This window comes from Hordeum vulgare, chromosome 2H (assembly GCF_904849725.1).
Source record: "Hordeum vulgare subsp. vulgare chromosome 2H, MorexV3_pseudomolecules_assembly, whole genome shotgun sequence".
NCBI lineage: Eukaryota > Viridiplantae > Streptophyta > Magnoliopsida > Poales > Poaceae > Hordeum > Hordeum vulgare.
Genome location: NC_058519.1, coordinates 23718759 through 23790676, shown reverse-complemented (window position 1 = coordinate 23790676; position 71918 = coordinate 23718759). Strand labels below are relative to the sequence as shown.

The 71918-nt window shown below is 45.3% G+C and overlaps 5 protein-coding genes across 5 annotated transcripts; 1 reads left to right on the top strand and 4 right to left on the bottom strand.

The window, feature by feature from the left end:
• The first annotated feature begins 16736 nt into the window (after window positions 1–16736).
• Window positions 16737–19954, top strand: LOC123424557 (lipoamide acyltransferase component of branched-chain alpha-keto acid dehydrogenase complex, mitochondrial). The gene is made up of 7 exons (XM_045108188.1): window positions 16737–17066; window positions 17381–17506; window positions 17684–18063; window positions 18200–18447; window positions 18966–19054; window positions 19299–19526; window positions 19629–19954. Exons 1-7 carry the CDS (start codon window positions 16737–16739, stop codon window positions 19740–19742), a joined length of 1515 nt encoding a protein of 504 aa, XP_044964123.1. The 3' UTR covers window positions 19743–19954.
• A 6150-nt stretch (window positions 19955–26104) lies between these two features.
• On the bottom strand, window positions 26105–26836 carry LOC123429324 (germin-like protein 8-14). Its single transcript, XM_045113376.1, has one exon. It carries the CDS (start codon window positions 26788–26790, stop codon window positions 26152–26154), a length of 639 nt encoding a protein of 212 aa, XP_044969311.1. The 5' UTR covers window positions 26791–26836; the 3' UTR covers window positions 26105–26151.
• A 7444-nt stretch (window positions 26837–34280) lies between these two features.
• LOC123425093 lies at window positions 34281–45512 on the bottom strand. Its single transcript, XM_045108761.1, has 2 exons — window positions 45391–45512; window positions 34281–35013 (listed from the first exon to the last, which is right to left on the bottom strand). Exons 1-2 carry the CDS (start codon window positions 45510–45512, stop codon window positions 34284–34286), a joined length of 852 nt encoding a protein of 283 aa, XP_044964696.1. The 3' UTR covers window positions 34281–34283.
• A 14923-nt stretch (window positions 45513–60435) lies between these two features.
• On the bottom strand, window positions 60436–62736 carry LOC123425092 (pentatricopeptide repeat-containing protein At4g25270, chloroplastic-like; the record flags this gene model as incomplete). The annotated part of the gene is made up of 4 exons (XM_045108760.1): window positions 60436–60449; window positions 60532–60660; window positions 61169–61260; window positions 61658–62736. Coding segments are annotated over 4 exons (1314 nt in total), but the record flags the coding sequence as incomplete, so codon positions are not given.
• A 1975-nt stretch (window positions 62737–64711) lies between these two features.
• On the bottom strand, window positions 64712–67338 carry LOC123425091. The gene is made up of 4 exons (XM_045108759.1): window positions 66584–67338; window positions 66300–66465; window positions 66006–66185; window positions 64712–64759 (listed from the first exon to the last, which is right to left on the bottom strand). Exons 1-4 carry the CDS (start codon window positions 67336–67338, stop codon window positions 64712–64714), a joined length of 1149 nt encoding a protein of 382 aa, XP_044964694.1.
• Between the last annotated feature and the right edge of the window lie 4580 nt (window positions 67339–71918).

The following is a 71918-nucleotide window of genomic DNA, read 5'->3' as shown; positions in this document are numbered from 1 at the left end:
TTGTGTCATGCACATCAACAACACCCACACCCATATCACAATATTCCTAGTATCAAGCACATCACAATGGGACTCTATGCTAACAAGAGAATATGCACCCCCCCACATATGGGCATGTGATGGTACCCACTCTCACATGCATTACTAGGATCTTCCTAGGAATCATGTCATCCTCAAAATGCAACCCCCACAACAATCTACCCTAGCTTAACTAGGAATCCACACCTACACATGTTAACAAGATAGCTACCTAGTGCAACTCATCACCTCAATCCCATGTGGTGAGGGGGAGGCATCCACCCCACTAAATCCATGCTAGCAAAAGAAACTACAAGATCAACTTAGTCCACCTAAAACTCAAAAGATGGACTACACATGATACACTAGTGCTACTTTCATACCTTAAGAACAACACTCACAAAAAACCACATTATCATGCATAACTCCTACCAAGTGTGTCTTCACACCACAAAAGTGCACTCATCATAAGTTCACAAGGTTAGCAAAACATCATCTATCACTTCACTAGTGTGCAAAACACACACACAAAGAAATCTGCACCTAACTATACTAGCAGGAAAAAGAACTAAAATACCACTTTGTCTAAGAGTTAGCAAAACAGAAAAATAGGCAGTAAAAGAAAAAAAAACAACAAAAATGAATCAGGGGCTCCTGGGAATTGAACCCAGCACCTCCTGGTATACCACACTGCATTCTACCACTCTACTGCTGACATTGTTTTGACAGAGAGAGAGAGGCAATTCGCAAGCTATACTCTCTGCAGCTGCTAGCACCATAGGCCGAAAAAATCAACACAAAAAGGGGGGAGGAAAGGTGCTCTACAGGGGATTCGATCCTTGCACCTCTCACTTACAGACACAGGTGCCAACCACTGCGCTATGATCCGGCTGCTGAACTAACGCGCAAGAAAAAATAGAAGAAGGGTCTCTCCCGTCGCTATCTGCTACCTGAACTAACCTGCTCGCCTGAGACACAGACGACCACACAGACCAGGCTGCACACGCCCAACGTCGACGGGGAAAGCTCCCAGGCCCCGGCGTGGCAACTCTTACTGCTACTGCAGCCCACGAGCACCACATACCTACAGCACGAGCACCACCCAACAAGCACGATCTACTGCTGCTGCACGAGACAGAGAACACGCACGCGCACATACCGCATCCGAGCTGATCTACGAAGGAGGACGGAAGGAGAGGCTCCTGCTCACCTAGGGGAAGGAGGAAGGGCGCCCGTCGATGGAGAGGGCGATGGAGAGGAAGAAGACGCGCGGGTGAAGGCCCTGCTGTCGGTTGGCGTCGACGGAGGTAGACGGAGCGGTTCACCGGAGCCGGCTCCTTGACGTGCTCCTGGCCGGCGTGGAAGATGACCCTCGACCTCACCGAGGGCGAAAATGGGACGCGGGCACCGTCCCCGTGCCCCTGGACATGGCCCCCGGCGCTGGAGACGACGGGAGGACGGCGTAGACGCGACGGAGCTCCTCTGCTTCCTTTGCTACTGTCTACAGGAGACTTACCAGAGACGAAAGAGGAGAAAGGAGGGAGGTGGCGGCGCTGGGGAGAAGGAGTGGGAACCCTAGGGGAAGGAGGAGGGTTCCCTTCCTCTTATATTACCTCGGGGGAGGCGCTGGAGCCACAGGATCATGCCATGGTGAATATGTGGAGGAGGTGGAGTCGTACAGTGTGACGTCTATGGGAGGAGGAAGAGGGACGCGCTGGGCTGCTGCAGCGAAGGGGTATTGGCCCAGGAGAGAAATTGGGCCTCTCTTGGTGGGAGGGAGCCCACCAGAGGAGGGGAAAAAAAGAAAAACAGCCCTGGAGTTATTCTAATTAGGTAACAAAACCAGAGAAAGAAAGAAAATCTCAGGACTACTGCTGAAATAAAAATCAAAACAAAAATGCCCCCGGGCCTAAAAAATACCTAAGCTTTTAAAATAAAATGCAAAAGGAATTTTATGGGGCTTTTAAATAAATACAAAACAACACTAAATATACTGTTTTGTGATTTATAAACACCCTCAAGACCAAAATAAAAACTCCACATCATCACATCCTCATCCCCACAATAGCCTCTAAATACAAGACATTTTAAAACAGCTCTCGTAAAGAAGGAATTTTGAACAAAACAAAATAGGAAAGGGAAAGGGTTTGAAATTTTGCAAAGAGCTTTGGAATCCCAAGCAACCACTATCTCTACACACCATCATCACATGTTATCACACGATCACCTCCAACATCATGACCACAAATACCACATGTAATCCAATGGCCACTTTGCAACAACAAGAGCACATGATATGATATGCTATGCATGCATGCATGAGGAGGAAATAGCAAGGAACACACATGCAATCATGGTACCAACTTAACATCACAAACTCTGACAAGGTGGTCCCACTTGAAGTAGGTCCAAAAAGGGAAGGTTTTACACTTGGGGCATTACAAACTCTCCCACACTACAAAGAAGATCTCGACCCCGAGATCTAAGACTGAAAGAAATCGGGAAATTCGGAACGGAGGTGATCCTCGCGTTCCCACGTAGCCTCTTTATCGGAATGGTGTGACCACTGCACTTTGAGAAACTTGACAGACTTGTTACGGGTCTTGCGCTCAGTCGCCTCGAGAACCGCAACTGGATGCTCGCGATAAGAGAGGTCAGGCTGAAGATCGATATCTTGAAGATGCACAGTGCGCTCGGGGTTCTTAAAACACCTCCGTAGCTGAGAAACATGGAACACATCATGGACATTTGCAAAGGTTGACGGAAGCTCGAGCTGGTACGCGAGGTCGCCCCTCTTGCCAACCACTCTGAACGGACCAACGAAACGAGGCGCAAGCTTGCCTTTGATGCCAAAACGCTGCATACCCTTCATAGGCGACACCTTGAGATAGACAAAATCATCAAGCTCATACGACATGTCACGGTGCTTGCTATCGTAATAGCTCTTCTGACGGGACTGAGATGCTCCGAGGTTGTCGCGAATGATCCGACACATCTCCTCAGCTTCTTCTATCATATCATTGCCAAGGATCTGACGCTCGCCTATCTGGGACCAGTTGAGCGGAGTACGACACTTCCTGCCATAGAGAATTTCAAATGGAGCCTTGCCAGAACTAGCTTGATAACTGTTGTTATACGAGAACTCCGCGAAAGGCAGACAATCCTCCCACTTCATGCCAAACGAGATAACACAGGCTCTCAGCATGTCCTCAAGAACTTGATTCACCCTCTCCACTTGACCACTAGTCTGAGGATGGAACGCTGTGCTGAAGCGGATCTTCGTGCCCATAGCAGACTGAAAAGAGTCCCAGAACTTGGAAGTGAAGATACTCCCGCGATCTGATGAGATCATCATAGGTACATCGTGCAACGAGACAATCCTCGAGGTGTACAACTCTGCCAGCTGAGCTGCTGAAATGGACTCCTTGACTGGAAGGAAATGCGCCACTTTACTCAATTTGTCGATGACGACGAAGATAGCGTCATTACCCTTCTTGGACTTCAGAAACCCTGTGACGAAGTCCATCTCAACATGATCGAACTTCCACTCGGGAATCGGCAAAGGCTGCAAGAGGCCCGCTGGTCTTTGATGTTCTGCTTTCACCCTTCGACATACATCACACTCATTGACGAATTGAGCAATTTCACGCTTCATACGGGTCCACCAGAACGACTGTTTCAAGTCATGGTACATCTTGGAACTTCCCGGATGAATAGAAAGCAGAGAATTATGAGCTTCTTCCATGATCACCTTCCTGAGATCACCTTTCGGGACGACAAGACGGTCCTCGAAAAACAAAGTGTCCCTGGCATCAACAGTGAAACACTTATACTTGGGAAGACTCTTTCCCACACCAATCTTGACCTTCTTCACCATAGTATCAAGTAGCTGAGCTGCTCTGACCTGATCTTCTAAGGTAGGAGAGATCTGAAGGTTCGCAAGAAAACCCTGAGGAACCAGCTGAAGATTGAGCTTCCTGAAAGACTCAGAAAGACCCGGCTGGAGAGGTTGCAGAATCAGACTGTTGCAATATGCTTTCCTGCTCAATGCATCTGCCACAACATTTGCCTTGCCTGGCGTGTACTCAACACTCGGATTAAAATCCTGGAGCATTTCCACCCAACGTGTTTGCTGAAGATTCAAGTTAGGCTGAGTGAAGATATACTTGAGGCTCTTGTGATCGGTGAAAACTTCAACCTTACGCTCCAACAAGAGATGTCTCCAAGTCATCAAGGCGTGCACAACAGCTGCTAGCTTGAGATCGTGCACAGGATAGTTCTTCTCCGCAGGCTTCAGGTGCCTGGAGGTATAAGCAATCACCTTCCTATCTTGCATCAAGACTGCACCAAAACCCTGAAGAGAAGCATCGCAAAAGACCTGGTACGGCTTGGAATCATCCGGAGGAGCCAATACCGGAGTGGAGGTAAGCTTCTCTTTGAGTGTATCAAAAGCCAGTTGACACTCTGGAGACCACACATACTTGACACCCTTCTGAAGAAGACTAGAGAGCGGCTTGGCGACTTTGGAGAAGTTCTCAACGAATCTTCTGCAATATCCGGCAAGACCGAGAAAGCTTCGAAGCTGCTTCACATTCTGCGGAGGTTCCCATTCAACAATGGCTTGAACCTTGGACGGGTCAACCTTAATGCCCTCGGCAGAGATAATATGCCCAATATACACCACTTCTTTCAGCCAGAACTCGCACTTGGAAAACTTGGCATACAACTTGTATTCTCTCAGTTTATCAAGCACCAACCTGAGATGTTTCTCATGTTCTTCCTCATCCTCAGAAAAGACCAGAATGTCATCGAGATAGAGCAAGACAAACTCATTCTTGAATGGCGAGAAAATATAGTTCATCAATCGGCAAAAAGTCGGAGGAGCATTAGCCAGACCAAAAGACATGACCGTATACTCATATGAGCCAAAACTGGTCCTGAATGCCGTCTTTGGAATGTCTTCCTCGCGAATGCGGATCTGATGATAGCCCATTCTGAGATCAAGCTTGGAGAATACTTTAGCACCTTTCAGCTGCTCGAACAACTCATTTATGTTCGGAAGTGGGTATTTGTTCTTGATTGTCTTCTTGTTCAATGGGCGGTAATCGACACACAGCCGTTCCGTACCATCCTTCTTCTTGACAAATAGAACACCACATCCCCACGGAGACGAGCTTGGTCTGATCAAACCCAAACGCTCCTGCTCATCGAGTTGCTTCTTGAGCTCCTTCAACTCTTCTGGCCCCAGCTTGTACGGCCGCTTGCACACTGGCTCTGTGCCCGGCTCAAGCTCAATGACAAACTCCACTTCACGGTGCGGAGGCATCCCTGGCAACTCTTCAGGAAACACGTCCTGATATTCGCAAACTACTGGAACTTGCTCAATGGGATTGATCTCACCCTTTTCATTCAAGGAGAACAAGCGGATTGTGTCATCGCGCGCCGCGAATATAATCACATCCTCCGAAGAGTGGGTCAGTTTCACTTCTTTAGCTGCGCAATCAATTGATGCTTTGTTCATGGCCAACCAGTCCATACCAAGGATCAAATCAATGTCGGACTTGCCCAAGACAATAGGAGACGCCAGAAAAGCATAATTGTCCATCTTGATAGAAACATCCGGAACCCTCATGAACGAACTCATGCGCATGCCCGGAGAAACCACACGGAAGGGACTATCCAAATGAATTGCAGGAATATCATGCTTAGCTAGGAAAGGCTTGGAGATGAAGCAATGCGAAGCACCAGAATCAAACAAGACTTTAGCAGGAAAATCATTGACTAAGAGATTACCCATGATCACATCCGAAGAATTTTCTGCCTCAGCTGCATTCACCATGTTTAGTCGAGCTGATCTGGGGTTGAACTTCACAAGAGCGTTGCTAGGAGGTTTGCCTGGAGGAGGAGGCGGCAGACGGATCTGAGAAGTGCATTTGTTGGCATAGTGACCCTTCTGCCCACATTTGTGACAAGTGACCTCTGCTGGCTGCCGGAACTGAATCTGAGGAGGCCCTTGCTTCTGATGCTGATATCTCTGCTGGAATCCAGGGTTGGGTGGGCGGGAAGAACCACGTCCACCTGAGTGCTTTGGCTGCTGAGAGTGCCGAGGAGGAGGAGGAGAAACCCAAAACCTCTGTTGCTTCTGAACCTCCTGAGTCGAGGAAGAGCTGGAATCTCTGAAACGTTTCTTGGAGTTCTCCACCCTGAGCAAGGCTGCCTCTGCTCTGAGAGCTAAGTTATAGAATTTGTCAAACTCCTCAGGATCGTGCAAAGCAAGTGCTAACTGCAAATCCTCCTTCAAGCCACCCCTGAACTGGTATATCTTGCTCTTCTGATCCGGAACGTCCTGCAACGCGTAACGGGCCAGCTCGTGGAACTCAACATTGTACTTGTACACAGAATTGCTTCCCTGCTTCAAGCGCCTGAACTTCTCACGCATCTCCTCAACAAAACTGGAAGGAATGTAGTGGGACCTGAAGTCACGACAAAACTCATCCCAAGACATCACCCTGCCACCTCTGGAGTCCTTAAGCTGCTGCCACCAAATAGAAGCCTGCCCCTTCAACTGGAATGTTGCAAACTTGACATAATCCTCTGGACGCACATTGCTACACTCAAAATGCTTGTTCATATCACGGATCCAATCTTCCGCATCAAACGCCTGGTCGCAAGAAGTGAACGTCTTAGGCTGGTTTGACAGGAACTGACTCAGACTGGCGAAGTGATTGCCACCCTGCTGGAAATTGCCCTGCTGATGATTGGCTCTCTCCTGGATCAACTGCAACAGCATCTGAGTATTTGCATTGGTAGCTGCCATCATCGCCTGCCAGGCCTCTGCAGGAGGAGGCGGCGGCGGTGGCGGAGGAGGAGGTGGAGGCGGCATATCCTCACGCGCTGGGGTCTGACGAGTTGGTGGAGCCATCCTGAAGACGGACAACATATTAGACCATAGAATAATTGAAGATATAGCTGAATCAAAAGACAGAATATCTGAATAGAACTTAACATTGCACTCGAACAACATAGCAAGAGTGCATTCTCAAAGTAACAGACGACAAAATTCCGATAAGGCCACAGCAAACAAGTGTGAGCTAGAACTGCTCGGAACAAACATATGATCAAGATTTCCAAACCTCAATCAAGCGTCTGTAGGAAGATAGCCCTATATGATACTACCAGATATCCCACCTATGAATTCCCGAAATAACTGGTCATGCAATCAGGCACCCGGATACAAGGAGTATTTCACACAACTCCTAAACTAAGTCGTCACCTGTATCACATCCTTCAACACACAACCAGCATCTCGGACCTTCGTCTACAACAGATCCTCGTGATCACAATGATACAAAGTGTGGTAGTACCCCCGAACAATCTACACCAGTACTGGGGACGTCGGGGTTATCTCACCACTACCCATATTGAAGCAACAACGAACACCCTCCGTTCTTAGGTACTCAGAAATCTGAATGATGGCGATGTGCGCGATAATCCCTGGAGCTCAACTCCCCTGATACTTAGAGCAGATAAGAGGCACCAGGACATGATTCCGTCACATCAAAATCATATAGATTTCGCAAACACCCGCGTGATCCTAAAAAAATTTTGAGAGAGAAAAGGAGTAGAGTTAAAGATTTCCTAAGATGGAAGCCTCACCAGAGCAAAGAAGAGGAGAAAAATGAAACCTACTCTCCCATATAACTAAGACTCAAAACATTTACTAGACTCGACTCGGCCAAATACGATCACACAAAGGCTCCTATGGTCGTAAGGCTCTGATTACCAACTTGTAACGACCAAGATGCGGTCCTTTCCGATCTGGGGGTCGAGGCCCCCGAATAGGAAAGAAGCGCATCTAAGCATTTCGCAAGCAAGTAAACATAGCACATAATAATAATTACAGTAGACAATCTGGGATTCAACTGTCTTCTTATTAATAATACAGAGTACAACGCAGATACAAACAAGGTAGTTCCGGTACGGACTACAAAACAAGGAAAATGTTATGCTACCCGCTGCAGGCCCACGATCACGACCACGCCTCAGTCCTCGGGATAGTTCACGTAAAGGCGGTCTGTCTCCTCGTCGTACTGCCACGCCAGCTGGGTGCCATCGGGGTCATCTGTCTCTAGGGTACCTGTACCTGCTGGGAGTTTTGGAGGAATCCGTGAGCCACGGGGACTCAACAATCTAAGACCTTGGTGCCAGAACTAGTCATGTTATTGGGTAAGGAAGGGGAGAAGTGTTTCAGGCTGCTGCAACCTATGACTGAATAAGTGGCTAACTTACACGAGAAGGAAGTGAAAGTGGTCTACGCTAACGATCGGGAATACTTGATCAGAAAGTGATCCTGAACACCTACCTACGGCAATCATAACCCCACCGTGTTCCCGATCGAAGAGAGATCTTCGAAGGGACCGTCACGGTTACGCACACAGTTGGCATTTTTATTAGTTTATGTTTAAGTTCTCTAATACCGGATGTTAACAAAATATTCCAAGTTGCCACATAACCGCGGGCACGGCTTTCCGAAAGATTAAACCCTGCAGGGGTGCTCCAACTAGTCCATCACAAACGAACACAGGCCGCAAAGGCAACCTCTATCACGAATCTCGTGATCTCATCGGATTCCTTAGAGGAAAACCTCAACTCTGGGTGAAACCAAAGCTTCACCGGGATTCCTATACGCAAGATATACCGCTAAGGTAAGACAAGGCTAGCAGGACCTCCCGACGTGTCGACGACCCTGATAAGAGCCGCGTATCTCAGTCTCAGGACACGCCGGATGAGCGATGGTTACCACGCCAAATCACCGAGTTGCCCCGGGGAGCGTAATAAGCTGCTCTGGTTTGGACCAACACTCATGAGGAGCACTGGCCCGGGTTGTTGATTAAATTCCTCGGAGTAGCTATTCCCTATGCGGTTTATTATTAGGTGATTAACAAATAGTACCAATGTTGGGTCCTGCCGGACAAGCCTTAACACTACGCGATTTATCAAGGGGGTCCCCATAACAACCCTGAACATGTTAGGAGCGATCATTATGGAATCAAACACCGGTAACCGGTAACTAAGGCGGCAATAACGGAACAAGACACCCAGCAAAAGGCTAGGCCTCCCGTCATTTACCAAGTGTATAGAGACATTAATTAAATAACAGAAATTAATATAATGATATCAAGCTCATGTCATCACATGAGTTTAAAACACCTGCAACTAACAACGCTAACATTAGTAGCTGAGCAAGCCTACCTAGCCATGCAAGTTTGCTAGGAAAGAGTAAGGTGTTTAGGCTCATGGCATATGAAGAGGCAATATATTTTCAGTGGTAGGCAGCGAGCAATTTGACATGGAATCGAAACTAACATAACAAGTCTAGAGATGGGATCAAGGTCATATCATCTTGCCTGTGATATCCTCAGCTTGGAATGGTTCTGGATCGTCCTGCACGTACTCTCCTGACTCCACGTATTCGTTCTCCTCTCCCGGTGCTGCCCAACATAAGAATAACAGCCAATGAACAGCAACACCACAAAATGCAACAAACACATGATGCATGAGATGAAAGTTGAGCATGCACCACTATTTCTATCACTAGCATAAGCAAAATAAACTACAACAAGTTTCTGGACAGAAATTTGCACTAACTATTTGGACATGCATGGGAATGATATGAACAGATGCATCTCGTAAAAACGGTGCAAAACCATATAAAGAACTTTGCAAACGGAGCTACGGATCAACGGGAATCAACGATACAAGATATGAAGCTCTACGTGAAAGATTCAACACCTCACACACATTTGGCACAAATCTGGTATTCCCAGGTTGCCAAGACATATATTAACCCAACATGAATGAAATGGAGCAAGTTAGAACACCACAACAACAATTAAGCACAAATTTTGAACAAAATGGCAAAACTACGCAATCTGCCAGTTTTTGCATCTTAGCTGTTTGTGAGCCACATGCAACATAGCTACAGGTCTTCAAATATGACAAATAATATATGTGGCTGTTTCCAACCAAGAACACTACAAGCTCCAGCAAGAATCACAGCAAAAGGAATTAAACCCTAGAAGCTACAAGGCCACAAACTTTACCAAAACCATCAGATCTCAGGGACTTAGTGAAAATTCCTGCACCTGAGTTTCTGTTTCTGTTCTGAAGCTTTTTTACAGCAATCAAAACACAAGCTACTGGACTCTAAATGACTTGAAAATTGACAGAAAGCTTCACAAACATACCAGGTTCAAAATACTAGCACTGAACTAAGTCCAGTTCTCAACAGAATGACCAGCACATCCTCATCTACAGGGGAAGAAAATGTTTCCAGCATTCCAGACTTGGTGAATTTTTCAGAGTTCAAAAATCTGGAATTTTCCAGCCACATGCCCACTTTGTCTAGGCATAGTTTGCACACACATGTCACCAAGAGGTGTTTGACACCACTATGGTGTTGAGCACAAACCCCTACTACCAACACACAAAGATCCATGCCCTTGGGCTCCACCTATACCATGGAAACAAAGCCCAAACTTTCAACAAAATGTAAATGCAACTCCATAAGGTATGCTTCTAAGATGACAATTACATAGGTGAATCTTATGTGCACAATGACAAAGTGACATGGGGGTTTGAACCCCATGTTTGTGTCATGCACATCAACAACACCCACACCCATATCACAATATTCCTAGTATCAAGCACATCACAATGGGACTCTATGCTAACAAGAGAATATGCACCCCCCCACATATGGGCATGTGATGGTACCCACTCTCACATGCATTACTAGGATCTTCCTAGGAATCATGTCATCCTCAAAATGCAACCCCCACAACAATCTACCCTAGCTTAACTAGGAATCCACACCTACACATGTTAACAAGATAGCTACCTAGTGCAACTCATCACCTCAATCCCATGTGGTGAGGGGGAGGCATCCACCCCACTAAATCCATGCTAGCAAAAGAAACTACAAGATCAACTTAGTCCACCTAAAACTCAAAAGATGGACTACACATGATACACTAGTGCTACTTTCATACCTTAAGAACAACACTCACAAGAAACCACATTATCATGCATAACTCCTACCAAGTGTGTCTTCACACCACAAAAGTGCACTCATCATAAGTTCACAAGGTTAGCAAAACATCATCTATCACTTCACTAGTGTGCAAAACACACACACAAAGAAATCTGCACCTAACTATACTAGCAGGAAAAAGAACTAAAATACCACTTTGTCTAAGAGTTAGCAAAACAGAAAAATAGGCAGTAAAAGAAAAAAAACAACAAAAATGAATCAGGGGCTCCTGGGAATTGAACCCAGCACCTCCTGGTATACCACACTGCATTCTACCACTCTACTGCTGACATTGTTTTGACAGAGAGAGAGAGGCAATTCGCAAGCTATACTCTCTGCAGCTGCTAGCACCATAGGCCGAAAAAATCAACACAAAAAGGGGGGAGGAAAGGTGCTCTACAGGGGATTCGATCCTTGCACCTCTCACTTACAGACACAGGTGCCAACCACTGCGCTATGATCCGGCTGCTGAACTAACGCGCAAGAAAAAATAGAAGAAGGGTCTCTCCCGTCGCTATCTGCTACCTGAACTAACCTGCTCGCCTGAGACAGAGACGGCCACACAGACCAGGCTGCACACGCCCAACGTCGACGGGGAAAGCTCCCAGGCCCCGGCGTGGCAACTCTTACTGCTACTGCAGCCCACGAGCACCACATACCTACAGCACAAGCACCACACAACAAGCACGATCTACTGCTGCTGCACGAGACAGAGAACACGCACGCGCACATACCGCATCCGAGCTGATCTACGAAGGAGGACGGAAGGAGAGGCTCCTGCTCACCTAGGGGAAGGAGGAAGGGCGCCCGTCGATGGAGAGGGCGATGGAGAGGAAGAAGACGCGCGGGTGAAGGCCCTGCTGTCGGTTGGCGTCGACGGAGGTAGACGGAGCGGTTCACCGGAGCCGGCTCCTTGACGTGCTCCTGGCCGGCGTGGAAGATGACCCTCGACCTCACCGAGGGCGAAAATGGGACACGGGCACCGTCCCCGTGCCCCTGGACATGGCCCCCGACGCTGGAGACGACGGGAGGACGGCGTAGACGCGACGGAGCTCCTCTGCTTCCTTTGCTACTGTCTACAGGAGACTTACCAGAGACGAAAGAGGAGAAAGGAGGGAGGTGGCGGCGCTGGGGAGAAGGAGTGGGAACCCTAGGGGAAGGAGGAGGGTTCCCTTCCTCTTATATTACCTCGGGGGAGGCGCTGGAGCCACAGGATCATGCCATGGTGAATATGTGGAGGAGGTGGAGTCGTACAGTGTGACGTCTATGGGAGGAGGAAGAGGGACGCGCTGGGCTGCTGCAGCGAAGGGGTATTGGCCCAGGAGAGAAATTGGGCCTCTCTTGGTGGGAGGGAGCCCACCAGAGAAGGGGAAAAAAAGAAAAACAGCCCTGGAGTTATTCTAATTAGGTAACAAAACCAGAGAAAGAAAGAAAATCTCAGGACTACTGCTGAAATAAAAATCAAAACAAAAATGCCCCCGGGCCTAAAAAATACCTAAGCTTTTAAAATAAAATGCAAAAGGAATTTTATGGGGCTTTTAAATAAATACAAAACAACACTAAATATACTGTTTTGTGATTTATAAACACCCTCAAGACCAAAATAAAAACTCCACATCATCACATCCTCATCCCCACAATAGCCTCTAAATACAAGACATTTTAAAACAGCTCTCGTAAAGAAGGAATTTTGAACAAAACAAAATAGGAAAGGGAAAGGGTTTGAAATTTTGCAAAGAGCTTTGGAATCCCAAGCAACCACTATCTCTACACACCATCATCACATGTTATCACACGATCACCTCCAACATCATGACCACAAATACCACATGTAATCCAATGGCCACTTTGCAACAACAAGAGCACATGATATGATATGCTATGCATGCATGCATGAGGAGGAAATAGCAAGGAACACACATGCAATCATGGTACCAACTTAACATCACAAACTCTGACAAGGTGGTCCCACTTGAAGTAGGTCCAAAAAGGGAAGGTTTTATACTTGGGGCATTACATTCTACCCGTGGCAACAACAAGTGTTGAAAGAGCATTTTCTGCAATAAATTTGGTTAAAAACAAGTTAAGAAACAAGATGGGTGATAGTTTTTTGAACGATTGCCTAGTCACATACATCGAGCGAGATGCTCTCTCCCAAGTTAACGAAGATGAAATAATTGAGACGTTCATGGTCTTGAGAAGGCGGTATCTTGACAAATAAGGTGTGTTATATTTTACGTGAATGTATGACTTTATTGATATGTGCTTTGAATATAGACCCTTAGTGAAATTGCTTAAAAGACTTATATTTAGGAACAGAGGGAGTACCTCCGTTCAAGACCTTCTAGAGATTGCACTATAAACTACATACGGATGTACATAAACATATTTTAGAATATAGATTTACTCATTTTGCTTTGTATATAGTCTCTTAGTGGAATCTCTAAAAGGTCTTATATTTTAGAATAGAGGGAGTATATGTCACGCAGGTTGACCACACCGGGAGCGATGGCGCTGTTTTTTAATTATTATCTACTCCATCCGTCTTAAATTTTTTGTCTTAACTTTGCTTAGAAATGGATGTATCTAAATACTAAAACTTGACTAGATACATTCATATTTAAACAAAACTAAGACAAGAATTTTAAGACGGAGGGAGTATTTCTTTGCCATCTCTGATCTTCGGAAGGCTGATGGCAAAGGCTTCTTCTTTGCCGTCTAGTGCACATGGAGGCTGATGGCAAAGGCACTAACCCCGTCCATTTGGTACCGTGTTTCGTCAGTTACTTTCTTTGTCATCTTTCCTAATTTACGTACAACAAAGAGTTTACGCTAACGACAAAATATTTGTCGTCTGTCCGATGGAAAGCTGATGGGAAAGTACCTTTTTCCTCATTCATTGTATGTCGTCAAGCTTTGTCGTCTGTTGGTTGACGATAAAATCTTTGTCGTTTGTATACGAGCCTTTGCCGTCTGTTAGTGATTGATAGCAAACTTCCTGATTCACTAGTGCACGTCAAAGAAATCACCACTGTCACCACTCGACCACCGTCCTCTAGGTCACCACCACCATCGCCACTACCACCACCATTCCGAAGAGAGATTTCCATTTGGGTCAAGATCTCCCCACGAGTTAGCTCCCAATGCTCTCTTGCGGTTTCATCCATTGCGATTGGATTCATGAACATGATACTACAATCCTCCTCAAGTGCAAGTCTAGGGTCCTCTGCCTTCAACTTTCTCTCTTCGGCAGCCAAGTTGGCCTATCATTTCTCATCCTCCAACAACCTGAGCTAAATCCACTCACCATCTTTTCTTTTTTGTGTTTAGCCACCAACACTCCCCATCAATTTTGTAGGGCGAACAAACAAACTCCAAAGACACCAAGTTTTTTTTAACCTTGTGGGCATTTCCTTGAGTATTTGGAGGCTGCGAGCCTTCTTGCCGGTCGTACGCGTGACGCGCCCTGCTCGCGCGTCCGGGAGCCTGAAATCCCGCCGCCAGTGCCTCCCCTCCCCTTCGTCTCTCCCCATCATAGCCGCTGTTGGAGGGCGTCCGTCGGGCGAAGCCCGTGGGACGCTGATGGCGGGGGCTCCCTTGTTGAGGATCCTAGCGGCGCGGGCGATGCTGCATGTGGGGCACGTGGTCCGACGAGGTCCTTGGTGAAGGAGGCGCGCAGATTCGACTGCAGCTAGGCCGGGAGGGGGCAGTGCGACCCCGCAGCGCTAGTAGCGGGGCTCGGTCGTGACTGGTAGCAGCACTGCTAGCGGGGCTCGGTCGCTGGTAGCCTGCTGCGGGCGGCGTGGCCGGCCGGGAGGAGAGGGGGGGGGGGGGGGGGGGGGGGGGCTACAGCTTGTTCGGCCGTGGACAAACATGGGACCGGGCTGCCCATGACATGTTTGATGGAATAACACAAGAAGACACGGTATGTAATTTTTTCCTTCCCGATCAATTTTGCATATGCCATGATCAATGTTTTGCATAGACCATTAGTTCATTCTAGACATGATCAATGATAAGAAACCATCATAATGTAGGAGGTTATCATGTCCGACATGATAAATAATATTTCCTCTGTATCTAAATAATTATAATTGAAGTGAATTAGTCTAATTTTGTAACTACAATTATTTTGAGAACATAACTACGTAGCGGCGCCGCATATCCGCGTTACCATGCGGCGGCTGCTAAACCATTCATTAACGCAAGAAGGAGTCGATGAGGTCGTTTTTTTTTTCTTTTAAAAATTCTTATCCGTCACACAATACAGCGCATGCACAGGACGTCAAAGCATAAAAAAACACCCATCACTTTCACTCCACACTATGTGCTCTATGCATGCATGCATGTGCATGTATGCAGGCTATAAAAAATAATTTATCTCACAGATTAATAATTTAATTGGAGATTCGCCTTCATCATTAGGTTCGTCTCGACGAGACCTTCAAAATAAGATCTCATATTGACATGTTTCGTTGATTTGTTTTTCGTGGTTCGTAGTTGCCAAATTTATATCATCATAGTTGTCAACTTACGGGTGTACAATTGTCACAAAAATTATACATAGTTGCCGAAACAATAATTTTATACTTTTTAAGTATTGCAGTGTTATGTGGAGCTAAAAAATATTTATTAAAACACTAACAATAAGCAAGTAAATGCATGAACCAGCACAAGCACAATGAATCAAGTTTTTTAATGGGGGTATATGGACATTCATGAATCTGATAACCAAGTTAATTTAATGTGAGAACTATGTGACAAATAATATGACAAGTAAGTGATAACAATCTCGCAAGTATCGACGAAAACAAAAGTTATCAAAACATGTCAACATGGGATCTAGTTTTGAAGATCTCTACACGATAAAGTTAGTGTTGAAAACGAATCATTGATTGAGATAACAATTTAAGAGATAAATCTTTTTTAAAATACAACGTGCTAAGCAAGCTTCCGAGTTGCGCGCATGAGCCGCCGGAAAAACGGCTATGCATTGTACGCAGTTTAGATTTTTCCATTATTTTGATATGGAGAAAGTAATCATGAACCGACCCAGATATACGAGTTGCGGATCCAACTTGCCCTTCTGTAAAGTCCAGCTGTAGATATATTTTTTTATTGAGTGTAGATGCTCTTATACTCCTTCTGTTTCAAAATTTTTGTGTTATGTTTGTTTAGAAATAAATATATCTAAATATAAAAATATAACTAGATACATTTATATCTAAATAAATTTAAGACAAATTTTTTGAAACAGAGGGACTATTATGTTATATATAGTATGGATGAGAAATACCAAACGTTTTGGTCATGTGGTGGTTACCACGAAGGCATTATACACGTGCCCTTCGCATTTAGCACACCAGACCAGCCAGCTGCTACACCCGCACCAGTCCCTCGTCACTCTGTCGAGCAGAGCAGAGCAGAGCAGATCAGATCAGATCAACACCTCAGCGCCCATGTAGCAGACGGAGCTGGCTGCTGGCAGTTGCACTGCCCCGCACTCCTCTTCCTCCTCCGCTGCCTACTTCCCTCCATGGTCGCAAGCCCCCACGCACCACCACCAGCACCACCATCTCCCCCCGTAGCCCCCCCCCCCCCCCCCCCCCCCCCCCCACACACACACATGGCCTGGAGGCGGCTCGCCTCCCGCTCCCGCCGCTGCCCCGTCCTCCTCCCCGCCGCCCCGCGCCCCGCGGCGCCGCGTCCCCGTCCGCCGGCGGGACCTGCCGCGGGCGCCGCCTCGCCGCCGCTGCGCCGCCTCCTCCTCCCCCTCTCCCCGCCCCCGTTCCAAGCCGCCGCCGCGGCGCGCGGGGCCGGCAGGTGGCTCGGCACCGACGCCTCCGCCTCCGCCTCCGCGGCGAGGGAGCCCCCCGCCGAGCTGGTGGAGGTGCCCCTCGCGCAGACGGGGGAAGGGATCGCCGAGTGCGAGCTGCTGCGCTGGTTCGTCAGCGAGGTGAGCCCCGTCCGTGCCGCCTCCTTCCTTTGTTACCGTACAACTTAGCCCTCTGCTTTTGGCAAAATGCTTTGCGGAATCATACTGTTCGAACTTCGGTGCACGCCGGCGATCGCTCCTTGTAGCCGAGCGGTGAGGCTCGGTTGCTTGTTGGTCGCCCGATTGGGATGGTGTTTGATTGCATATAGTGTGATCTACTACCCACAATCTGAAGAATGCGCAACACGATTCGAACCCAGCCTGTCAGTTTTGTGTTTGTTACGTATTGGTTTCATCTCAATTTCGACTTGTTCTTTCACTTGTTCATTTGGCAGGGCGACCAGGTAGATGAGTTTCAGCAGCTCTGTGAGGTACAGAGCGACAAGGCAACCATTGAAATTACAAGTCGTTTCAAGGGAACAGTACATCAGATTCAGTTTGCACCTGGTGACATAGTAAAGGTAGCTTTGGATTATATATTCTTATAAATGCTTCATTTTTTGTTGGTGCTGGTATTCCTTTTGTTTTACTACATCTTGGAAATTCTAGCATTATTATTCCTCTAGAAGTTGTTTCAATCTGAATAAATTTTATTTGACTTCCTCCTCAATTTTCTCAAGTTAGTATGTGCTTCTTAGGTCGGTGAAACTTTACTTAAGATGGTTGTCAGCGGCAGTCAAGTTGTACCTCATGATAGCATGGCTTCATCCCCCGACATTCCACTTGGAGTGGATACTACAACTCCTTCAAGGGAAGGCAATGCTCCCCGTGGATCTCTCTCCACGCCAGCCGTCAGGCATCTAGTGAAGCAGTATGGGCTCAACATCGATGATATTCAGGGTACAGGAAGAGATGGTAGAGTTTTGAAAGAAGATGTGCTGAATTACGCTGCCAGCAAGGGCCTTCTCCAGGAGCCGCAATCATCTTTGGAAGAGGATGTTGGTCAAGTTGAGTTACCGGATGAAGGAAAACCATTACTTGATCCACACTTTTACGAAGATAAGAGAATCCCTCTCAGGTATTATGACATTTCTTTATAATCTGATTTGAAATGGTTGGTCACGTACATAACCACAGTGGTGCATACGCCGGAGGTTTAACCTCCTTCTCGAAAAAAAAAACGTACATAACCACTTCAACATGTCTTTCTTCAGGGGTTACCAGAGATCAATGGTGAAATCAATGAGCCTGGCTGCAAAAGTACCGCATTTTCACTATCTGGAGGAAATAAACTGTGATGCTCTTGTAAAACTGAAGGCATCATTTCAGAAGGAGAATAAGGATCATGATGTGAAGCACACCTTCCTTCCATTCCTCATAAAATCTCTTTCTGTGGCACTGAGTAAATATCCTTTGTTGAACAGCTCTTTCATTGAAGAAACTAATGAAGTTACTCTCAAAGGTATGCAATCTCTGAGTTTGCACTCCTGCTACCATAATTCTGGCAAATTATCTTAAAACAATTCAGGGGGTCACTCAGGGGTAAGTGTTTCGAAATCCCTTGTAGAGGATATGCATATATCGCATCCTCAACATGATATTTTTGTAAACATGTTATTTTTGCGTGTGCCTACATGAAAACCAGGGATCCACCTGTCAAACCTTGCAGCTCTCCTTATCAACCAACCTCTAACAAAAAAAAGTCATGCTATGCTTCTGTTGGGCTGGATGTTCTCCAATTACCATGTCTTACAAGCTAGATTTTGTTTTATTTGTTCACTAATTTGCAATAAGATAAAATTTCCCTGCAAAAAAAAGTTTGCAATAAGATAGAAAACGTGATTTCTAAATAATACTATTGTATCTTTTCTTCCTTTCAAACTGCACCGTGTTATGCTGTCATTATTTATCCGCTAGTCACCTTTTGTACTGAAGGTGTCATGGCTCATTAGTCATTACATTGTTTTGTTATTTGTTTAGGATCCCACAATATAGGGGTAGCTATGGCTACCGCACAGGGATTAGTGGTGCCAAGCATCAAGAAAGTCCAGTCACTTTCTATATTGGAGGTCAGCAACAAATTCTTTCCTCCCTAAATTCATGATAAATTTCGTATGATAAAAAATAATAATGTCATCCTGTATTAAGATAGCAACCTAGATAAATATCAGAAAGATTTGTAGTTAGGCGGCCTGTCAAACTGAATATTACCCGTAGATGACTATAAACCTGTAGTCCATTCAATCAAATCTTCATTTGGCCGTAGTTTCTTTTGTGGCTTGCCTGCCCAATTTTTTCACATGATTACACCAGATCACGAAGGAACTGTCAAGATTACACGAGATGGCATTGCACAACAGACTAAGCACCAACGATATCACTGGTGGAACCATAACGCTGAGCAACATAGGCGCCATCGGTGGCAAGTTTGGGTCCCCGGTTCTCAACCTACCCGAGGTTGCGATCATTGCTCTTGGCCGCATTCAGAAGCTTCCTCGCTTTGACGATGACGAAAACGTTTACCCGTCCTCAATGATCAATGTACGATCGTTACCATAAGCGCTTTACGTACCTAGCGCTGGCCTTACATTTCTTCACACTTGCACGGACTTACTCGGACATCCTGTTGTATGGCATGTGTAGGTGACCGTCGGAGCCGATCACAGAGTCGTCGACGGTGCCACGGTTGCAAGGTTTTGCAACGAGTGGAAAAGCCTGGTGGAGAAGCCGGAGCTGCTCTTGCTGCACACGCGGTGATCTAGTAAGATAACTGCCTGCATGCAGAGGGAACTCTGCCATCTGAGGTTGGTAGATAGGGCCATAGGGAGTCAATCAACTCAAGTATATACGTGACCAATAATTGATTGACGTGGCCTCTCTGCTGCAAGTTATGTGATCACCCTGTGCATATGTGTGCATCACCTTGGAAACTTGGAAATAAAGCTATATAAGCTGGAATTCATGGGGAAGTGTCAAAAGTAAATGTGGGATTGAATTTCTAGTAGCTTGGATCCCATTGGACATGGACATCATGAAAAAAAAGGTCCAAGTGCATTGCCGCGTTACTATGCCCCCCTTATTGCGAGACGTAGCCTCGCCTTCCCTCTAGCGCTGGGAGGCATTAAAAAAAAAGAATGCGCTTGTTTTAGCCTGTTAGCGCATTAAAGCGGTTTTGGAAAGGTTCTATAGACCGGTAGTAGAACTTCCTTTGTAAAACTTTTCAGATACATGTTCGATTTTTTGAATACATGTTAAATAGTATTTAAAAAGACATAGAAAATATGAAAAAAATACACGAACAGTTTGTACATTTTTTTCAAAAACTATCATGGACATATTTTGGAACGAACAATTTTTTTCTATATGTCATGTACTCCCTCCGTTTCTTTTTAGTCTACATATAAGGTTTGGTGTTTTTTTTAGTCTGCATATAAGGTTTAGTTTTGGTCAAAGTCAAGGTTTGTAAAGTTTGACTAATTTTATATTAAAAAATATCAACATTCACAACATGAAATCCATATTATTAGATGCATCATGAGATGTATTTTTATACTATATAATTTTAATACAATAGATATTCATATTTTTTGATATAAATTTGGTCAAACTTTATGTTGTTTGACTTTGACCAAATCTTATACGCGGAGTAAAAAGAAACGGAGGGAGCACATTTTTTCAATGGTATGAAACATTTTTTACATTGTATGAACATTTTAAAGACACGTGAAGAACATAGTTCTGAAATGTGTGAACATTTTTAAAAATATATCATGCCCCATGTTTATATATTTTTTAAATTGCATGAACATTTTTTTTACAATGTGTAAACATTATTAGTAAATTTCACGATATTTTCTGAAACATGTGAACATTTCCTAAATGACATGAACATTTGTTTTTCGGATTTTATAAATATGTTGTTAGAATTCCACAAATAATATCTTTATAGTGCATAATATTTTGTAAAACATGTGAAGGGAATATTTATAATCTTAAGTAAATTAATTTCTGAAATAATGTATTTATAATATTTAAAACAAAATATGTAAAAGAGTACGTAAAAGCAACAAAAGTAGTAACAAGTACTGAGTGGGCCGGCCCGCTACGGCTCGCCCAGTCTGTCTAGCTACTAGCGTGACAAATCCTACCCCGGGGGTGTGGGAAAACCGTATTAACGGTCTTTGCGTCAAATAGTCGGATAACCACACAGGAGCTCGATCAACTGGCCCGGCCCATCTGCCCTCGGCAGGCAGTTCATTTGCTTGTTTTTCCGGTTTTCTTCAGTGCCTTATTCTGTTCTTTCTTTTTTTCGTTTTGTGTGTTCTTTCTTTTCGTTGTTGATATTATTTACCCTTTTTCTTTCTAATCTTTTCAAAAATTTCAAATATTTTTTGGAATATTCAAAAATGTTCTTGTTGCCAAAATTTGTATATATTTTTGAAATAATGTTCATATTTTCAAAATTTTGTCACAATTGAAAAAATGTTCCTGCTTTTTGGAATATACGTTCAGAGTTTGAAACAATGTTCCCTTTATCTAAAAATAGTACAAATGTTTTTGGAATATATGTTCATATTTTGAAACAATGTTCCCTTTATCTAAAAATAGTCAAAATATTCAAAAAAAAACCATGGTTTTTTTTCTCAAATTTCAAAAGTGCCCACTTTCAGAAAATCATTTAGAAAATGTTCTAGATTTCAAAAGCAGTTTCTCTTTTAAAAAATTGTTTACAAATTTCAAAAAATTCTCTTCTTTTCCAATTTTATTCACGTATGATCAAATTTGATTTGATTTTTGAAATCACAGGACACTTTTTCAAAATAAACATTTTAATGAAAGCCATGAACAAATTTTGAGAATGAAACTATTTATTGAACATGAACATTTTATGAAAATTGTGAACAACTCTAGAAAAGGAGAACAATTTTTGAAACACAAATATTTTTATAAAATTATGAATTTATTAAACAAGAACATTTTCTTAAATCTGTCAATTGTTTTTCGAAACACGGATAATTTTGAAAAATCATGCAGTTTGTTTTCTATTGTGGGTGGCACGTTTTTTTTGATCCGTTATTTTTGTGAAAAAAAGTTCGTCAAACCTATCAACATGGGATCTAGTTTCGAAAATCTCGACGCAAGAAAGCCAACGATGAAAAGGTTCGAGATTTTGACGCATGGTTTAGGAGGTAAAACGTTTTGAGAAAACGAATCTGTGAAAAAAAGGGAAAACTCCCAAGGTGCTACTTGTTGCGACCTAGGATGAGAATGATCTTTAAAAGGAGCACTCGCTAATTATCGATTTTGACTCCCTTGACCCATTTCGACTGGCCCCACTCCTGATAAATTTGGTCGTCACTTCTTTTTCGGTCTTCTCGAATTCCCCAACCTCATCATACATGCTTGCCGCCGGTGCGCGATCGCAAGCGACATAACTTGCCCCATGAATTTTATCAGAAATCAGCGCCGGGCTGGCTATGGCCGGATCGATTGGGAGATTAAATTTACCAGCACCGACCAACTATCCACGTCCTGACGTCCATCAGGTTCTCCAATCTGATTTATGTAGGCTATTTTTTATCCAAGAATTTACCGACTAATGTGCACAATAAACATGTGCATCATTTCTATACATAGGAGGAGATCAAAAACGCCTTATTCAACATAGGTGACATGAAAGCACCAGGACCAGCAGGTGTACATGCATTTTTTTTATCAGAAGTTTTGGCCGCTCTTAAGTGATGATTGGACTAAGGAAATATTGGCAGCCATCAACTCAGGGGTTATCCCTGAAGGATGGAACTCCACTACAATTTTTTTGATTCCCAAAGTTGATAACCCCGAGAAGGTCGCCCAATTTCAGTCAATCAGTTTATGCAATGTGGTCTACAAAGTGATCTCAAAGATGTTGGCATCAAGACTGAAGGTCTTACTATCGGATATAACGAGTGTAACCCAAAGTGCATTTGTTCCTGAACGTATTATAATGGATAATCTAATTGTGTCTTATGAGTGTTTTTATACCATGAACAAGAGGAAGAAAGGTAAATTAGGAGCCTGTGCGGTAAAGTTGGACATGCACAAAGCATATGACCACATTGAGTGGGTGTTTGTGGAGGCAATTTTGTCCAAGCTAGGTTTTGATGCAAGTTGGATCAAGCTAGGCATGTCTTGTGTTACTTCTGTTGAGTATAAGGTACGATTTAATTCTAATGAGACACTACATTCTACTCCAACAAGGGGATTGAGACAGGGGATCCACTCTTCCCATATTTGTAGAGGGATTATTAGCCCTAGTTAATCATGAGGAAGGAGCAGGCAATCTAAATGGTGTTCAGGTGTTTAGGGACTCCCCAACAATTTCTCATTTATTGTTCGTCGACGATTCACTTATACTCATGAGAGCAGATGCATCTAATGCAAACACATTGTATGGGGTTTTGGATGAATATTGTGCAGCTTTAGGGTAATTGGTGAGTGAAGCAAAGTGTTCAATTTTCTTCAGTCCGAACATGGATGTGGAGGTAAAGGCCGAAGTTTGTCAAATTTTGAACATTATGATAGAATCCCTCTCGGATAAATACTTGGGGCTCCCGTCCATGATTGGAGTAGATCGATTAGATTGCTTCAAACATATCATTGAGAGGATTCAGGCTATGGTAAATGGATGGAAAGAGAGGACTCTCTCCTATGGAGGAAATGAGGCATTACTGAAAGCGGTGGACCAAGCTATCCCAACATATGTGATGAGTGTGTTCAAATTCCTGATTTTTTTTTGTAAGGGAATCACTAACACAATGCCACACTTCTGGTGGGGTGATGGGGAAAATGATCGTAAGATGCATTGGTTTGGAAAATGTGTGTGCCAAAGGAGAAAGGTGGTATGGCCTTAAGAGATGTCCATAGTTTCAATTTGGCGATGCTAGCCAAACAGTGTTGGAGGCTCATTGAGAACCATGGTTCCTTGTGTGTTCGTGTCCTCAGAGCAAGATATTATCTACAGGAGACATTCTCAACTGCGGACTTAAAAAGGGATCCTCGTGTGGCAAATATTTGGGCAGGTATCTAAACTTTTAAAATGGGCTGCATTTGGAGAGTGGGAGACGGTACAAAGATAAAATATGGAACGACTGCTGAATACCAAATAGTGCATCCAAGAAAATCATCACAATTAGGGACAATGAAGTTCTAACCCGGGTTTGTGAGTTATTAGACCCAACCACCGGAGTGGGATGAGCAGCCGATCCAAGAGAATTTTTGGCACATTAACGCTGAATGTATCTTGCAAATTCCTATATTTCATGTGGAGATAGAAGATTTTATTGCATGGCATTTAGCGAAGAATGGGGTGTTGTCGGTTCGCTCTGCTTACTATAAACAATGGAAGGAAAACTTTGATCAGGACAATATGGGCCTAGTGCACTACTCCTCAACTCCACATCCAATCTGGCGCAAGTTATGGAGTTTGAAGGTTCCACCAAAGATAAAAAAAAGTCATCTGGCATTGCTTACACAATACTATCCCATGCTTTAGCGTCCTTGCAAATCGCCATATAGGAAAGATATCCCAATGTCCAATATGTCAAGCGGGTGCAGAGGACATTTCACATGTCCTCTTCAAGTGTGTTCGGTTGAGGGCTGTTTGGGAGGCTCCTGGAATAAGCACAAAGATCCGGTTGGCTGCTGAGGTGGATCGATCAGTTGCAACCGTTATTGATTTCCTACTTTGCGATGCTGGTCCATATATGGGTCCGGTCGAGCTATCAGAATTAATAGCTATAACATGTTGGTATTTGTGGTGGCAACGGTGAGAGTTTGTTGAAGGAGAGGAGGTGCAAACGTCAGAGAGAACGGCACCTGCTATCATGGCACTCGCTCTAAACTATGTGCGTGCTGCAGGAAAGGTCTTGATAGATGCAAAGTCAAATAGATGGCCTTCTGTCCTAGCTGGGCATCTAGTGCTAAACGTGGATGCTTCCTTTTCTGTTGAAACAAGCTCCGGTGCTTGTGGAGCAATTATCAGAGATCATAAAGGGCACTTCATCACGGCTTCTACAGCTAGGCTTCAACATGTGGCTGGTGTTGTTGTTGCCGAAGCAGCCGCACTTTTTGAATGATTGAAGCTGGCCTTAAGTTTGAGCTGAAGGCCTCCGATGACGGCAGCACCGGTGTTGGATGATTGCAGGAATATCCTGTGTGATTTCGAAAAGGTTACACTTGAGCATTGTTTTAGAGAGTCCAATGTAGTAGCCATTAGTTAGCTAAATGGGGATGTGTAAACAACCCTTCTGTTTGGGCCGAGGCACCTCCTAGTTTCCTTGTTAAATCCTTAGCGGATGATTTAACTGTTATTTGAGTTAATAAAGTAATCTTCCCGTAAAAAAACATGTACGTCAGTTCTCCGGTTAATTAACTAATTGAAATATGTTTGTTGCTCAGTGCTTGGACTGTTTGGGCGCATAGTTGATATGATATAGCAGTATATATCAAGCTATTATATGAAATAACGCTATAAACCTTTTGTTTCGTTCGATAAAGATAAGGTATATAAATGACGTATTTTTTTTGCATGGTTGTAAATGGTGCATTCTAAATACATAAGAGTATGCACATCAACCTGTGGTTGCATTGTTAGAGGGATAGTGGTATCCTCAGCACACCAGAGTTTAAGACCTGTTGCTTGTATTATTCCTGAATTTCTGACAATATGCTTTCAGTGGGAGGAGACGTTTCCGTCAACAACGAGACATCAATGATGACTTTGTAAATCTCAAGATGATATGTCGTCTCAGTTTATTGAAAACGCTCATAGGGATAAGGTGTGTGCATGGGTGCGTTTATAAAGATGAATATGTGCACATGTATATAAACGCTTGTGTCTGTATTGTATTAAAAATTATATAAGAGTAAACTAACAAAAATAAAATACACAATCTCTGTTATATTGGTACGCGGTGAAAGATTATGATACATTTTGAAAGAAGAAGAAAAAATCTCAACAAAACATTATACAATAATAATTTAGGACAAGACAATTTTGACAAAACTAGAAAATGTTGCACGAATCTCCAATTGGCGATAGACGATGGATGCGTGCACGCACACTATATAACATAACATGCACCACACGGTGACACCAACAGAAACCACCTTGCAGAGAGCTTGATTAGCCGCTGCCGCCGAGCACGGACTTGAGCTTCTTGACCTGCGCGTCGTCCAAGAAGGTGACGGTCTCGACGACGGCGGACGGGAGGTTGTTGGCGAAGAGCGCGTAGTCGGTGATCTGCAGGCCGGGGTTGGGGCCGCTGAAGGCGACGAGGGCGACGGCCGAGGAGCCCCCGCCGTTGTACTGGTAGTGGAGCAGGCCCTGTGGGAAGACCATGATGTCGCCCTTGTAGAGCGTCTTTGTGTAGACCGTGTTGGAGGAGGAGCTGATGAAGCCGGCGAGGATGGTGCCCTCGGTGACGAAGAGCAGCTCGGAGGCGGCCGGGTGGGTGTGCAGCGGCACGACGCCGCCGACGGCGATGTCGAGCCTGGCGGCGGAGATGCCGAGCCCGTTCACGCCGGGGAACTGGCCGACGAAGGCCGGTGTGACGGCCGCCTTGATGAGGTTGCTGGTGTTGCCAGCGGTGGCCAGGCCGTGGTAGTAGAAGTCGCCCGCGCCGACGCCCGGCTTGCACGGGTACCCAGCGGGCGTGTCGGGGCATGCCAGGTCGGCCACGCAGAAGTCCTGGGTCAGGGCCAGGGCGGAGAAGGGCAGGATGAGGAAGGAGATAAGCACAGGGAGCAACATTGCGTTGGCCATTCTGGGCTAGCCTGCTCTGCTGAATGTTGGGTACGTACTGCGTGTGCTCTTGTGGTGTTTATATAGGACATGTATAAGGTGATAAGGGAGGAGACGCTTAGACGGTAGAGACGCACAGCTGGGCAAGGGTACGTACGTACTTCCTTCGCTCCGAAGCACTTGAAATTTCGAGCTAGGTTTGTTGTAATTCAAACATCTTCATGTTTTTTGTACTCTCTCCGTTTTATTTATTCCGCATATTAGCTGTGACCTGAGCCAACTTTATGGCTAGGTTTGTTCTAATTCAAACATGTTCCAAGATTTAGTACTCCTCCCATTTTTATTTACTACGCATATTAGTTGTGACATGAGTCAAACTTTATAAAGTTTGAGCAGATTTATCAAAAACAATCTAAACTTTCGCAATAAAAATATAGATGGTATGATAATATATTGAATGGCTATTTCAATGGTATTGATTTGGTATTGTCGCCTAAGATGGCCTTGGTATAAATGAAAAGAACCGGATAGACTTTGGGTGGGCCTAGGTAACCCGTAAACGGAAGAGGATATGGATTTCTTCTACTCCTTCACGATCATCATCTTGGGCAACGGAGCCAATACACCTTTGACTAAGTTCCCCCTGGCTGCTTGGGAGGAAGCCAAAAGACATCGCTCCTCTAATCTCCGAGGCCCCCATGCGCAAGACTTGAAAAGTTAGGGATGCTCTAAATGGGAATGCTTGGATTCTGAAGATCAAGCGCAACACTGTCATCATCGCCAACCACATATGCCAATTCTTCATCCTGTGGATGCTTCTGCATGACATTCACCTTGATGATCAAACCGTCGACGACATCGTATGGAAGCACACTAACGATGAGGTTTATTCGGCGGCAACCGCGTACAGGGCTCAATTCCTTGGGCTCACGCTCTCGCCAATGGGCTTCATGATCTGGAAAGCTTGGGTTCATCCAAAAGTTAAGTTCTTTGCCTGACTTGCTATTCAAGAATGGATTTGGACCGCCAACAGACTGGAAAAGCGTGCTTGAGAAAATTGTGGGCTTTGTCCACTCTACAAGCGAGAAGGCCAGACGGTGCCCATCTCTTCTACAAATGTTGTTACACCATCAGGCTGTGGAACTCGGTCATTCTCAAGTTCTCCCTCACGCACATGAACACCTCCTCCTGGAATTTGGATGGACCCGTCCTGAAATGATGGGACAAGAGGACCGGTTTGCACAACCCCAATCGACGTGCTTTGACCTCCCTCACCATGCTTGCCTCCTGGAGTATCTGGAACGAACGTAATGTTAGATTCTTCGTAACAAGAGCGCACCACCTCCCATACTTCTGCAGGCCTTCATTGACGACGCCAAGCTTTGGGTCAACGCGGGTGTCAAAAAATTAGGGTCTATTATAATAACCGAGTAGTTGTCATGCGGAGCATGTGGGCGACCTGTGACACTATAAAACTCTTCTCTCTTCTTTAATGAATGAGACAAATCTTTTGCCTTTGTTTTGAATTCTTTTTATATAAACTTGATCAAAGTGTAAACAGTTTAACTCGAGAGAAAGCTAATATGTGAAGTAAATAAAAATGGAAGGAGTATAAGAAAATTGTATCAGCATCTACAACGTCAACTATATATATTTTGTGGTGAATCTTGAAACCGAGGTATATTCTTCTATATGCTTGTTCAAACTTAAAGCAGTTGCCTTATTGCAAACCTAGAACTTCAAGTATTTTCGAACGGATGAGGTAGCCAGGTAGGAGAATGTAACGTGAGTGATATTGGGCGAGGCGCGACGGCTTCTGTGCCCGTGCACGTATGGCACACCGGCGGGATAGTACCCGTGCATGCATGGCACTGTCAGGATTTGTGGGGAGAAGCGCGTAGGGCAGCCAGTGGACAAACTTCTATAGCTGTTCATGGTCCCAAAATAGGACCGCTTTGATGAAGGAAAACTCTTGCAAGGCTGCATTATTAGGGAATGACATGACACGATGAGCTGTTTTCCCAGTGAAAGATGGATATATATGAACATACTCATTCTCTCATGCAAGGTAAGTTGCTAGTGCGAGAAGATTGAACGCATGCATACGTAAAGCCAGAACTTGGTGCGGTAACTTTGTTGGTCATCTCTGGGTTTCCAAGTTTCTGGAGTCAAAAATTGCACCGTTCTTTTGTTGCTTTGCTGCAAAACAAAGATGCTATCAGTGACCTGGTGCGTAGCTTAATCATGTGAAATTTTAACTGCTAGTATAGGTTCCACACGCTTTCTATCTAGATTTTGTAAGTCATCGACAGGATATTATGCGATGCTATATGTACTTTCTGGACCAGCAGGCAAGCGCAACTTGCGAATTAGTTTTGTTTCTTGCTTGGCAGGGACCTGTCCAGACGTACAGCTAGTGCTTTGTTCCAATATCTTCTATATACACAGACAAAACCTACTTTATAATCTTGACAATTGTGTCTCTTATGACGCTGCTGGAATGAGAGAAACAGTAGGGATCATGGTGGCCAACCAGAGTCTGTGGATGAGACGAGATAACATACCTGATCCAGATGCATGCAAACGGATGGGAGGTGTTTTAGGGGAAATCGGCTGTCAGCCGGAGACCATGATGTTGGATGGACACCGCCTCCATCTACAGAATATGTTCAGATAAATTCTGATGGGGCCTTTGAACTGGTTCAGGTAATGGCAGGTGGCACAGTATTAATCTAGCTGGATAGTTTGTTATGGGGCACTGTGACTTCTTCAAACTTTGATCTCTCACCGATGGGGGCACTGTTTCCTGAAGCAAAACTACTCCTTAGACTTAAAACTGTGAATTTCGTGAGGTGTTTTTAGTCCAGAAAGAGTTCATGTTAACAATGTACTTTGGTTTGCCTACTTTGGCAGACGATCTAGTTGTCCGCGCAAATTAATGAGTAGATATTATTCTCCTCTCACAGTGAGGAGTAAATTGTCAAAAACTACCACATTTCGTGCAACCGTGACCAGTAGCTACCACTTTACGATTTTGTGCGGAAAACTATCAAAGTTTTCCTAATCCGTTGCTAAAAACTACCAAGTGTGAAAACTGCTCCATTAACCTCTTCTAAACACCTTTCCGACAATGTGGAGGTTGGGGTTCAGGTGTGGTGTGGCCGTGGATTGCAAGGGTTTGAGTGGTGGGTTGGCAATGTGGTGGAGAGACAACGTGAATGTTACTGGCAGGCCGTGGTGCCAATATTTCATCGATGCGGAGCTGGTCTGGGAGGGGAAGAACTATAGATGCACGTGTTTCTATGGTGAACCCAACACGGAGCTAAGGAAGAAGTCGTGGGATGCAATTCGGTATCTGCGGGCACAAGATAATCTTCCGTGGATATGTGTGGGGGATTTCAATGAAGCGCTATTCCTGACTGATCAACTAGGGGGTAATCTGAGACCGTTCTCGCAGATGGAAGCGTTTCGTGACTGCCTTGCAGAGTGTGACCTAGCAGACTTGGGTTTCACTGGGTACCCTTATACATGGAATAATAGGCGAGACGGGGAAGCAAACATACACGTTCGGCTTGACAGAGCTACGTGTACAGGGAATTTCCTTGATCTCTTTCCTGAGACGTTTGTCGAGCATCTAGTCACTGAAGAATCGGACCACCAGGCGATTGTAGTACATGTTCTTGAGGCTCCGACAGTTGCCCAGTGTAAGGGACCAAGGCGTTTTCAGTATGAGGAGGCATGGACAAAACATGAACAGTACGATGGGATGGTTCAAGCAGCATGGGAGGAAGCTCACACGGGTGATCTCGGCTTGGAAGGTGTCCATAATAGGCTCAAAAAGGTTTCAGGCAGCATGCAAAGGTGGGCTAGACAGGTATTCGGATCCATCCGCAAACAGATAGCTAAACTTAAAGAAAAATTAGGTGATGCACGTATTAGGGCAAACAACACTGGTTCCTCACTGGAGGTCAGGACTTTGGAAGAACAACTCAAACAGATTTATGACCGCGAAGAGGTGATGTACAAGCAAAGATCTAGGGTTGAGTGGCTGTGGGCCGGTGATCAAAACACCAAATATTTCCAAAACCGAGCCTCTCACCGCAAAAGAAAGAACACCATCCGAGCTCTGAGGAGAGAGGACGGGACCAAGTGCTCGGTGGATGTGGATATGCGAGAATTGGCAGCCTCCTTTTATGAGAAGTTGTTCATGTCTGAAGGTTCGACGGAAGGGCAATCGGTGTTAGACAATATACCTACGACAATGACTCAAGAGATGAACACCGCCTTAACCGCTCCTATAACTGACGAGGAAATTGGGGCGGCTCTTTTTCAGATGGGGCCAACTAAAGCCCCTGGACCTGATGGGCTACCGACACTTTTCTATCAACGACACTGGTCGCTGATTAAATCGGATGTATGCAGGGCTGTGAGAGAGTTTCTCGGCGGTGCTCCGGCCCCGGAGAGTTTTAACTCGACCACCATTGTGATGATTCCGAAGGTTAACTCACCGGAGTTACTTTTGCAGTTTAGACCTATCAGTTTATGCAACGTTTTGTACAAGATTTGCACCAAGGTCTTGGCGAATAGACTAAAGGGCATTCCACCCTCCCTCATCTCGGAGGAACAGAGCGCCTTCGTCCCGGGTAGACTTATCACGGACAATGTGTTGGTAGCTTATGAATGTGTCCACGCCATCCGTACCAGGAAAGCGTAAGAAAAAGAATCTCTGCGCGGTAAAGTTGGATATGATGAAGGCCTATGATAGGGTGGAGTGGATTTTTCTGGAACAAATGATGGCAAAGTTTGGGTTTAATCCCCATTGGATAGCTATGATCATGCGGTGTGTTACTTCTGCGAGATTCTCGGTCAAGCTTAATGGAGGTTTATCGAGAAGTTTTTTACCTTCACGAGGGCTTCGACAGGGAGACCCACTATCACCGTACCTCTTCCTTTTCTGTGTGGATGGTTTCTCTGCTATGTTAAAGAAGGCTCAAATGGAGAAACGTATCTCTGGTGTGAAGTTTGGGAGCACTGGCCCCCGTATCACTCACCTGCTTTTTGCAGATGATAGCATTGTTTTCCTCGAAGGGTCGAGAGGAAATATGGATACCCTTAAGCGGATTCTCACAACCTATGAGAAGGCCTCGAGCCAGAAAGTGAACTTGCAGAAATCATCAATTTTTTCGGGAAGGGAAGCAGAAATGGGATGAAGGAGCATGTCAAAAGGGTCATTGGAATCCAATCTGAAGCTCTTAGTGAGAAATATTTAGGTCTACCCACACTGGTTGGTAGATCCAAGGATGGATCCTTTCGGAATGTAACAGAATGCTCCAAAGGCAAAGTGAGTGGTTGGAAGGGGCAAGGACTGTCCAAAGCAGCACGAGAAGTTCTCATCAAATCGGTCCTGCAGTCGACGCCAACCTATTCCATGAGTTGCTTTCAACTGTCCAAAAAAATGTGCCGCAATCTTACTTCTATCTCATCCAAATTTTGGTGGGGGGCAATGAATGGAGAAAGGAAGGTGCACTGGATCGCGTGGCAGAAAATGTGCAATAGCAAGCGAAGTGGAGGAATGGGTTTTAGGGATCCAGAGGCGTTCAACCAAGCTCTGCTGGCTAAGCAAGCGTGGCGACTCCTTCAGGTTCCATCCTCCTTGTGTGCTAGAGTCCTTAAAGCGAGATATTTCAAGGCTTGCTCGCTCTTGGCGGCCACTTGCCCATCCGCTGGATCGTATATGTTTAGAAGCATTTTACACGGGCGTGATTTACTCAGGGAAGGTATCATCCGGAGAGTTAGCAATGGTTAGAACATCAAGATCCACCATGACCCCTGGATCCCTCGCTGTGGAAGCCCCTACCCTCTAGGGCAGCTCTATATGCATGGGATCACGCGCGTGGCCGATCTGCTGAATGAGGCGGGGAGTGATTGGAATGGCAGCAAGCTGGCGCATATGTTCACACCGTCGGATGTAGCAGACATCCAGAAGATCGCTATATGCGGCCCTAACAGAGAAGATCAAATAGCATGGAACTGTACAAAGGATGGCATATTCACCGTTAAGTCAGCTTATCATCTGCGTATGGCCATGAACTCTGCCAAATGAGGACAGCCTGGGGGCTCTAGCTCGGTGGCCAATCAAAAGGGATATCAGGCGCTATGGGCGACCGACGCACCGGGGAAGTCTAAGATTCATATGTGGCGGTTGATTCGAATGGTTTAGCAGTCAGCTCAGAACTTCACAGGCGGGGTATAAAGGAGGGAGTTTTCTGTGTTGCCTGTGGTAGAGAAGAAACAACACTCCATCGTTTTTGGGCCTGTCAACACTCGGTTCGGTTCTGGCAGCTGGTGGGAGAAGAACTGGGTGTCTCGCTGAGTACGCCTCCGATGGGTTGGCATCCCAACGGTCACTATCTTCCCGGTTACTTAACTGGTTTGCTGATGCTTCAGAGGAGGAGAAAGAAATCATGATCCAGGCGGTCTATGGGTTGTGGTTAGCAAGAAACAATACGCGCGATGGGAGGAAATTACAGCAGCCACATGAAATCATAACACAGCTGAGGATCCATCTTGTGGAGTGGAAGACGGCGAATGAGACCAGGGCGCCACGGTCGGAGCCACAACCTATCCATAAATGGGAGCCCCCTGATGTTGGATGGGTGAAGATCAACTCTGACGGCGCGGTCTCCAGGGCTGGAACAAATGGCGGAGGGGGGACTGTCTTACGGGACCATCACGCAACTTTTGTGGCTGGAGCTTGCAGTTTCTTCCCTGGCATTGTTGACCCTGAGGCGGTAGAGACGCTGGCTTGTAGGAAAGCAATCCAGATGGCGCTTGAGCAGAATATCCATCGAGTGCATCTTGAACTGGACTGCAGGACACTAGTGGCAAAGATCAACAATCCGGCAATGAACCTGTCTGCCATTGGGCCTTGGGTACAGGAAATCAAGACTGTGCTTTCTTCGCTCTTGGAGTTTAAAGTCACCTGGATTGGACGATCGGGAAATTTGGCTACGCATAAGCTAGCTAAAGTAGGGGTAGGCGAACAACATGATGCAATGTGGGTAGAATCCCCACCAGACTTTATACTTTCTGTAATTTCGGACGAGATTCCTAGCTATGGTTGAATAAAATGCCGAAGTTCCCCTAAAAAAACACCTTTCCGACATGTTGGGCCCACAAGTCAGGTTGACCATTAACTTTGACCGTTATTACAGATAGGACCCACGCGTCAGACCTTTCTTCCACCTCTCTCCACCCTCATGTGCATTACATCGAACAGGTTATGTGTGTCTCGTCGCAGAGCACGGAGAGCTCGAAGGCCGCCTCCTCCTCATCATCATCGGCCTCTGCATCGTCGCCGTCGTCCTCGGCGCGCTCCTGCCACGGCCAGTTCCGGCGCATCCTCTCCGGCCTCGCCCACGTCGTCGTCGACGAGGCCGCCTCCTCCAGCACCTTGCGCACCGCCAGAGTTAATGGTCAAACGATCCTGGAATCACCTAGCCTAGCTGCTGGTGCTAGCTATCATCGCCCTTGAGCTTCCTGACCTTGTCGAGGAATGCTTGCTGGCCGGGGAACGGGCTACCTCCCTCGCCGCCTTTCCCCGGCGCCGCCCTCTCGCCACCGCGCCCCAGCCCCAGGATGTCCTTCTTTGCCGCCGCTCCAATGCGGGCCTTCCTCGGCGTCCTCGGTGCGCCGGCGTTCATGCCGAGCACGTCCAGTTTGGCCGTCCTCACCTGCTCCTCCCTCCTCGTCCGCATCCGCTCCCTCTTCTCGTCCCTCTTCCCCATCGGGCCGTCCAGGCCAGCCGCCCCGTTATCCAACAGGGCGTTGCCGCCGCAGGGGGATCTGTTGCCGCCGCCGTAGGAGGTCCTGAGGAGGCGGAAGTCGAGGCGGCCCCAGCCGTCCTCGACGGAGAGGTCCCAGCCGAAGCGCTCGACCATCTCCTGGAGCGGCCCGTCGCCGTTGTCATCGTAGACGTAGTTGAACTTGGAGTCGTCGTGGTGGAAGCGGTGCGCGTGCTCCCACTCGACCCGGTCGACGTAGACGGGGTCGTCGAGCACCTCGCGTGCCAGGCGCGCCCAGACCTCCCCGTAGTCGAGCTCCGCCACCACCCACCGCAGGTAGGACGGCGGCAGCGTGCCCAGCATTTGGCCCTTGTACTTGCCGAAGTCGATGACGCGGTCCCTCGCGGGCCGCGATGACGCGCCCAGCGGCGCACGAGGTGCTGTAGGAGGCGGCCTCGTCCTCAAAGTTAATGGTCAACCTGACTTGTCAGCCCAGCATGTCGGAAAGATGTTTAGAAGAGGTTAATGGAGCAGTTTTCACACTTGGTAGTTTTTAGCAACGGATTAGGAAAATTTTGGTAGTTTTTCGTACAAAATCGTAAAGTGGTAGCTACTGGACACGGTTGCGCGAAATGTGGTAGTTTTTGACAATTTACTCCACAGTGAGCCATATCATTAAAAGAAATTGTACCCGACCGTTAGATTTGCTAGCTTCCTCCACCAACTGTTGTCACATTTGGAAATTGAGAGGCTCTCCACCATACAACAAGCAAGTAATCCATGCATGCAATCTACTCCCTCTGTATCTAAATACTTGTAGTTGAAGAGAATTAGACTAGTTTTCTCCAACTATAAGTATTTTGGTACAGAGAGAGTAGCTGATTGAGTCTTTAATCCATCACATTTAATTGTTGCATGTTTTAACTTTTTATATTAAGTTCTTATAAAGCTTATGGAAGAATTTTATTATAGTATCCAACTGTAGTTGAAGAACTTTAATTCTACGGTTTTTTTACTTTTTAAGTTTACAGTACCAAACAAAATTTAATTCGTCCAAAACTTTCTTATGATTTTTTCTGGATCAAAAGAAGATCTGGAAGCTTCGGGAGAAGGCCGGAAGCCACACGAGGCAGGCACAAGCCAACAGGGCACGACTGGGGGGGGGGGGGGCGTTGGCGCCCTGTTGGCTTGTCCCTCCCTGGTGGCCCCTATACGTCCGTTCTCTGGCCTATAAATTCATATATTCTCCAAAAATCCTAAATATCAGAGAGAAACATTTTTTCCGCCGCCACAAGTCTGTCTACCATGGCGATCCCATTTGGAGCCCAGTTCCGACATCCCGTCAGAGGGGGATCAATCACGAAGGGCCTCTTCGTTAACCTTGCTGCCCTCGTGATGATGTGTGAGTAGTTTACCACAAACCTATGGTTCCGTAGTTAGTACCTAGATTTCTATGTCTCTCTCTCTCTCTTTCTTTACTTTCAATACAATGATCATCACATCTTCGCTTTGATCTATGCGATGTAATTATTTTGTATGGTTTGTTTGTTGGGATCAGATGAATTGTCGATTTATGTTCAGATTATTCATGAAAAGTTTTCAGTCTTCTCTGAATTTTATGATTCTTATATGCATGATCATCATAGCTTCGTAATTCATTCCGATCTATTAAATTTCTTTGGCCAAGTAGTTTGGTATTTCTTCAGTGAGAGGGGTGTGTTGTAGTGGGTTCACCTGACTAGTTTCTATATCCCAGTGTTAGAAGGGGGCAAGTTGCATCTTTGCGTTGTTGCCACTAAGGATAAAACGATGGGGTTTATTCATATTTGTTGAGTCTACATCATGTCATCGTTCTTCGAACATTACTCTGTTTGTCATTAACTAATATGTAGAGAGGTGATACGTCTCAAACGTATCTATAATTTTTGATGGTTTCACGCTGTTATCTTGTCTTCTTTGGTTGTTTTATGTACCTTTTATATCTTTTTGGGACTAACTTATTAATTCAGTGCCAAGTGCAAGTTCTTGTTTTTCTGTGTTTTTGACTCTTTCCAGATCTGATTTTGGAACGGAGTCCAAACGGAATAAAAAACCCGAAATGATTTTTTTCCCGAACGGAAGAAGATCAGGGGGCCTCTGGGCCAAGCCAGGTGGGCTCCAGGGAGCCCACAAGCTCCCACCATGTCACCAGGGGGAGGCGGCGGTGGGCAGGCTTGTGGTCTCCTTGGCCGCCCCCTGACCTAGGTCTTTGGCCTATAAATTCCCAAATATTCCGCAAAAAATCAGGGGAGCCTCGAAAATACTTTTCCGCCTCCGCAAGCTTCCATTTCCGTGAGATCTCATCTGGATACACTTCCCGGCGCCCTGTCGGAGGGGACTTTGGAGTTGGAGGGCTTCTTCATCATCACCATCGCCCCTCCAATGACTCGTGAGTAGTTCACTTCAGACTTACGGGTCCGTAGTTAGTAGCTAGATGGCTTCTTCTCTCTCTTGGATCTTCAATACAAATTTCTCCATGATCTTCATGGAGATCTATCCGATGTAATCTTCTTTGGAGGTGTGTTTGTCGAGATCCGATAAATTGTGGATTCGTGATCAGATTATCTATGATGTATATTTGAGCCTTTGCTGATTTCTTATATGCATGATTTGATATCCTTGTAAGTCTCTCCCAGTCTTGTTTTTTTGGCCAACTAGATCTATGATTCTTGCAATGGGAGAAGTGCTTGGTTTTGGGTTCTACCATGTAGTGACCTTACCCAGTGACAGTAGGGGCAGCAAGGCACACATCAAGTAGTTGCCATCAAGGGTAAAAAGATGGGGTTTTATCATTGGTTTGATATTATCCCTCTACATCATGTCATCTTGCTTAAGGCGTTACTCTCTTCTTCTGGACTTAATACACTAGATGCATGCTAGATAGCGGTCGACGTGTGGAGTAATAGTAGTAGATGCAGACAGTATCGGTCTACTTGTTTTGGACGTGATGCCTATAGAAATAATCATTGCATAGATATCGTCACGACTTTGCGTGGTTCTATCAATTGCTGGACAGTAATTTGTTCACCCATCGTCTACTTGCTTTCATGAGACAAGCCAATATCGTCACGACTTTGCGCGGTTCTATCAATTGCTCGACAGTAATTTGTTCACCCATCGTCTACTTGCTTTCATGAGAGAAGCCAATAGTAAACACTACGGCCCCCGGTTCTATTCACATCCATCGTTTACATCTTCGCTTTTACTTTGCTTTGTTACTTTGTTGCTTTGATTCTCACTTGGCAAACAATCTATAAGGGATTGACAACCCCTTCATAGCGTTGGGAGCAAGTTTTTGTGTTTGTGCAGGATCTTGTGATACTCCTCCACCGGATTGATACCTTGGTTCTCAAACTGAGGGAAATACTTACCACCGCTGTGCTACATCATCCTTTTCGCTTCGAGGGAACACCAACGCAAGGCTCCAAGGCCACGGGGGAAATCCTTTGCATACTTGCCTAGGAAGTCTCTTAAGGCGTAGCCGCAGCTAAAGGATTCCTGGTGCCGTCAACACGACAATTTCTGGCACCGTTGCAAGGGAAGCACAGTTGACATCAGAAGTATTTTTGGCGTCGTTGCCGGGGAGGAGGATCGCTTGCTGGGGAGGAGCACGTCAAGATAATTTCCCGACAACGTGCCTATTTCTGGCGCCGTTGCCGGGGAGGAGAAATCAAGATCTATCCAAGTAGGTCTCACAAACTCTTCTCTTGCATTTACTTTTGTTGCCAGTTACCTCTCGTTTTCCTCTCCCCCACTTCACATTTGCCGTTTTCAGTTGCCTTTCTCCTTCGCCGTTTTCTTTTGCCTTTTGTCGTTTCCCTTTGCCGGTTTTCTTGCTTGCTTATGTGCTTGTTTGTTTGTTGAAGTCATCATGGCTGAAAACACCAAACTTTGCGACTTCTCGAGCACTAATAAAAATGATTTTATTAGTACTCCGATTGCTCCCGCCACTAGTGCGGAATCGTATGAAATCAACGCAGCTTTGCTGAATCTTGTTATGAAAGAGCAATTCTCTGGCCTTCCTAGTGAAGATGCCGCATCCCATCTCAATACCTTCATTGAGCTTTGCGATATGCAAAAGAAAAGAGATGTGGATAATGACGTGATTAAGTTGAAACTTTTTCCTTTCTCGTTGCGAGATCGCGCAAAAACTTGGTTTTCTTCTTTGCCTAAAGATAGTATTGATTCTTGGGATAAGTGCAAAGATGCTTACATCTCCAAGTATTTTCCGCCGGCTAAGATCATCTCCTTATGTAATGATATCATGAATTTCAAGCAACTTGATCATGAACACGTTGCACAATCTTGGGAGAGGATGAAGCTTATGATTAGAAATTGTCCCGCTCATGGCTTGAGTTTGTGGATGATTATACAAATCTTTTACGCTGGCTTGAATTTCGCTTCTCGCAATATCTTGGACTCCGCCTCAGGTGGAACGTTCATGGAAATCACGTTAGGAGACGCTACAAAACTCCTAGACAATATCATGACCAACTACTCTCAGTGGCACACTGAAAGGTCGCCTGCTAGCAAAAAGGTGCACGCTATAGAAGAGATTAACTCGCTTAGTGCTAAGATGGACGAGTTGATGAATTTGGTTGCTAGTAGAAACGCTACCGTAGATCCTAATGACATGCCTCTATCCTCTTTGATTGAGAGTAGCAATGCTAGTTTGGACGTGAATTTTGTTGGTAGGAACAATTTTGGCAACAGTAATGCTTTTAGAGGAAAGTATGTTCCTAGGCCTTTTCCTAGTAACTCCTCTAACAATTATGGCAATTCCTACAACAACACTTATGGAAATCACAACAAATTATCCTCTGATTTAGAGAGTAATATCAAAGAGTTCATCAACTCCCAAAATATTTTCAATGCGTCCATAGAGGAAAAACTACTCAAAATAGACGATTTGGCTAAGAGCGTTGATAGGATGTATTGTGATATTGATGCTTTGAAAGTTAGATGCGCTCCTCCCAACGTCAACTTGAATGAAACTTTGAAAGCTATGCGTATCTCCATGAATGAGAGCAAAGAAAGAACCGCCCAAATTCGCGCTAGACATGAATGGTTTAAAAGGGTGCATTCTAGTGATGCAAATCACGAAGATCTTAAAGTGCTTGGTGTGTCTCTTCTTGAATCTTTGTTTTCGCGTGTCAAACCTACTTATGGAGGGGCTGGATATGAATCCACTGTGGTTGAAAAACGCCCCAATGATTCGGAGTCCACCTATCTTGATGATAAATGTGTGGAGAGTGGAGTAGAAGAAGTCAAAATTTTGGGTAATAATGAAACTCCCACTTTGGATTTCAAGGAATTCAATTATGATAATTTCTCCTTGTTTGAATGCATTTCTTTGATGCAATCCATTGCAAACTCTCCACATGCTTATAGCCAAAGCAAAGCATTTACCGCGCATATCGTAGATGCTATGATGAAATCTCTTGAAGAGAAGCTCGAACTAGAAGTCTCTATACCTAGAAAACTTCATGATGAGTGGGAACGTACTATCAAAATCAAGATAAAAAACTATGAGTGCAATGCTTTGTGTGATTTGGGTGCTAGTGTTTCCGCGATTCCAAAGTCTTTATGTGATATTCTTGGTTTTCATGAGATTGAAGAGTGTTCTCTTAATTTTCATCTTGCGGATTCTACTGTCAAGAAACCCATGGGGAGGATCTTATGTACCCGTGGATTTCATTGTACTTGACATAGATTGCAATCCTTCATGTCCCATTATTCTTGGTAGACCTTTTCTAAGGACTATTGGCGCTATCATCGATATGAAGGAAGGGAATATTAGATTTCAATTTCCTTTAAAGAAGGGCATGGAGCACTTTCCTAGAAAGAAAATAAGATTTCCTTATGAATCTATGATGAGGGCTACCTATGGTTTGAGCACCAAAAATAACTATACGTGGTTCCATCACTTTCGCCTAGCTAAGGGCGTTAAACAAAAGCGCTTGTTGGGAGGCAACCCAACGAATTTATCCTTTTTCTTTCTGTTTTGTGTTTTCCACACTTTCATAATTCTGTTATGATTGTGTTTTTGTGTTTCTTTTTGTGTTTGTGCCAAGCAAAACCGTTATGATTAGTCTTGGGGATGATCATTTGGTCATGCTGGAAAAGACAGAAACTTTCTGCTACGAAAAGAATTTTTATTTTTGTTCTATAAGAGCTTTTGAGTTGATTCTTTTTGCTTATGATTGCTACGCAAATTCTTCAGACTGTCGTAATTGTTCAGAATTTTTGAAGTACTAGAGGTATACGAAATATACAGATTGCTACAGACAGGTCTACTGTTAACAGATTCTGTTTTTGTTGTGTTGGTTGCTTATTTTGATGAAACTATGGATAGTATCGAGGGGTATTAGCCATGGAAGATTGAAAGTACAGTAATCCAACATCAGCACAAGTAGAATTTCAGTCTGCTACAGTACCTAAGGAAGTGGTGGTTTGCTTTCTTGTACTAATGTTATCACGAGTTTCTGTTTAAGTTTCGTGTTGTGAAGTTTTCAAGTTTTGGGTGAAGTTCTTATGGACAAAGAGATAAAGAGTGGCAAGAGCTCAAGCTTGGGGATTCCCAAGGCACCCCAAGAGATTCAAGGATGCTGTAAAAGCCTAAGCTTGGGGATGTCCCGGGAAGGCATCCCCTCTCTCGTCTTCAATCCATCGGTAACGCTACTTGGGGCTATATTTTTATTCACCACATGTTATGTGTTTTTGCTTGGAGCGTCTTGTATCGTAGGAGTCTTTTATTTTTGTTGTGCCACAACCATCCTTGCTGCACACCTAGAGAGAGAGACATGGACGCACCGTGATTTTGTCGAGCTTCACTTATATCTTTTGGTAGACAATTCAGCTCACATGTGCTTCACTTATATCTTTTGAGATAGATACTTTTGCTCTATGTGCTTCACTTATATATTTTAGAGCACAGCGGTGCGTGGCTTGGTAGTTGATATATGCTTTGAAAGTAGTCTCAGAAGGGGTAGTTATCCAAAGGGATACGAAAACTTACACCTTCATGTGCATTGAATAGTTAGAGAAGTTTGATTCATCTCAATTAGTTTTGAGTTGTGGTTATGGTAATATTGAAGTCATGCTAGTAAGGTGTTGTGGATCTAGAAATACTTGTGTTGAAGTTAGTGATTCCCGTAGCATGCACGTATGGTGAACCGCTATGTGATGAAATCTGAGCATGATTAGTCTATTGATTGTCATCCTTTGCGTGGCGGTCGGGATCACGCGATGGTTTATACCTACCAACCCTTCCCCTAGGAGTATGCATTGAATGCTTTGTTTCGATTACTAATAAAACTTTTGCAACAAGTATATGAGTTCTTCATGACTAATGTTGAGTCCATGGTTTAGATGCACTTTCACCTTCCACCATCACTATCTTCTTAGTGTCGTGCAACTTTCGCTGGTGCACAAAACCCACCATTAGCCTCCCTCAAGACAGCCACCATACCTACCTATTATGGCTTTTTCAAAGTCATTCCGAGATATATTGCCATGCAACTACCACCATGACATGTGCCGCCATGTCTACATTGCCATTGCATGAGCGTAAGATAGCTAGCATGATGTTTCCATTGATGTCTATGCCATGCTAGATCATTGCCACCGTACACTACCGAAGGCATTCCATATAGAGTCATCGTTACTCTAAGTTTTGAGTTGAAAGTGTGATGATCATCATTAATGGAGCATTGTCCCATGTGAGGAAATAAAAGAGGCCAAAGAAGCCCACCAAAAAAAGAGAGGCCAAAGAGCCCACCAAAAAAATGAGAGAAAAAGAGAGAAGGGACAATGCTACCACTTTTTCTACACTTGTGCATATTAAGCACCATGATCTTCATGATTTAGAGTCTCTCGTTTTGTCACCACCATATAGCTAGTGGGAAATTTTCATTATATAACTTGGCTTGTATATTCCTATGATAGGCTTCCTTAAAATTGCCTTAGGTCTTCGTGAGCAAGCAAGTTGGATGCACACCCACTAGTTTTCTTTAAGAGCTTTCACATACTCGTAGCCTTGGAGGTTTCCTCCTCCGAACGCGAAGGACTTCGATTTTCCGTCAACAAAGTAACGAGTGCATCAATTGTATGGCAATCCCTACTCATTCACATTGATATCTATTGATGGGCATCTCCACGGCTCATTGATACGCATATTTAATGTGACTATCTTCTCCTTTTTGTCTTGCAACCCCCACCACATTCCACACCATCTATAGTGCTATAGCCATGGCTCACGCTCATGTATTGCGTGAGAGTTGAAAAGGTTTGAGAAAGTAAAGGTGTGAAACAATTACTTGGCCAATACCGGGGTTGTGCATGATTTAAATTCGTTGTGCAATGATGATAGAGCATAGCCAGACTATATGCTTTTGTAGGGATAACTTTCTTTTAGCCTTGTTATTTTGAAAGTTCATGATTACTTTGCTAGTTTGCTTGAATTATTATTATTTCCACGTCAATAGCAAACTATTGTTTTGAATCTAATGGATCTGAACATTCACGACACATAAGAGGAATTACAAAGGACACCTATGCTAGGTAGTATGAAAGCATCAAAAATTCATTCTTATCACTTCCCTACTCGAGGACGAGCAGGAGTTAAGCTTGGGGATGCTTGATACGTCTCAAATGTATCTATAATTTTTGATGGTTTCACGCTGTTATCTTGTCTTCTTTGGTTGTTTTATGTACCTTTTATATCTTTTTTGGGACTAACTTATTAATTCAATGCCAAGTGCGAGTTCCTGTTTTTTCTGTGTTTTTGACTCTTTGCAGATCTGATTTTGGAACGGAGTCCAAACGGAATAAAAAACCCGAAATGATTTTTCCCGAACGGAAGAAGATCAGGGGGCCTCTGGGCCAACCCAGGTGGGCTCCAGGGAGCCCACAAGCTCCCACCACGCCACCAGGGGGAGGCGGCGGTGGGCAGGCTTGTGGCCTCCCTGGCCGCCCCCTGACCTAGGTCTTTGACCTATAAATTACCAAATATTCCGCAAAAAATCAGGGGAGCCTCAAAAATACTTTTCCACCGCCACAAGCTTCCTTTCCGCGAGATCTCATCTGGAGACCCTTCCCGGCGCCCTGTTGGAGGGGGCTTTGGAGTTGGAGGGCATCTTCTTCATCATCATCGCCCCTCCAATGACTCGTGAGTAGTTCACTTCAGACCTACGGGTCCGTAGTTAGTAGCTAGATGGCTTCTTCTCTCTCTTGGATCTTCAATACAAAGTTCTCCATGATCTTCATGGAGATCTATCCGATGTAATCTTCTTTGGCGGTGTGTTTGTCGAGATCCGATGAATTGTGGATTCGTGATCAGATTATCTATGATATATATTTGAGTCTTTGCTGATTTCTTACATGCATGATTTGATATCCTTGTAAGTCTCTCCGAGTCTTGGGTTTTTTTGGCCAACTAGATCTTTGATTCTTGCAATGGGAGAAGTGCTTGGTTTTGGGTTCTACCATGTGGTGACCTTTCCCAGTGATAGTAGGGCACCAAGGCACACATCAAGTAGTTGCCATCAAGGGTAAAAAGATGGGGTTTTTATCATTGGTTTGAGATTATCCCTCTACATCATGTCATCTTGCTTAAGGCGTTACTCTATTCTTCTGGACTTAATACACTAGATGCATGCTCGATAGCGGTCGACGTGTGGAGTAATAGTAGTAGATGCAGACAGTATCGGTCTACTTGTTTTGGACGTGATGCCTATAGAAATAATCATTGCATAGATATCGTCACGACTTTGCGCGGTTCTATCAATTGCTCGATAGTAATTTGTTCACCCACCGTCTACTTGCTTTCATGAGAGAAGCCACTAGTAAACACTACGGCCCCCGGGTCTATTCACGTCCATCGTTTACATCTCCGCTTTTACTTTGCTTTGTTACTTTGTTACTTTCAGTTCTCACTTGGCAAACAATCTATAAGGGATTGACAACCCCTTCATAGCGTTGGGAGCAAGCTTTTGTGTTTGTGCAGGATCTTATGATACTTCTCCACCGGATTGATACCTTGGTTCTCAAACTGAGGGAAATACTTACCACCGCTGTGCTACATCACCCTTTCCGCTTCGAGGGAACACCAACGCAAGGCTCCAAGGCCACGGGGGAAATCCTTTGCATACTTGCCTAGGAAGTCCCTTAAGGCGTAGCCGCAGCTGAAGGATTCCTGGTGCCGTCAACACGACAATTTCTGGCGCCGTTGCAAGGGAAGCACAGCTGACATCAAGAGGTAAGCATAGAGGCACTGTTGAAGTGGAGTAATAGTAGTAGGTGCAGGCAGGAGTCGACCTATTTTCTTATGGACGTGATGCCTATATATACATGATCATTACCATAAAAATCGCATAACTATCCGCTTTTCTGTCAATTGTCCAACAGTAAATTGTTTACCCACCATATGTTGCTTTTATGAGAGATGCCACTAGAGAACACTATGGCTTCGGGGTCTATTCACTTATATATTCAAAAAAATTATAAATTCCTTGCTATTCTTATTTGTCTTTTATTTTATTTTGCAGTTTACAATTCTCTATAATTATCTACACACCTCATTTGCTTGCAAATAACGAGATCAAGGGGATTGACAACTCTCTTGCCCGTGTTGGGTGCAAGTTGTTCTTTTGTGTGCACCACTCAAGACGGTTGATAATTGATATTCCTATTGGTTTGATGAACCTTACTTTCTTAACTGAGAGAAATACTTATCTGTATTTTGTTGCAATTACCCGTTCCTTCTTACGAAAAACCTAATGCGGATCGCAAGTATTACATGACGGGAACGAACCGGCCGCCTGCGGACCGGATCCAGGCCAGGGCGGCATTACTAGTTGGGCGCTCCGACTGCCGCATGGCAGGAACCAATTGGCCGCTTGTGGACCGGATCCAGGCCATGACGGCATCACCAGTCGGACGCTTCGGCTACTGCATGGCAGGAACGAATCAGCCACCTGTGGACCGGATCCAGGCCAGGCGCGCGAGATGAGTGGGGGCATGGAGATGTCGGGTGGTGGGAGCATGGAGGCGTTAGGTCGATAGCTCCTTGGCCGTTGCCAGATTGAGCGGCTGAGCAAAAGGATGCGGGTGAGCTTGCTCCGGCGGCGACTGCTAGTGCGAGTGAAAAGTTAGAGATGGGTGGGCAAAGAGAGACGAATGGGAGGGGAGAGGATAAATCGAGGCGCGTGGTGGGTGGGCCAGCGGGTGGGGCGGTGGGTGCGCCAACGGGTGTGAGAGAGATGCTGGTGGGGGCGCCACAAATCGTGCCACATCATTGATCCACGAGAATCCGCGTGTTGTGTTTTCTCTTTGCCGTATGTAGTTTGTTCTGTAGACGGCAAATCACTCATTTTGCCATCTGTAAAATAAAAACACAGACGACAAAGACTTTGTCGTCTGTCTTTATTTCTGCAAACAGCAAAGTGAGCTATTTGCCGTTTGTGAAATAAGAACGCAGATGGCAAAGTATTTCTGTCGTCTATCATTTTTACACATGGCAAATTAGGTCGTTGTAGTTAGCCTTTCTTTGCCATCAGCAGCAGTCGGGAAAACTGGTCTTTATCATTTGTCTCGACGAAATACTGACGACAAAGATCAGTATGGACGGCAAATCTCCTTCCCGTAGTGTGAGACACGTTTTCAATATATTTTTCTCCTCTAGAGCCAACATTAAGAATATTGGTTTAAATCATAATAAATCTAAAACTCACATAAAATTCAAGAAATTTAGCATGGCGTCATGATATAGCACAAATATAACGTGGTATTTTTGTGTCCACTCTCGAAAAAGATGCACACATTAATAGCTAACAAAAACATTTTGGAACAAAGAACTATTATGTTGCCACACAAACGGTTACATTATTTATAAACCGTGGGTGTACTACTGCCCATTTACGTGCTGCCACACATCGCACTCTTTACTGGCGAGGAGGTACCATGCGAGCAACTGTTGGGTTGATGGAAGGCATGCGATCTGGCCTTCGCTGCGCAGGCTCAGCGGGAAGCGTGCGAGCAGTACGCTACAGGTTCACTGGGAAATGAGCCCTTTGACCTTCATATGTGTCTGCCTTGCTTCCAACATGTCCATCAGTGACGTCCGAGCTGTTGTTTAATAGACGACTTGTCACCCACAATCCTCTATCATCGCCTCCCATTCCTCTTCATCATTCAGATCTCCACGCACCTATGTCATGTTGCACAAAGATCATATGCCACTAGTCTTCTGGATTGGCGAAGTCGACATCGGTCTGGAGGAGCTAGAACATAAAGATCAATGGGACGTCATGGACTTGGCCCTGGAAGAGCTGCATGCTGCAGCAGATGCTGCCCAGACGCACTCGCCGGCAACCATCCGCATGATATGCCAGCAACCATTGCCGTGGCGTTGACGGGTTAGTCGCCAAGCATCATCGCAGAGATGGAATTCGCGGGCGTTAGCGAGGTCCCCATGGACCCTAGCAAACTCGTGTACATGCACGCGCCAGCGCCTCCTCCAGTGCATGTACTTGTGCGCGCCCCTGCAAAGGCCACATCGGTCCCCGTGCGCGTGCCAGCACCCATCGCACATGTTTTCGTGCGTGAGCCTGCATCCACCACTCCTATGCCGGTGCGCGCACCTGCACCCACCGCTCCCGTGCCCATGCACGCGCCTGCACCCATCACGACCCCTCGGCGGATTGGGACGCCACCGTCGACAACTTCCTCGCAGCGCCGCTAGTAGCCGCCCGCCGCCCTTCGACTGCGCGACGACCGACTCTTTGATTTGGAAGTCCATAACATTCTGGTCTCGTTTGAAGAATTAAACAACTGCGCCTCGGAGCACGACATTGCCGGTGCAGGACGCCGCTGAGTATGTTGTCGGTGCAGGACGCCGCCGAGTACATTGTCGGAGCACAACAGAAACCATCATTGTTTTCTCTGAATAAACACTCATCACAAACGGTTTAGGTTGAATACCCGTTTGTAGATTGACAGCTATGTTTCCTTCGCCCATAAGCCAAGTGAAAAATTGGCGCGAAAGATAGGTGCAATGCCTCATCGCAAATGTTTCTCTAATATGACCCGTGAGCTTAGTACACACAATCCAGGAAGATTTGCATGTATCATATTAGGTAAATTGCCATTTGTCAAATTGTAAACATTGACATTTGTCGATCAAGTAACATTGGCATTTTTCAACATTGTAGCACTGACATTTAGGATGCAATTTTACAAGTGAAATACACTAAACATGTATTTAATTCATACATTAAACAGTGGTCTTTGTATAAAACAGTTTAACTCGACAGCTGAACCAAAAAAAAATCCACCTGTTACCAACCACGTAGAAATGGCTAGTTCAACTATATATGTTACCTAATTTAAAGTATGTGGTACAATTCAACCATATGTATATTTAGATGAACTAAACAAAATAGTGCCTAAATGCTAGTACTACGGAGGGGCTTTGTACTACTTCGAGCAGAATCGAGCGTGCTTAGTAAGAGCCAGTGGAGGAGGAGCCTGGTGATGAGTTGGTGGAGTCGTGTTCGTTGCCTACGAGTGCTGCCCTCCGGCGCTCAAGATGCCCCACCTCAAAGCGGCAGGACTCAACGTAGATCTCCGCATTCCGCACCATCGTTGCGGCTTCTCCCGTGGTCACGACGTCGGTGAGCTTCTTCGCGTGTGCGACCTCGAGCTCCACCTCCTTCTCTAGGGTGTATATGTAGCATGTTTGCGACGCAGAAACTCGGCGTGGGCCTTTGGCAACCTCCACACCCCGCATTTGGGCCATGCTGGCAGAGCGGGTGATGACCCCGCAGCCTGACGGTGGGGCTTGGCCAAAACGGATGAAAAAATCAATCTAATAAGCCAAAAACGCATAGTATTTTTTTCAAAAAAATCAAAAATGCTCACAGCGCAATACTGGTGACGACCGAAAATGCATCAAAGGACGACGCGTGGAAGTGATTGTTGGGAGGCTCTGAAGGAGTACTCTTTGACTTTGCTCTCTTTTCTGCTGGACAAACATAGCAGCCAGGATTTTAGTGCAACCTCGCCCTGTTTGATCTAATCAGAGAAGTAAATACACGTGTGCATAATTTACAAATTCTCGGTGGAAGCTGGCTGCCGGATGGATTCACATGAAAGAGAAATACGTGATTATATACATCCGTTGCTATATGTGCTGGGTTAATTAAATGGAAAATGCTTAATTACCTTCAGCCGACAGATTGTACCCACTTCTGATGTTTTTTTCAAAAAAAATCCACAACATCATGTGTGTTACAAATTACTCCCTCCATCTCATAATATAAGAACATTTTTACGACATTATTCATGTTGCAATTTTGTTTCCTCAACACCACACATGTTGGAGAAATAATAATAAAAAATCTGTAACGTTACCTTAACATAAACTTTGTTGTAAAAAAATTCTACTCCCTCCGTTCCTAAATATAAGTCTTTGTAGAGATTTCATTAGTGAACTACATACCGATGTATATAGACATATTTTAAAATGTGCATTCAATCATTTTGCTCCGTATGTAGACATCTAGTGAAATCGCTTAAAAAACTTATATTTAAGAACGGAGGGAGTACAACACATTCCTTGTCGCAATAACGCGGACAATGTTGAATGCTAAATCTTACAGCGATCGAGGCATGCCCCTAATTAAATTGGATTCAGATTCAGATTGAAGAGGCTATATGTTGGTCCTGAAAAAAATGTATTTTGCTGAGTCGACCTGATAGGACATTTGCCGAGTACCGAATCTCAGAAAAGGCTTGAATAGGCTACGCACTGAGCTCATTCATCGAGTTCGCAACTCGGCAAACAACCCATCTTCACCGAGTTTCCGGCCATCAAACTCAGCGAATAGTTCCCAAGTGGGATAAGCCATTGAAACTCAACGAACACACAAACTCATAAATAAAGTAGGGCCATGCGTCTGGCGCCCACTGGTTGTATATCTGCCGAGTTTTATACTCAGCAAATTATTCGCCTAGTTGGTCAGACGGTTGAACACGGCGAAATTTGGCGAATAAGGCATCTCCACGCATCTGTCCCTTATTGGATGGAGTTCTACTGAGTTTGCAACTCGGCATACAAATTGCCCGGTTTCAGTGTTTACTAACTCGGCTATATGTAGCACTAGGCAATGAAGTTGCCCCACTTGACGGGCCCTTATTGGACATTAAACTGCCGAGCTTAATAGGAATTCGGCAAACATGTTGTCCACTTCAGCCTACGAACCAACTCGATAGATATTTTACACTAGACAACATGTGCTAGCACGTGGATTATTCCTATTTGTACAAGGTCTGTCGAGTTTGAAACTCGGTAGAGAAATGTGTCACATGGCACATCTGTTAACGGCTCGTCGAGTCCGACGCTGTGATTCACCGAGTTATTTCCGGCCAAAAATCGGCAAACATTGTTTACTAATTTTTACTAATTTTTTGAGTTCACGATAGAATACACTCGGTACTATTAATGATTGCCGAGGGCCGTCCAGCCGAGTGCCTTGCGCCGAGTTTGTAATTCGGCGAACATTTCGTCGAGTTTAATATGTTCGTTGCCGAGTTTCCTTTAAACTTGGCATTAATAAAGATTCTAGTAGTGATGGCCGGTCCACGTGAATGGGAGCGCCATATGGCGCTTGCTTATAATTGAGCCGATGATTTTTAACAGATATTGGGTTTATAAGAAATGAGTGTCTTATTCTCAGCGTCCAATTCGGCCAACATGTCCCAAGGGAGTCCAAGGGAAGACGAGTGTTGCCATAGGTCGCTCGACTTACCATTTGGCGACAGGCGTGGGTAAGCCGAACGTGTGTGAAGCATGCCCGGGCTCGAACATATATAAGCCAAGTGCCCGTTGTTTGGCTTACACGTCTAATGTTAGGGACTACACTGCTGCTATACACGATCCACACGTGAGATTCGACCATCCGGCCCCTTCTACGTCGACAACCACAAAGGTTGTCACGGGAGGGGAGCCACTGGGTTCTGGCGCCGGAAGAGCATCCACATGAGCTAAAGACAATCTCTTTTTCTCCCATGCAATGGGTGTACCTGTGATTTGTGTGTCCTCGTGGTGCACGCGTGGATGTAGGAATTACAACGTAAGCCATGTGTGTATATTGGCAAGAATGCTCTATAGAAAGACAATTGATTCAAATGGGCTGTTCAAAATGAAACGAAACATTTATTGACGTGTGTGTAGACACGATAATATTGGTTACATCAGTTTATCAATGAACATGCATGTCATATTAATCTGAGTATATATCTCATAAAAAAACTATAGGTACCACTTGAGAGAATCAATATTATCATTGAATTTGTCGACACATCCACTAAAAGATCTGTTACTTGGTGGCGCTCTCCTGAATGAGAAATTAATGAAGCCATCACAAGTGAAAAAGGTTTAAAAAAAAGTCATTCTGTAACTAAAAGCACTTTGAATCTTTAACATTTTGATTTGGCATTAAACCCCCCGTAGAAATATTTTATTTTCTATGACCTACAGCAAACAACAACAACAAAGTAAAAGCAGAAGATGTGTGCCATCAATACATAGCCTGCAAAGAGTAGCAATAGATGTCATTACATAGGGGAAGTAAAATATTGCCAGGTTATTCCAACGATTAACATGTCCATCACGCCACATATATCCATCGATTCAAAGCAAATAGTTCGATGATGACGTAGATCCCATCGTTCTTAATCATATTATAAGAGAGTGTATCATAGTTGTGAGATGTAAGTTCTTTTAAACAAGGTAAACGTTTATTGTCGGGGCGTCGGCCGAAACTCGCGCGGCACACGTGCGGGCATTGGGATTCTTTAGATCGTGCGCCTCGCATCTTTCACGCTAGACATAACGCAAGTCATTTTTTTAAACGTGGCCTTATGCTTTAGTCGTTCGTCCTCATCTGTTCCTTCTTCCTCACAACACGCAAAGTAGAGCTTGTGTTGACCTAGCTAGTCCGCCTCCACCATGATGGCTCACGAGGGAGCTGCCGCAATGCAGGCTGACCACATACGAGGCGGCAAGGGGGCGCGTTGTTGCAAGGGGCGTGCAACATGGTGCCGAGCTGCATCCAACCTTGCGCTGATGCAGCTGCATCTCGCACAACAGAGAGCTTTGATGGTCACCTGGCCAGCTGGAGAACCATGCTCGTGTTTGTTGCAACCGTTGACAGAAAAAGCTCCAACGGTATATGAAAAATGTTTCAACCGGCAATAGAGAAAGCTTCAACCAGGAACTCCGTCCATCCATTTAACTCCACTGCAACGAGTCGAACCTCCACCCTGAAAGTTGCAACCAGCTAATCGAAAAGCTGCAACCGTCATCTAATGTTGTTACTACCGGCGACGGATTTTGCTACATCTATCACGGTGGAGTTGTGGCCTACTACGGTGATGCCTTCTTTTTGTTGCAGCCATCCCTCGAATTTGCTACATCGAAGAAGTATTTTGCTACATGCATGATGGCGGAGCTCGGACCGACGGCGAGGGCCGCGACCGATGGCGGGGGCGGCAACCAGGGATGACCGACGGTGAGAGAAGATGAGGAGGCGAGGCGTGGGGTGCGGCGTGTAAGGGAGCGGTGGCCTCCTTTTTCTCTCTTTCTTCTGTGTGAGAGGTTGAAGATGGGATGCGGAAGAGGAGGGATCTTACGGCTACGCGCATGCAAATCGGACGGATCAGACTGACCGGCAAAAATATTGGGTCGGCGCACCGATACAGAGCGTTGCCCTTTAAACAAATTGACAAACATAACAACAATCTACCACCACTCTTGTCTAAACCATGTTGGAGACAGCTAAATGATAGTGCATAACCTGAGTAAAATAATAATATAATAAAGTTAGTGACATACCAAGAATGCCAGGAGCATGATAGGATTATCTAAGCGTCACATCTAAAACTATCATAGTTATTGCACATCTAAATGACTCAAATAGCAAAAAAATGGAAAGTAGAAAACAAAGAAAACAGACACACAAATCTCCATGTAAGAGTGCAATACTTATGACACATCAAAATGTGTTTTAGCAAAACTGATTATCTAACATAAAAACAGGGGGCATCACACTCACATATATTATTTTAAACATCGACACTTTGATTCTTATTAAGGATGGCAATTGGTAGAATATACAACGGTAGAGCAATGTCATATCCATACCCATCTGGTCAATGGGTATAAAGTTCTACACATACCCATATCCACGGACATGAAACTTTTATCTGTACCCATACCCATTGGATACCCAATGGGTAAATCAAACAGTACACAAGTTATTTGTAATTTTACATTCATCACATCACATTTGACGAAATAACATTGACCTCAACTCAGTTACAGATAAATGAGTACATGATAATTATTTTAATTCAAATCGACTATTGATGATAACTTTAACATGGGTTTACAAGATCACACGACAACTTTAACATAAGTACGTTTGTGAATCGTGCATACTGTTCACGTATGAGTATAAACGAATAGGGTATGGGTATATCCACGGATAAAAGGCTATAGTCGCATCCTATCAATTACTTAATGGGTAGGATAAGAGTAATATCCGTGGGTATAAAATTACATACATATATCATGTCTATGTGGGTACGATACTCATGGATAAAATTGTCATCCTAATTCTTATCATAGTTTCCGAACCTCGCACTTGATTTATAAAATATATTTCTTGCTGCCGTCTATTCACAAGTTACTGTGGCACTGGGATTATACAACCAAGATTTGAATTCCATTGCAATCTCTTCCTTCTGTGCAGAAACTTGAGCTGATAATGTCACGGAGAATTCCTCCAATGTTGCAGCTTTGTTGAGCAGGAACTCTGCAAGCATCTTGTCGAATGCACTCCCACTGTACATTTCAATGCTGATCCTCCTCAGGCTATGACCCAAGCAGGGGATGTTCATCCGCCGCAGGTTCTTGTTCGTCCACTCGTAGTCCACGGTTTCCTCAACGATGGCGCAGTTCTCAGGCTCCTCCTCCTCGTCTGAATCGACGAAAGTCTTCTTCTCCATGGGCTTGGGAGGAACAGCAGGAAACAATGACAACACTTCCAGGTTTCGGGCGTTGACGAGCAGGACGGCGACGGACAGGACGGCGTGATCAGCCGCCATGAACCCCTTGAGGACGAGCTGCCTGAGTTCTCGCAGGCCGCTGAGGACAGCCATGATCTCGTTGCAGTAGTAGGCCATCGATGGGCGCAGCGCGAGGTGGAGACATGTCAGGTTCTTGCACCGGCCGATGAGCTTCATGAGGTGAGCGACCTCCTTTGGTGATTTGGTGGTGAGGTCCTCGCAGATGTCGATGGTCACCGCCGCCACCTCCTCGTAGCCTTCGAGGTACAGGAGCCAGTTGTCCCGAGGAAGGCCGCCCTTGTACCGCAGCGAACGCAGCCGTCGGGTGCGCAGCTTGACTCGCGTGGCCTTGTGGCAGCAGAGCATGGCGAAGCTACGGAGGCATTCGCTGGGCACGGTGATCTTCTTGACGCCCGGGCACTCCTCCAGCGTCAGGTCGGCGAGGCGGGAGCAGCCGGAGAGCAGCTGCTGGATCACCCCGTTCGTGGCCATGATCCGTTTAAGGCAGAGCGTGTCCAGCGACGCGGCGACGGCGAAGCCCGAGGGCAGGTCGAGCGTCCAGTTGGCAAGGCGGAGGCGAAGCAGCGTGCCGCACCGGAAGAGCTGCGGCGGCGTCTTGGCGTACTGGCCGCGTTCGACAGCGTCGAAGTCGGCCGAGGCCTTCTTCGACCCGTAGGGGCAGAGTTTGCGGCGGGAGAGGTAAGGGTAGCGCAGATCGACGTCGACCTCCTCGGCGCCGGAGGAGGAGGCGATGCGGACCCACTGGTCGAGGAGGTGGACCGGGGCGTCGAGCGCGACGAGCCGGAGGGCGCGGATCGGCGTCGTCGGATCCTTGGAGATGATCACGCTCGTCACCAGCATGTCGAAGCACACGGCGAGGTCCCCTCCCCGGCGTCCTGTCTCTGTCCTGGGGTCGACCAGGTCGACGACGGGCACAGCGGCGGAGAGGTGGCGCCACCGGCGGGACAACGCGCAGGCGCGCGCCACCTCTTTGGAGGAGAGATGGGACAGGACACGCAGCAGCGCCGTGTCCGGGAGAGCGCTCAGCCGGTCGCCGCCGAGGCAACTCATCGCCATCTCTGTACGTAAGCGTTGATGGGACGTGATATGCGTTGATGGAAATCCCACGTACGTACTCCGGGCCTGTTTGGTAGAAAATCCCGGATCACCGCGTCGGTCGTTATATACCGGACAGCCAAGATCCAATCCAAATTAGGTTACAGACCCATCCGCCTTCATGGTTGGGTCGAGTAAGATGGCATCTAAATGGATGTCGAACTATCTGTCGCCATTGCGCATTGTCAGACGATATGTCGGCATATAAACGTCTATCGGTATAGAAATTTCTGTCGTCGTAGATCTCATCATACTTTCTGTCTGGAAAGGCCTTTACCCACAGGACTATGGACGGCAACTCCTTTCTGTCGGAAAGGTCTTTGCCGACACTAAATGCGTCGCCTTAGGCCCTGTTTGAAACCACCTAGATTATATAATCTAGTTTTTATAATCTATTATGTTTCCAAACAGGACAACTTATAGTGTAGATTATAAAAACTAGATGGATAGATTATTAAAAACTCATAATCTACTCTATACCAGCTAAAATCGGATTATGGATTGCTAATGACCCATTACCCTTGTAAAGTTGGAGATAATAACATTTCTACCGCCACCCTCCTCTTTTAAAAAAAACAGAGGGTAGATAGGTCATTATGCAATGTAAAACCTGGATTACAGTTTATATAATCTGGTTTCCAAACATGTTCACCTAGATTATTTTTATAAATCAAATTATATAATTTATCTTCATAATCTAGATTATCATAATCTATTATGGTTCCAAACAGGGTCTTAGATAACCTATACCGACAGATTGTTGGATGTTAATTTGAGTGTCGTGGTGTAGTGAAAATGAAAGATTCAAATGATTATCCTACGCTAAGTATAACTGGGTCACGCCCATGTTCATGGAGGTCTTTGTGGTCTCGGCCTGGTCTATTTGGATGGAAAGAAAACGACGTCATTTTCAAACAAGTACCCTTCTCCCGCCCGACCTCGCTTAAAAGATTCAAGGATGATTTTACCGTGCTCAAACACAGGTCCGGGGACTACATCACCAGCTTTGCTGCTAGCATTTGCTGAACCCCCTATATTCATTTTGCACATGGCAAAACTATAAGGCCCCTTATATAGATGTACAATTTTTGCACAATACTATGAGTTACTAACAGATGTACCCCACGACCTTCATCTGCAAGAAAAATTCCAAGTTTTTCTTTTGTAAATTAGCAGACACACATCCTACTGTCACTGATAGCGGGATCCATGCCATGTTGACGCGCCTAATCAACATTGTATTCGTATATAAACATGATTTGCATCATATATACACGTTAATATCTAGTTATGACACCAGTTCAATGTATGATATAAGTTTTAGCACTAAATTGACTTTTTACGGTAAATTATTATATCAGTGGTGTAATTGACTCAATTGAGATGTGTTCGGACTTGTGTATATATATACTAGCAAATATGCCCGTGCGTTGCAACGGAAGAAAAAAAAACATAATCTCCAATGATGGTAACCACATTATGTTCATATATCATCGTTTGATTTTAAAATTTTGTGCACAAATGCAAGAAAATGTTTCTTCTTTTAAATTTATTCACAAGTTGAAGCAATCTTTAAAATTCCAAAAAATATATATCATGGTAGTCAAAAATCTTGGTAACTCAAATATTTATCTGAATTTTAAGATTTTTTTTAGCAAACATACAATAATAATTCGATCGATCCAACAATTAACTCTTCAAAATTCACACAGGTATATTGTCACAAAGACTTAGAAGAATTAATGTTTAACTACATACATTAGATCTTTCGTGAACAATTTTACAAATATGGGAACAATTTTAAAATCGAGAACATTTTGTAAAATTTAAAAACATTTACTAAAAATCGTGAATATATTTTATATTTCGAACGGGTTTAATTTTTTTTTGAATTGACGACCAATTCAAGAAAAGACGAACATAATTTTTTATATTGGAGGATTTATTTTAAATTCACAAACATCTTTTGAAACGCATGAAGTTTTTCTGAATAAACAAACATTTTTCTAAATCAGTAATATATTTATTAAATTCATGGACATTGTTTTGGAATTTGCAAAAAAATAACCGGCGCTTTTTTGAATCAACAAACATTTTATGTTTTCGTCAGCATTTTAATTTAAAATTCCTATTTTTTAATAGGCAAAATTTTTTGTAATTCTAAATTATATAAATTAGAAATAAAATAAAATGGAACAAAAAAATTTAAATAAAAAAAGAAACTACCAAAACAGGCATTAGCTATTTTTAAAACTTTAGGACATTTTTTAAATGCATTAACATATTTTGAATTAGAAAGCATTTTGTTAAATGCCTTTAATAATTTTTAATACATGGAATTGTATTTGAAATCATGGACTTTTCTTATTGTACAAACATTTTTCTAAAATTGCAAACATTCTATTGTACTAGCAAAAGGGCCCGTGCGTTGCAACGGGAGAAAAAATATCACACGCTTTTAATCTTTTTATAATCATTTTGATTTATTAAAATAATAAGCTAATAACTAATGTAGTCAGTCCTATCCTATTTTGTTGAAAAATCAACCCGTCCATTGTTAATTCCACCATGATGAGAAATTGAGCGGGACAAGCAAAGCAAAACAAAGAGGCTACGTGAATTGATCAATGGACTGTTATCTTATTTCACCCATGGGGTAGAGAATGTGGGATCAGATCACAAACTGAAGGTGGTGTTCCATTCTCTGTCTCTACAACAATACAATCTTACATTCAATACATTCATTCATCAGCAAGCAAATCTCCACAAAACAAATTTTCTTGCCGATGCTTGGCACACGGTTGGAGGCATTGGGAGGGGATCTCACCAGATGACGAGTTCCTGCCGGAGGAGGGGATACGATGAGGGGAGCAAGGGTTCGGCGCCTCTATCTGGCCATAAGGAGTCGCCGTTGCCACGTCATAACCTCGGAGTTCCCCGTGTGAGCCATGGAGGCCCGCCTCCACCAGCAAGTATTTCACTCCGCCGCGCCTTATTCGCGCGCCGCCGCCATTCTGCATCGAGTAGACACATCATCCTCAGTCACAGTAGCTGTCGCGTTGATTTGATCCAGAAACTGTGCTCGAGCGCCAAAACGGGGGCAGCAAGCGGGCAGAGGTACGGCCACGGAGGCGGGTGGATTGAGATCGACAACAGTGGTGGTTGAGGTCGGCCGCGGTGGCGAGTGGTGTGGCAGCGGCCTGAGCACAGGCCAGGATGGACCAGGGTCGACGCGATGCGCTCGAGCGCCGCAACGGGGGCAGTGAGCGGGGAGAGGTACGGCCGCGGAGGCGGGTGGGTTGAGATCGGCATCGGCGGCGGTTGAGGTCGGCCACGGCGGCGAGTGGTGTGGCGGCGGCCTCGGCACATGCTAGGGTGGCCCAGGGTCGACGGGAGGAGGCGATGCGTACGGGTATAATTTTTGCAGCGAATCGATTTTTTCTTTTACGTTGAAGATAAATGATGAAGCGCTGGTTGAATAACAAAAATTATAGAATTTTTTTATAAAAATGCCGCGGTGAGTTTTCCGACGGAAGCAATAGCCTCTTTATTATTAGGTATAGATATGCGACCATTTTTTACAAAACTCCGAGCAGTTTTTGAAGTCACAAACATTTATTTTTTTAATATGTTGATTTATAATTTTCAGTTTATTAAAATTTTAAAGATTATTTGAAGTTCTAAATTATTTAAAATATAAAAATAAAACGGAACTAAAAATAAATAAATAAACGGAACTAAAAGCAGGCGCATGTGCATGGGCCGGCCCATACTGTGTGCTGGATATTCTCCCAACATCCAGAGCGTAGTATAGGAGGTTTTTACATGGGCCGGCCCAGTTCAAGATTTTTTGCTTTGTGGAATGTTTTCTATTACTTACCAGTGGCGTGGTGGGTAATTTATGCAAACTTTAGGGGTAATATCCATGACGGACGACCAGAAACCGTATTTGCTTTATTATATACTAGGAAAATGACCCGTGCGTTGCAACGGAAAAATAATATCATTGACTCCGGTATTCGTGATACAATCATCAAGATTTCTTTAAAAAAACATAAGTATCGCTTAAAATATAAGTGATGACAACAAGCATGGTATAAAACATAATTGATGATTTGATTTATTACCCACGACAAACATGTCTAACATGAAGAATAATTATTTTTTTAAGCAAACCATCTTTAAAAAAGTCTAGCAAATATATGTGTCGTTGGAGTAAAGGCCAAACAAAACAAAAACTAAACATTTTTTTTATGAATGAGGTGCGCTTTTAGGGCTGCTGTTTCTAAGTGTTTTTTAGGCCTTTTACTTTCATTCACTAATTGAGCATTATGGGAATGAAAACTCAATTCAGACAAAGAATAAAACTCAGTACACCTACCTGATCGTTCTGGCAATTTAGAGTAGTACACTCATTCAGAGCATTTTGCCTTTTTTGATGGTCGGTTATCAAAATCCTCAACGATGCTCAATTCAGCTTTGTCATCCATTTTTTGCAATCACAAAAAGAAGCTGAACCTCCGAGAGTTAGTTTGTTCGAACAATATTTCGTACTATGTGAAGATGCAACTATCATAGAGTTGTATCAAACATGAAGAGAAAATTACAATACTGTAGATAGTAGAGTATCCATGTATTCATCTTGACAGAAAATCATCTAATAATCTTGAAAAGTTAATTATAGGCTTTATAAGCTACTGGGTTTTTGAATTTCAACCTAGCGGAACAATATGGATGTTTCTCAAAAGGTCATAATGATTCTTTACTAAGTTGGGAAGAGCAAATCAAGGCTTTAATTACTTGTGGAATGTGAAAACACAAAAAGGACTTTTCTTTGATGTTTGACGAAGCTATGATGTGTCGAAGGAAGATGTTTGATGACGATAAATCTAGATATGGTCACATGGCTACTTTATGATGAAATACTTTTGCTCATCATTTTTATTGGCTAACCTACAGATTTTTTGTACATTCATACATAAGGTTGCACTTGCCAACTTTTTTATTTGAACGTGGTAGCCAAAAAGTCAGTAATAGATGATAAAATAGATATGTTTAGGTAGTTGTGAAATATATTTTTCAGCTCCAGTAGTAATAATAGAGATGTCATATATGAAATAAATAATGTATATCATATTCTACAGTAACAATGGAGATGTCATATTTCATATGCATAATGAATATGATATTCTACAACTGCCAAATATCAGGAGAGAACCCAAGGAAATTCATGATTAATTATTCCCACCAAAAAATCAGTCTAGATTGAATACCTGTGCTACATGCCTCACTTGACTATATAATTTTGTCGACAACAGAATACGTCAGAGTAACAAATCAAAATTGATAGCAATTTACCCTGATCTTCGAGTTTATTTGCCCATGAACGTGAACTTATTCACCAATAATAACATGCAATAGTTTCAATCACTAAAACTTATCTACCCAAATATGTATCTTTCAGCCCAGGTTTAGATTCTTATGGAAATCAAGCTTGTTTCAATAAAATTCCTACACCCCATAGAATCAAGCATGGAAAAACCATCACCAGTAAAGAAGCTTAACTGTGCAGCTTACATTGAGCTTTCAACTTCGATCACTGGTAGCTAGCTACAGAGTAACTATAGAACAAGCTAGCACACTATCCAATCAACATGCAAACTGACTCCACCGCACAAATAGGATCCCATACCCCAGAGCCGGCCGCCGAAGGCCTTGCCCCTGCGAGTAGATGCATCCCATCCCGCCCACCACCGCATCCAACCTCCATTGCCTTGTGGAGGCGTGCTGAAGGCCATGGTGGAGCCACCGCCGTTTCTTCCTGCACTGCAATTAATCATATAAAAGGTGTGTTGTTCATGTCCTTCATCATCTTTCCTTCTATTACCTCATGAGCAGCCATGATTGACGCCTAGAATAGGGGCAGAGCATAGAGCGCGGCGGCCACGACGAAAGCCTTCATGCCCGTCTCGTCGTAACCCTCGACCGGATCCGGCGCTCACTTATTCCGACGCTGCCCCGCCTCCCTTGCGTCCTCCTCTTCCTCCTGGCCGTTTGTCCGTGGCGGCGAGGAGAGTGTTGAGCAGCCCATCACGGTCGTTGGCGCGGGCCCGAAGCACGGCGGCCTGGGCCTCGACGTCGGCGAACCACGCGCGAAGGACTCAGGTGGCGCGGGGGAGGAGGTAGGCCGGGGTGCGGGGAGGACGGGATGAGGACCAGCGGCGGATCCAGATGGGTTTTTTTTGAAACAATCCAGATGGGGTTGGGAGGTGCGGTCGCTCGACTCGAGCGTGGGGCAGAAATACGAAACGTTATTTTCACTTATTTACTGGAGTGCGGGTTGATTACTGAAAACGACAGGGGCTTTTGTGCAAAAATGCCACAACGGACGACCAGAAGCCCAATTTGCTTTATTATTAGACTAGCAAAAGGACCCATGCGTTGCAACGGGAGAAAAACAATTATAATCTTCAATGATGCTGATCATATTATGTCTTTAAAATTTAGGACATTTCTTGAAATGCATGAACATTTTTTGAATTAGCAATTTTTTTTTCAATTGCATTCACCATTGTTTTCATCAACATTGTTCTCAAAATTATGAACGATTTTCTAAAAAAATCCTGAGCATTTTTTGAATTCATAAACATTTTATATTTTCTTCAAACTTTTATTTCAAAATTCCCAGTTTTATAAATTGCAAAAGTTTTTCAAAGTTCTAAATTATTTAAACTAAAAAATGGAACAGAAAAATGAAAATAAAAAATGAGACTAAAAACAGAGGCACGAAATGTTTTTAAGATTTTTACACGAACAACTCGTATGCCTCTCTGACCATCCCTGCTTTGCCTAGCATGTTCACAAGAGAGGTGCAGTGTTGTACAGTAGGCTGAATTCTGTACTTGTTCTCCATCTCAGAGAACAGCCTCATGCCGCCCTCCACCAATCCTAGATTGTCGCACGCCGAGAGCACCGCCATGAAGGTGGTCTCGTCCGGCCGTGCTCCGGAGTCCACCATACGGCAAAACATCATGAGAACTCTGAAGTCTTGGCTGTGGGCAGATAGTATAGCATTCCATGAGGCCAGGTCCCTGACCGGCATCGACTCGAACACCGACAGGGCATGGCCTAGCTCATTCTTTCTGGAGTACATTCCAATCAGAGCGTTTGCCACTGATAACTCCGTCTCGAGCCAAGGACGGATCACCCAGACATGAACCTCCCGTCCCTGTTTGCCATCACCAGGGTGATGCCAGAGCATCGCCGACAGCATGACGGAGTCGGGCTTGTGCCCTTCTCCGAGCATCCTCCTCCAGGCCTCCGTTGCCTGAGCAGAGAGGCCACCGTGCCCCAGCAAGCCACCAAGCAAGACGTTCCATGAGACGGCGTCCCTCTCCGGCATTGCGTCGAACACCTGGCACGCCATCTCCATGTCGCCGCACTGGGCGTACATCTCCACGAGGGCGTCGCACACGGAGACGTCGGCGGCGAGGCCGGCTGTGAGGGCGTCGCGGTGCACGGCCCGACCGAGCTCGGCGGACCGGGCGCCGGAGCAGGCCCGGAGCGCGCTCTCGAAGGTGAACCCGTCGCGCGGCGCGCCCTCCTCGTCCATCTGGAGGTAGAGCGCGAGCGCGTCGTCGTGGCGGCCGACGCTGGCGTATCCGGCGACGAGGCAGTTCCACGGGAACGCGCGCTCCCGGCGGGTGCGCGCGGGGAGGAGGTGGTCGAAGATGTGGTGCGCGTACGCGAGGAGGCCGAGGGAGGCGTGGATGAGGAGGAGGCGCAGCGCGAGGTCCGGGTGGCGGCGGAGGAGGGAGACCGGCAGGAGGACGCGGAGGGCCGCGAGGCGGCGGCGCGGGGTCGGGTGGAGCGGGAGCGCGGCGAGGAGGGGCGAGGAGCTCGGGAGGACTACGGGTTGATTATCAAAAACTATGAGGATGTTTCTGCAAAATGACAAAAAACGGTTCGTTGTGGCTTAAAACTGGACTGCGGGTTGATTACCTAAAACTGCGAGGGCTTTTCTGCAAAACGACCGACGACCGACGACAGAAGCGCTGCGCGCTTTATTATTAGGGAAGATTAGAAAGAGATAAAATATAAATATAAATATAGGGAGAGATATAGATAGACTTGTAGCAGAGGTCTCCAAGTTTGTTAACACAGGCCTCCGGGTTTGGTAGTTTCTGTCGTTACAAAGTTGGCAGCCAAGATCGGATCGCCGCGGGGAACGAACGATGGCCGAGGGGCCACCGTCGACGAGCCGAGATCGCATCAGCGAGCTCCCAGACGACGTGCTGGGCCACATCCTCTCCTACCTCCCCAACGACGAGGCTGGCCGCGCGGCCGCGCTTGCCCGGCGGTGGCGCGACATCTTCGGCCACGTCCACACCGTCTCTTTCCAGGAGACGGAGGGGGAGAGGGGCGCCGACTGGGACACCTACTACTACGAGGCCACGGAGCGCAAGAGCTGCAGCGGCGCGCTCCTCGACGGCATCAACGCCGCGCTCCTATGCCGCCGCCGCCGCCGTTCTGCCGGCGGTCACGTGCCGCTGCGCACCTTCCGGTTCGCCTTCGACGACTTCATGCCGGGCTGGGACGGCTTCCACGTCGACCAATGGCTCCGCTACGTGCTGGAGTACGCCGGACCGGAGCTCAACCTTGACCTGCGCTTCGCCATTGGCCCCATCTGCACACGCACACAATGCTCCGTTGACGTTAACAGGCGGACCGGCGCCGACGCGGGGAACGACGACTACTCCTTTTCCAAGGAAGGAGCCTACCTCCTTCCGAGAAGGCTTTTCTCCTGTGCCACCCTCAAGACCCTCTGCCTGGCACACTGCCGGCTGAAGCTGCTTGATGCCGACTCCGTCCACCTGCCGGCCCTCGAGACGCTGCGCCTCACCAGCATCCACCACGACCCAGGGAAGAGCATCCAGAGGCTTATCTTGAGCAGCCCCCGCCTTGCCGATCTCACGCTGGAAGACATCCGCCGCCTCAAGACACTTTCCATACTCCCCACACGCCTCCGCCGCTTCGCGCTCCGGTGCTGCCACAACGCCCAGTCCATCCACGTCGATGCCTCAGAGATGGTAGCCGTCGAGTATCACGGCGGCGCGCCTTCCAAGTCGCTCCTCACCCTTCACGGCGCGCCACCGCAAGGGATCCCACTGTGCACCGTCGATCTCTGCACACCGGTCTCCAAGAATAATGCCAAGCACCACGCCGCGTTCAGGCGGTTCTTGTCCAGTTTCTCGGCCTCGAAGCGCCTCCACCTGCACCATGGACGCCTGCACACCGCATGCCTCACGGCGACGGGCGGGCTCCCGTTGTTTCCCCAGATGACGACTCTCGTGCTCCAGGGCCGCGTCGAGAGCAGATGGTTTGTGAGCGCGCTGCACAACATCCTCGATCGGACCCCAAACCTGGAGGTCCTTTCATTGTACATGGCAGAGAAGGAGCAAGGACGGGTCACCACAGCAAGTGATGATGGTCAGAGAGATGGCAATGATGTCGGGGTGGATGATCCCGACGAGGCGAGCTTCTCAGCGACATGTTTGCGGGTGAGGATAAGGAAGATTAACATGGTGCACTACGATGGGAACGAGACACAGAGGACACTGGCTCGTCTCCTGTTCCGCAATGCCAATGTTCTTGAAAGATTGTGTGTGGTGTTCACAACGGAGTACTGTTTTCCCGTGCAAACTCGTCTGAGAAAGGAGATTGAGAGTTGGGCAAGGGCCGGCTCAAAAAAGACTTTCTTATAGTTGGATGTAACACAAATAACTTATCACGAATAAACATGGACGTAACATCATAGATTGTTTTAGCCTATCATCATTTTTCTTTATATAAACTAGATGATACCCAAAGCGTTACGCTGGAATTGGCTGCAGTATATTATTTTGATGAGATTTTGTTCCCTTGAATTTAAATATGGGACTAAAGATTAACAAGATATATGATTCGTTGTATTTGGTTACTATGTAGTTAGAAAATACTTCATATTAATTAAGTAGTATTTCTCATGCATGTTGAGAAAAATGAAAGTAGTGGGATATGTGCATGTTTTGAGGGAATTCGTATAGGTAGCATTTTCATGCAAGCATGTTAAGAGAAATAAAAATAATGAAGTTAGTGAAGTGCCATGTATATATGTTGATTTGGCATATGTGTTTGTTAAGAAAATACTTCCTCCGCTCCAAAATTCTTGCCAGATGTATTTAACACTAAAGCACAACTCGATACATCCGTATTTAACACTAAAATCCTTTTCTTCGGTGTGGGCGGCGATATGTGGGTGGTTTCCGGCACGGACAAGCCAGCTGGGGGTGGCGAAAGGATCTTGCCTACCCGTTTCGGTGACAGGACGGTCATCGGTGGCAACGGCGGCGCGTGGGGAAGGACGCAGACGCGAGGGCGGAAGAAAGACGCGGGCAAAATTTTAATCGGCCGCGTGGGTGCCGAGTATATTTAGGAATAGTGTTTTTTTGGTGAAGGAGTAAAAATATTACTACCATATAGATTTTAGAAGTTCGGCTAGCTGCCCGTGAGAGGAGTAAACTGGAAATTTTATTTCCTTGTAGACTTTATGGGATCGGCTAGAGTTGCTCTTAGGAATCGTTCTGCTATATATGTATCTAAATGATCCCGGGTCCTCCAAGAATCATGGTTGGAGTTGTCGAACAAATCAATGATGGGCATAACATGATGTAAATGGTTATACAAGACATGTTTTTCCTTATCTAATGACACAATCTTAGATCTCATGTTCTTAAAAACGCAACGAAATACGTAGAAATTTGATTCAAATGGATAAATTCAGTGCTAATAAAAAAGAACAATGCCTTTGACATGAGTAGGGCATTTATGGTGATGTTCAATTGTCTTCCAACCAACATATATACGAGTCTTTGGGATGACTTTCTACATTCTTGTTGCTTCCAGGTGCCCTGTCGAGCAAGGTGTGTATGTAAATGAGTCGGTTATGAACTGCTCGTGATCTGAAATTATATGATAACTTGTTGGGTACAAGTAGCCCAGATCCTGAAGCTTTGAATCCTTCAAATGATAGGCTAATCCTCTGTATGATGATACATTCAAAAAGATAACTTCTTTATATGGATGAAATCCAAGGATATACATGTGTCCATCGTGATAACCACCAACCATATATTCATTGTCAAGAATGTCATCATTGTCAGAGTCCCATTCAACCTTTGCTTCCACTAGCGTTTTCTTGATGGAGTTTATCAACTTAATTTTCTTGTCTAATAGTTGTTCCACGTGTTCGTCAGGTGGTTCATTGCTCTCCATGTACTCTTTGAGATACACATTGCAATTAATATCCTGTAAGACCCATGAACCAAGAACAGGACGGTCATAAGGCATTGTAGATCTAAGGCAATTGTTATGCTTCAAGACCCAATTCGTCTGGCCACATGATTCCTCAAGGACCCAAACCTGAAGACGATAAGTATTAGAAGTATATGCAAACCACCCAAAACGACAAATAGATGCAAGGTACACCCCTTTTTCTGATCGTCCAAGACGAAACTCTCGGCATTCGATTAGTTCACCATCCGTCGGTGCTTTAATTACTTGGTATGTATCATTTGTCAAATATATCCTGCAAAACATAATGTTAATAAACATGCGGATATATAAATGTATAAGTAGATAATACTACGTTAGTGACGAAGAAATTGGTAGAAAGAAAAAAGATGTGTTTATAGAGTTTTAGGTACCTCATTATGAAATCAGTTTTGCAGTGCACGTAAAGTGTGCCCCCGTGATAGACGGCATAACGTCTCTCGTCCAAATCAGAAGATCGCATATCAGCAATGGTGCCAGCAGCCTTTCCTTGTCGAATAAAAGACCTTTCCTCCCAACAGCCTGACCTTGAGGAAAAAACATGCAAAGCGCACATAGACGGTGGCCATTCAGATTCCTCCATAGCACGGTCTACCTCGTCTTCTACGGACTTTCTTTTGTAGCGAGGATGTGGAATCAGAAACACTTGGTAGTGGGGCGACAAGGTGGGATCAAACGCAAGGTATTGTTGGTATGCGAAGTCTGGATCTGCGTCCTTGAACATAGACGGGCGGGTCGGTAAAGGATACCACTGCTGGGTGGCCGGGTTAACCACGTAGTAATGGCCCTTGTAAGCATCGAGCAAGAGGAGGCCGTTGCAGTGGTCCACAATGCTGCAGCAATCCAGGCTCTCGAGGTAGTCATCGGGACGGGGCAAGTAGTCAAACCTGCCGGAGATCGTAGGGCCCGTCGAGGGGCGGGCGAAGAACTCGGACAGAAGGGTGGCACGGAAGTTGATGAATATGCCGCCGACGGCGAGCGGGAGGAGGTCCGTTCGCAGGAGGCCGCTGGCGTCGACGACGGCACGCAGGGCCTTGCAAGCGCAGCGGCAGACGGCGAGGTCGCGCGGCGCGACACGACGGAGGACGTCGGCGAGCACATCCTCGGACAGCAGCCGTGTCAGATCCATCGCTCCTCTCGGCCGTCTTCTGTTCGCGGTTCGCTTGTTCCCGGTGGTGCAAGGTTCTGGGCTAGGGCAAAGCTCTGAAGTCACGTACTACTACTCGCTCTACATATGGACTGTTTTGGGGCGGGCTCGTGTCCTGTCCAATCTCTCCGATCAGATCACGTACGTAGAGTGTCGTATCGGTGCGAAACTACTGCTGATTGACGGCATGACCGGAGCAAGAAGGGCTGAAAAGAATCAAAAAGATAAGTTTCTGGCTTTTTTTTCAGGCTATTCGTAGTTACCCTGAACTGAAATAAGATGGTTCTTCATCAAGGCAAGAAGATCATCCACGAAGGGTGATGTTGGTAATTAGCTCCCATTAAAGCCGCATTTGGATTCCCTCCGCTCCACGACTCCGTGCAGGAGCGGAGTGGCGTGCAGTTACATTTTCCGGAGCTGGTCAAAGGCCGCTCCGGAGAGCGTTGCCGAACAGACAGTAAATTACTACAGGTAAGTCTACCTTTGATTGATCTTTTTTGGAGTAACTCCTAGGGCACCACGAGCTGGCCCTCAACCACGGATGGATGACGGTTCGATCGATTTGGTGGGTAGCATGGTCGGCATATGCTTGTGACCGTCATCCAATTAATAGACCAGAGAGTACCCACCGCTCATGCGAGTCGGACGGGACGAAACCCTAGCCGCCGGGGAGTCTCCTTCCTTCCCTCCCTTCCTCCGCTGCCGCCGAAGGATGCCGCCGGCGGCCTATAGCCCGGGGGGTTGATGACGGTGGCGGGGGCAACCCTCTTTGCTGTGCCAAGGGGATGGTGCAGCATGCACCCGCCGACATGAGGAGGCGCGGCCGATCTGGCCTTGGCGACATGAAGGGCGTAGTTACGGCCTTGCGTCGGGCAGCGGCGTTGGCTACATTCGGCGGCAGCTACCGGATCTGCGTCGACGGGCCATCTGACCCCGGATCGGTGGCGGCGGCATGGATGGCCTTGTGGACGAGACAACGCCATGTGTGGTTTGGCCTCCGAAAATACCTGATTCGGCCGGTGCAGCCTACTCGTTGCACAGTGGCTCGAATCCAGGTGAAAACCTCGTTCTCGGCTTGTTGCCAAGACCAGCGATGGCGGCACTCTTTTGTGTTGTTACCTTTTTGAAGGCATCGCTGTTGAGAAGCTCTGACCTCCATCCGGTACCTCGGGAGGAAACACTAGATCAGTAGATCAAATGACGACGATACTCTGATGTCGTTTCCCCCTTGGGGACGTCGTTATTGGAGGTGTACACGGGCTCGAGGGACCAGTGAACAGCTTTTTGGTGGAGAGGTGCTTCATCTTACTCATTGATGATGGCAGACCTCGGCGGCGTGGCGTAGTGGAGACTCGGCGTCCGATCCGCGAAGATGGACTCGCGTAGGAGGAGGATACTGGTTGGCATCACGAAGGCGTCAATGGCAGAGAGGCCTGGCAAGGTCGATGGGTTCTTCTCTGAAGATGGATTGGTGGAAGACGGCGGCGACGAAACATGAGTGTGCATCGGACCGATTTGCACCCAAATCCAGTATGTGTCTTGGTTGGGGCCTCCGACTGTAGATGTTAGACTTTTGTGGGATGTCTGCTTGGTATTAGGCACGGACTATCGGCACCCCTTCATCAAGTGGATAGAAGTAGTGAAAGTTGTTGTTAAGATGGTGGCTTTAGACTACTTGATGTACTATATTGTAAGTCTTTATGAATAATCAATAAAATAGCTGCATACATTACCGAGATGCAAAGGCCGAGAGTAATCATGGTTTTAGTCCCGGTTGGCAAAGGCCTTTAGTGGCACCACGCTGCGATACAAATGACAAGATTCCCTTATGCCGGTCACTTTGTAGTATATCGTTGATTTTTCTAAATCGCCTGGCTAAATCTTTTATAATCTTTGTTCGCAAACTTCTCCAATTCTTCTATGCAAAATGTTTAAATTTTGCTCAACGGGATCCACAGTAATATATAAGATTTTGGTTTTTGTCTAGGAGACATTTGGATGTGCCCTAGTTATTACACATCTAAACTGTTTAATTAAACTAGAAAGAAAAATAAAAAATGCTTGCATGAATCTTAGCTTAAAATCTTTGATATAGGATTAGATGTGTAATACTTATAGCACATCTAGATATGCTTTAATAAAACTGTAAGATTTATGGTGTTCACAAAGCTATATATATATATATATATATTTTTTAAGGAAGGTTACCTCCGGCCTCTGTATCAGTACGATTCATACGGTCCCTTTATTGCATTTATGATGTCCACAAAGCTATACATTTTTTTTTAGAAAAGGAGGGTTACCTCCGGCCTCTGCATCAGCACGATGCATACGGCCCTTTGTTGCAACTAAAGAAAAGGTGTCCACAAAGCTATACATATATAACACAAAATGAGAGGTCTGATCGACACAACAGTTGTCTTGTTGGGGTTGGGTGTGTCTAGCATGGCGATAACTCCGATATCCTTTAGAAACTGAGGAATAATTGATGTTTTTATCAGGATATTTTAGTATTTCAGGTTTACGATTTTACCCGTATATAATCAAAGTTGGAAGGAAAAATCATTATAATCCATCTAGACATGATCTCATGTTTTGATTGGAAGTTGTGCTCCAAATCTTGATTTTGTGACATAGCCTTCTCTGCATTAATTACCTAGATCACTTTACATCCTTCTATTATTAAAGGACTTATCATTTTTCCTTTCAGATGCATGTTTCATAAGGGTATCTCCAACATGGAGCCTTAAAACAGATATAGTAAAACAAAAATCCCAAACGGATCTGGACCCGTCCGCGGACATGAACATGGGAGTAGGCCATCTAACCTTGTCCCCTAGACGTTTGCCCCTGTTTTATTTCAAGTCAGTAACATCCAAAATAATTAGAAAACTAGCATAATTCAACAATAAATAATATGCAAAGATCCCTAGCACAACAATAGTTCTAATATAAATATTACATTCGGGATAATCGGATGTTCAACAAGTTTTTTAAATTCATCGATATGAAAATCGGCACATGTCGTTCCATGCACTATGCCCCTTGTGCTTCATCTAGCATTCTAACAATGGATGAGTGTAAATGGCATACCCTTGGTTTTGAGGCAGCCCGGAAATATGCATAAAAGGGGCTCCCCAGAGAGATTCTTCCTTCCCCGGGCAAAACTGGGGTCCAATAGGAGAGGTGCTGAATGGGGGCGGCCGGGTGGGAGAGGACGCAAATGGCCGGCCAGGTTCCCGTAGGCGAGGTGCTGCTGAACCCTGAGGCCTCTGCTCTAAAGGCCCAAGCGCCTCACATTTCTCTTCCCTTCCATTCCAGTCAGCTTCGCTCAGAGTGTTTCTACCATGGCAAAGCTGAAGTTTAGGGGCATTCCAGACTCAACTCAGCACAGAAAATAAGCCAAAATTACGTAGCCAGAAATAATACGAAAACAGTTTCTTAGAGCTGCCCTCACTCCCATCTTAGCTTTATTTTCACCACAATCCGTAAGCATATTTATGGACAAGCATATTGATGGGGACGCTTAAGATCAAATGAATAATAGTACAATATATTATAGTGCCTAAGAAAGCAGCGATTTCCTGCGTTTGAAGTACTCGGTCTTGGGCTCTCCTGACATGACGCGTATGTGCATCCAGAGCACGACGCGTCACTCTTTTTTTACTGCTGCTCACTTACGGATGCGCATCGAGAGCACGACACATGTGCTCTTTTTTCTTCTCTTTTGCTGATGAGTTACGGAGGCTCCTTTCCTTCTTCCTTCTTCCAGATAGAGAGAGAGGGGTTTCAAAAAAAAAAGATAGAGAGAGAGGCGAGAGAAAGGGGAGCAGCCGCCGCTTCCTCCACCGGTCCACCCCTCGGCTCAACGCCCATGCCGCCATCGTTGCTGCAGCTCCCTCCCCTTCCCCCGCCCCCATCTACTCTCCTCCACTTTGGCTCCATTGGGGCCTGCAGACACAAACCCTAGGTCCAGTTCCTGTTCTTGGTCGGCCTCAACGGATGTGGTTGTGCTCTGGTGGGTGATGACAGCACTCAGCTGTCAACCACAGTGACGCCCCGCCTGGCCAAGGTATACCTTTCTTCTCCATTGGGCTGGCTCCCCCTTTTCTCCCTTTTCTCTTTCATCCAATACATCCAAAAAAATTGGATCTTTGCATCAAGATTTGTGACTTGGGCGTAATTATACTGATTGGTCACTGCCAATTTTTGTTTGAATGAAGGTAATATTACGTTTCCCTTCTAAAACAGCATAAACTGCAAATTAGTTGTTCATGTTAATTAAATTTCTGCTCATTATAGTTTCTTAGGTACATTGAGCTTTCCAATTTGTAGTCCACGGTTGTAGTGTTATACAAAAAATATCTGGTTATGCAAAGTGTATATTAATGTGTATTTCACATGCAGCAGTCTAATCTGCATAGAAGCAAGTATGCTAATGCTCTCAAATCAATTGGCTTGGGGAGAAATTTACTTTTAGAATGGAGAGATCAAAGGTTGTCTGTGAACCAAGCAAGAATTTCAAGTTAGTGTGCATACTAATTTAGAAGCCCAATCTTACT

Bases quoted from the DNA above. Each gene is read 5' to 3' on its own strand.
- LOC123424557 (XM_045108188.1), top strand. From the start codon at position 16,737: ATGGCCTGGAGGCGGCTCGCCTCCCGCTCCCGCCGCTGCCCCGTCCTC. The intron at 18,064-18,199 runs GTATTATGACAT...GTCTTTCTTCAG, and splicing joins GATAAGAGAATCCCTCTCAG to GGGTTACCAGAGATCAATGG. The intron at 18,448-18,965 runs GTATGCAATCTC...TTATTTGTTTAG, and splicing joins TAATGAAGTTACTCTCAAAG to GATCCCACAATATAGGGGTA.
- LOC123429324 (XM_045113376.1), bottom strand. From the start codon at position 26,790: ATGGCCAACGCAATGTTGCTCCCTGTGCTTATCTCCTTCCTCATCCTG.
- LOC123425093 (XM_045108761.1), bottom strand. From the start codon at position 45,512: ATGGCCTGGATCCGGTCCACAAGCGGCCAATTGGTTCCTGCCATGCGG. The intron at 35,014-45,390 runs GTAATACTTGCG...ATTAACTTTGAG, and splicing joins GGCCGGTTCGTTCCCGTCAT to GACGAGGCCGCCTCCTACAG.
- LOC123425091 (XM_045108759.1), bottom strand. From the start codon at position 67,338: ATGGATCTGACACGGCTGCTGTCCGAGGATGTGCTCGCCGACGTCCTC. The intron at 66,186-66,299 runs GTTTGGGTCCTT...TGGGTCTTACAG, and splicing joins CTAATACTTATCGTCTTCAG to GATATTAATTGCAATGTGTA. The intron at 64,760-66,005 runs GTTGGTGGTTAT...TTTAAATTCAAG, and splicing joins TTCTTGACAATGAATATATG to GGAACAAAATCTCATCAAAA.